Source organism: Canis lupus, chromosome 1, assembly GCF_011100685.1.
Source record: "Canis lupus familiaris isolate Mischka breed German Shepherd chromosome 1, alternate assembly UU_Cfam_GSD_1.0, whole genome shotgun sequence".
In the NCBI taxonomy this organism is placed as follows: Eukaryota; Metazoa; Chordata; class Mammalia; order Carnivora; family Canidae; genus Canis; species Canis lupus.
The window spans coordinates 17068070-17138872 of record NC_049222.1 but is presented as its reverse complement, the minus strand read 5'-3'; the positions used below and the strand labels follow the sequence as shown (position 1 = coordinate 17138872).

Here is a 70803-nt window from a genome sequence, read left to right as displayed (position 1 = left end):
GAGGGAAGAGACAAAGGAAGGAGGGCAGACCGTTGGAGGGCAAGGTCCTCGCGCCGTGGCTTCCCCGCAGGGAGACTGGGCACTGCACGGGGACTGGAGCGACCCAAGGGGAGGGAGGAGCCTCCTGCCCAACAGCAGCAGCTGCAGCAAACACCTCCTGGGAGGTGGAGACTGCACCTGTCGCTGGCTGCAGACCCTGTCCCCAGGGGTCTAACCACCGAAGCGGGGTTTGCACGAGTCCTGCTCACTCCTCAGAACGAGGGGAGCAGACTGTGCCAGGACACCGAGAGCCCTAGGAGCCGTAGGAGTGGGCTTGCCTTCCTGCTTTCACTCCTCGGAGGCCAGGAGGCCCGAGCTGGCCCCATGCACGGCACTGCCAACTCTAGCAAGGAGGTGAAGAGGGATTAAGGAGGAAGGGAAGGTAATGAAACATTGCCAGCTTGTGAGGTGCACTGCGCCTGAGCATCCACCCTACGGGAAGCACTGTTTTGAGAGTAATCAGCTCCTAAGGGAAAGGTCCAGATTTCCACGATGGCCCTGCTTTCAAATACTCTGCCTTCCTGTCAAACTCGTTGTCAGAACTTTGTCTCCCTGTCTGGACTGGAGACTGTGATGCATCCAGATGATGTGGGCTCTTTCTAGCCTGAAATCTGCTATTTACGGGTTAAATAAGCACCGACAAGTCACCTAGTCTCTCAGCCTCTGCTTCCCCTTCTGCACAGAGATGCCTACAGGGTAACTGTGTGTCCTCTGGTTCCCCCTGGAGCCTCCCCTGCCTAATGGGATCAATATGTCCATTTGGAGAACAGCCCCTCTCCCACTCCGCCTCCCAATCATGGGGTTCCACAGGGCGCTACAGCTATAGTTCCCCTTACTCCTGGCCTCCGGGGGTGGGGGTGGGGGTGGGGGTGGTGGCATATATCTCAAACCAGTTAGCATCCTCTATAATTCTGCTCCCGCCCCCGGGGATTAAGTGATTCCCATCCTTTCTACCCATGAAGCTGGGCAGGTAATGCCTCCCCTTTTCCCCCAGCTGCTGGCTGCTAGATTGGGGCCCCGTGGAGCATTACTGAGCCTGCTGGGCTGTCATCCATCCGTGACAAGCCATCACTGTGGCAGACCCAGCTCAGTGTGCGACAGGGAGGGGTTTGCAGCCTCCCAGGAAGCCTCCACCCGGTGGGGCCCACTGTGTTCCCTCCCTGCTGTGGGCAATGGGGGGACAATCTGCCAGGTGGCCTGTGACCCTCTCCAGGGCTCCCTGGAATCATGTTCAGTTTTAACAAACTCGCAGCCCTGATGTGCTGGCCCTCCTGGCAAAAACATATTTTGGCAAATGCAAAATTGCTAATGAAATTAACTAACATTCCACGCAGCATCTGTTCTGTGACCAATTTACCGGCTTCTGAGTGAATTGGCACTTTAGCCTATCCTCAGGCACAGCCTAGGATGCTTCTTAGTTCTGGCTGCAGACAGCCTCCATGGGGAGGAGTCAGGGAGGAGTGTTTACAGCCCATCACTTCCTTCTGTTATTGAGGCCAGCACTTCCTTCCCATTCTCCCCATTTCCAAGCGAGTCTACCCCCCATACAATTGTAAGAATGTTCTGTATTGGTTAAGACTCTGTTGGTAACCAGTGACAGAAACCTAGTTTCACCCTGGTTAAACCAAAGGGGGACTCTATTATAAAAATGCCAGTGGTATTACGGAGCCCAGGAGAGGGTGAGGGGATTTCTGGAACGTGGACCGCAAACGTGGCCAGTGCTTTCCATCTCTCATCCTGTTCTGCCCTGTACCTTCTACTGGGTCCTCCTCTCCTCTCTGTAAGCACATTGTCTCATCTTGTGTGGTTCCTGAGGAAACATGACTGCATGTAGACCTAGATACTGAGGGAAAGACTTCCTGTGCAAAAGCATATGGTGCCCACATGTGGACAGGACCACTAAACCCCAGCGGACATGCACTGAGGTCAGCCCCTGGTGGCCAGGGATCTGTGCCAGGACCTGTGGTCACATCAGCATCCTGTTGGAACATAGGGGCTGCTCCTGGCCCTCTGCCTGTCTCCATACCCTGTTCTAGAAACTGAGTGCTTGTGTGGACACTGGTCTGTGCCTATGCTGCCCTGAACTATCGCCCAGCAGCTGCTATGCCCCGAAGCTGTCCTGCCCCAGAGGGTAGACATAAAAACAGATTCTCAGTCTTCCTGAGATTTAGATGGCATGGCTGGCTCCTCATCATTCAGAGCATTATAAATGTCTAAAATCATCCTAATTATTTATATTTACTTGTTTATTGTCTCTGTCTCCCTACTACAGTGAAATGCCATGAAGCAAGATCTCTGTCATGTGCCCCTTCAAATCTGTATTTTTGTATCCTTAGGGTAAATCCCCAGTAGTGCAATCACTGGGATGTAGGGGAGCTCTATTTTTAACTTCTTGAGGACCCTCCACACTGTTTTCCAGAGTGACTGTACCAACTTGCATTCCCACCACCAGTGTAAGAGGGTTCCCCTTTCTCCGCATCCTTGCCAACCTCTGTGGCTTCCTGAGTTGTAGAATGGATAGCCATTCTATCGATGTCTTACTTCTCGATCTCTTCTTTTGTACCCCAGGGTTCTGTCTTTGCCCCAACATAACATAGACAGCCAAAGATGAGTTAGCCCCATTGGGGCATAAGGGGTCACTTTCGAATCGGAGACTAAGATGGTGAATTCTTGACTTCTAAGATCAAAGGTACCATTCAGATGTAAAAAACAAAAAGATGTGAATGGGGACATTATCTATTTTCAGTTTAGAATCCCTTTGAAAACTCTAAGCCCGGGCATGGAGGGGACCTGGTACAGATTACAAGAGCTCACTTAGCTCTTCCCCCTTCCAGCTGAGTCCTGAAGGTGGAGCAGGGTATAAAGATACACGCTTTTCCCCCTAAGATCGGTAATCTCAGAATGCATCATCTGGACCTCTGAGCACCTTGCCAGTGTCCCCTGAGCCACAAGGGTGCAAGAGAACAAAACTGGATGGAGGATTTCAAGGCCAAATGATGCTGCGTGATGTATCAAAACTCACTTGGGAGTCAGAAAGACTCAGGAAGTTGGCCAAGAAAAGACTCAAAGAGCAGGGCTGTTAGACCCCCAAACTCTGAGCCTTGAGGTGATGTGTGTGCATCTGAAGACCATGGCCATGATAAGACCTCCAGGCACTTCAATGAAGGGGCACCGAGGACAGAAGCCAGTGACGCAGCAGTGGGAGGGCTCACCTCCAAGGACCAGATACGACAAACTACCTTCTCAACGGTGCTAGAACAGGAGTGAGACAGATCAAGAGGGAGAAGCAGATGCAAACAACAGCCCCTGAACATCAGGATTTGCCTCCCCTAACTCAGTTGCCATCTGGGGTGTAAAGGGAAGGGTAGGAGAGAGTATTTAGCTACACTTAAATTGATCCAGTTTTAAAACTGAAAGTGACTATATTAAGTTGCTGCAAATCAGACAGATGGGGCTTTAGTATAACTTTTCTTTCAGATTTATTCATTTATTTGAGAGAGACGGGGGGAGGGATGGAGGGAGAGAATCTTTAAACAGTGAATGCAGAGTCTGTTGTGGGGCTCAATCCCTTGACCCATGAGATCACGACCTGAGCCCAAACCAAGAGGCAGATGTTCAACCGACTGAGCCACCCAGGTGCCCGTTTAATATCACTTTTCTTTTTTAAAGATTTTATTTATCCATTCCTGAGAGACACACAGAGAGAGAGGCAGAGAGACAGGCAGAGGGAGAACAGATGAAGGGAGCCCATGCGGGATTTGATCCTGGGACCCCGGGATCAAGCCCTGAGCCGAAGGCAGACACTCAACTGCTGAGCCACCCAGGCATTCCTAATATGACATTTCTAAGCTATAGGAAAAGATAGTTACGTTTTGCTCCCCTGAGGCCATGACTGAAATTTATACCTGCCACAGAACATTAGAAGTCACAATTTTCTTTCTTTCTTTTTTTATTTTATTTTATTCATTTCTTTGACACAGAGAGAGAGCGTACAGGTGGGAAGAGTGGCAGGCAGAGAGAGAGGGAGAAGCGGACCTCGCCCCCAGCCACGATGTGGGGACTCGATCCCAGGACCCCGATCATGACCTGAGCTGAAGGCAAGTACTTAATCAACTGAGCCACCCAGGTGCCCCTCACAATTTTGTTTCTACAGACGAGGAAACTGAGGCCCAGGGAGAGAGATGGGTGGTTCGAGGTGATACTGCTGTGCCTGGGCACAGCAAGAACAGCAGAAATCTCCTGAATCTTGTTTCGGGGTGTCCAGCACCACGGGGTACTACCTTCCTGGATCTATCAGAGTCTTGCAGAAAGTCCAGAGTCTCATGGATGGAACAAATGTAAGAAAATGTCTCCCTAACTTTTTTTTTTTTTTTTTTTTTTTTAACTAGAGTTAAACTGATAAGCCAAGTTTTAAAAGCCTGTACTCTCACTTGACAGCCAAGTAGCATGGGACACAAATCGAGATGCGCATCTTTGGTTAGTGAATGTCATCTCCCTCCCCCCTCCCTTTCCCATTCCTGACACTTATCAAATCCCTCCTGGGTGCTTGTAACAACTGTAAGGCACAGGGAAGTGATCCGAAGAGCTGGGTGCCATAGAAGTGGTGGCAGCTGGAGAAATGGCTTATTTTGACAAGAGCACTTAGGCAGCAGGTGGGAGAGGGATTGAAGAGGAGGGAGAGGCAGCCAGATTTCCACGCTCTGATGATGACATCCCTGAGGAACAGCGCAGCTCTTCTGAGGCGTATCCTTCCACAGATGCAGAAGATGGCAAAGACACAGAGTGACTCAGAATGTCGGTGTCTGGCACCGTTACCCAGGAGCTGCTGATTCACATCTGACACGAGGACACTCATTCGTGCCCAGCCAGACGAGCTCTGGTGCTCCCGCTGGGACTGACCGAATTCCAAGTCGTCCATCAGATGCCTTCCCATTTGTGCTCCATTTAAGAACGAGTCCTAGCTCTCTCCATCCGCTCAGTAGACCAGGGTCCCCGAGATAATGCTGTGTTCATGATGATGGTTTCTAGTACCATCAGTTTGTAGGCAGTAGCTTGAACTGAGAAACTGGAAGTTGAAATTCCCCTCTGGAACTGTGTCTGCTCGTGCAGTCCCAGGAGCTTCCATGGGCAGAAGAGAACAGAGGAGAGATGGTGTGGTGTAGGGAATGAGAGAGTAAGTTTGGATTTGGCAGACCTGGATTCAAGTTCTGGCTCTGTCTTTTCTTAGTTCTGTGACATCGGGCAAGCTGCTTATCATCTCTGAGACTTCTCTTCCAGTTTCTGTAAAATACAGTTTCTGCAACTGAGAGTAAGGATAAAGAAGTATTTATGTGATGCAAAGGAACTATGGAAAAAAATGTTAGCTGGTGCTGCCTCTGTAGCAATTCCTCACTCCACTCACAAGGCATACCCAGATGTGCTAAGAGGGGTCTAAACTAGAGTGCATGCTTTTCGTTATGCCCTGCCCCGTTCACCTGTTACACCATATGATAATCAAGCCTGCACAGTTACAGCTTCAACTGGATTTAAGAACTGTGTCTTATTCCCACCTCTGGAATCCTAGTGCTCAGTGGAGCAGACAAATCAATACGAGAGTGAACCGACTGCAGTATAAGAGATTTCTTAAAGTTTCATTTCTGATTCTAGCACGTGAAGAGGGTCTGTGGCATCAGCCTGTGTTCGAGGGACTTCAATCAGAAAATTAGCATGATTATTTCTCCGTGGGAAAGGATAAATAAAGCAATGCTATGTTTTGGTTTAAGATATGTAATTTATCAAAGACAACTCCAGATTCAAAACCTAGGCAGAGGAATGGTTTATTTCTAGCACTAAACTAGATCTCCCCAGATACTGGCAGCAGGATTTACAGTAATTATATTTTGCTTCTTTTCCTAGGTCTTTGGAGGAAATCAGCCACCAGGAGCTAAGAATCTGTATTTGGTATCTCAGCACTGCTGGAGGTGGTGAAAGAGGAGAGAGAACAGACACAAAAAGACTGAGGCTGAGCCCCAGTCAAAGGGTGGGGTTGGAAACTTTCGGGTTGCTTGGTGGTATTTTGAGACCTCAGTTGACTTTAATGACTTCCTCTGTAAGAATAAGATAAGCAGACAAGACTGGGGCCCCAGTAGCATCAAGAGTTGATTCTCAAGTTGATTCTCCAAGATCATACCTGTCACAACCACAGTGCATGGAGGGAACATGTGGATGTTGAGTGTGGACCTTGCCCTTAGCCAGGGGTTGGTTAGAAGGATGGCTGGGAGGGGATCCCCGGGTGGCTCAGGGATTTAGCGCCTAGGGCATGATCCTGGAGTCCTGGGATCAATCCATCCCTGCATGGAGCCTGCTTCTCCCTCTGCCTGTGTCTCTGTCTCTGTCTCTCTCTGAATCTCATAAACAAATTTAAAAAAATTAAAAAAAAGAAGGATGGCTGGATGGGTGTCACAGCTTCTGTGTCATCTCCTTCTTCAAAGGGTCTCTTTCCCTGTTTTTAAGAGCCTAGTGTTAAGACGATTCCTACACCAGGCTGGCAGGGAACAACCATGAACCACATAAATATATCCATTAAAACCAAACTAAATGTATCTTCAACTCAATTTCTTCTCAGGTGGATCTTCAAAATGCAACTTGTTCCTCCAACATGAAGTATGATGGAGGGGAGGCTGGAATGCAAAGAAACAAGACTCAACCAATAGCAATTCTAATATCTTGCTCTTGAAAATTTTACAAAACTGTATGGCCATGCACGTGAATGATCCCAATGTTTACCTTCCATCAGCTTTATAGTGAATTTGTTTCTGGGATATTTTATTTATTGATTTTTATTTATTATTTATTTTTTATTAAGAATTTTATTTATTTATTGAGAGAGAGCAGGGGGAGGGGCAGAGGAAGAGGAAGAGTGAGAATCTCAAGCAGCTCCACACTGACTGAGTGCAGAGCCCTACTCCCAGGCTGGATCTCAGAACCCTGAGATTATGAGATTACGAGATTATGACCTGAGCCAAAAATCAAGAGTCTAACGCTCAACTGTCTGAGCCACCCAGGTGCCCCTGGGATTGTTAAAATTGCAACCTCTCAAAAAAAAAAAAAAAAATTGCAACCTGCTCCCTTCCCCCAGAGCACCTCATTCCTCTTACCCCCTTTCCATAGCACCACTTTTTTCCATAGCACCACTACCCTCTAGGTGCTGTAACATTTACTCCTTTATTATATCTACTCCTGTTAGAATGTAAGGATCTTGTTTTGTTCACTGATGCTTCTCAAGTGCCTAGAAAAGGGCCAGGTGCTTAGTAGATGCTTCAAAGAGATTTGTGAATAAATGAATGGAATGAATGGTCTAGCTAATCTAGGATCAAGACTGCGGTAATCCAGGATTTGGCAATTGTGAAATCTGTGTTCTATTTCAGACTCTGACCCTTAACCTTGGCCAGGTGCTTTGGACTTTCTGGGCCTCTGTTTTCTCGGGTATAAAATGAGGCGGTGACTTATTCACTCAAGTAATGTTTACTGCGACACAACTCTGGTCAAGAGGATGCAAAGATGCTCTCTTGCATCCAAACCCTGTGACTCATTGCAGGGCCTGGAGCTGCGGGGTTCAAATCTCCCTCCTCTCCCAAGCCCCGCCCACCCGCTCGCTCGGCTCCTCCCCGATTCGGCGCCGCCGGCGGCCCGGGCAGAGGCCCCGCCCCCTCTCGCCGCAGTCGTCCAATGGCCGCGATACACGGCGGGGTGAAAGCCGCGGAGCTTTAGGTGCCCTCTTGGCGCCTGACCAGAGTCCTGAGGAATGCGGTTCCTCTTGAACAGTCACTTCCCCGAGTTGCCCCTGCGATATGCGCGGTGACGCTCTCCCCCAGGTTCGCTCCGAAGGGTCGGCCGAGACTCCCGAGTCCCGTCGCTGCCCGTCCTAGGAGCCCTGGGTCTTCACTGGACGAGCCTCTCGCCCCGCGGCATTCTGGGAGTGGTAGTTTTCTTCCGCCCGGTTCCTTCCAGGTCGACCGGCGTGGCCGAGCCCGCGGAGGACTACCATTCCCAGACGCCCGCGCGAGGTGCCGGCCACGTGACCAGCAAGGACACGGGGCTGGGAGCCGGGGGCCGGGCCGGGGCTCCGCAGCCGCCTGTGACACCCGGGAGCCGGCGGGCCGCCTGGGCCCCTGGAGAGCCCGCCATGGTGCGCGCGGGCGCCGTGGGGACGCACCTCCCGGCGTCCGGCTTGGACATCTTCGGGGACCTGAGGAAGATGAACAAGCGGCAGGTGAGGGAGGCCCGCGCGCCCCGGGGCGGGGGGTGGGGGGGCGCGACCCCGGCGTGCCCGCGGGGAGTCGGGGCTCCCGCAAGGACAGCGCCTGGACACCGGCGCCCGCAGGCTCCCCGCCGCGCTGTCCGAGGCCCGGGGCTCAAATGCACGCACGCCCACCTGTGGGCAGGTGTGTGCGCTGGCCGGAGCGCGGGAGGGGCGGGGACCGGGATCCAGGCCCCGACGTCAGGTGTGCTGGAGGGAGCGAGGCCGGGGGGAGCCCTCGGCCGTGAGTGGCCGCTGTCCGTGCACGCGAGGCTGCGGGGCGGCCCCGCAGGAGGCAGGCGAGCTCCCGGGGCTCCCGAGGCCTGCCCCCCCCCCCCCCCCCCTCGCGGACGCGCGGCCGGAGCGCCGGCGAGCAGAACGGACTCCGTGCCCTGGACGGTGTAGACGGATTCGGTGTTCCAGAGGGGACCCCTTGGGTTCTGGCTTCGGGCTGCACCTTGACCCTAGGAAGCGGCGAGCGCGCAGGTGTGCGCACCTGGGGTTGATTTCTTGCGCTTCTGTGACCTCAGAGGAAGACTCCGCCCCGCGCTGCCCTCGGTGGGCTCCTTGGCCAGCCTCGCGGACTTTCTTCGGTGCAAGGGAGGAGCGAGTAGGGACTGGAAAGGAAGGCCTCTCAGCCAGGAAACATGCGGTTGCTTAAGCTTCTAGAAAGAGAATTTAGGGGGCCTGGAGGGCACAGTAGATCCTAATGGGTCCTAATACTTTTCTTTTATTGATGCAAAGAGTAAATCACGCTAAGAAGAATGGAAGCATCCTATTAGTGATTTTGATTGTCTTTGAAAATGCTGTAGGGGCTCCAGATGGCTCAGTGGGTTGAGTGTCGGCTCAGGGTGGAGCCCCCAGATGGAGCCCTGCACGGGGATCCCCGCTGGACGTGGAGCCTGCCTGAGATTCTTGCTCTCCCTCTTCCTCTGCTTCTCCCTCCAAAGGGAGGGAGAACAACAACAAAGAAAAGCGCTTAAAAAGGAAATGGTATCCATTCTCGTGATTTTGACACATCCCGTCATGGTTGCCACGACACCGTGGGGTGGGATGATGCCCATGGCATAGCGCTACTTATTCCTGTAGGCATAGGGGTTTGGTTGGGTTCGGTTTTCCAAATGGGATTTCATCTTCGTGCTGTCGTGTGGGAGAGTCTGGTGACTTGGATTTCAAGCCCCCACGTCTAAGCTGTGGCTTAGGATCTGGTGGTTTCCAGGTACACGTAGTGGATGAGAAACTCTCAGGAGCTTCTGTGATTAAGAGGAGTTGTGGCAGTGATTATTACCAGCTCGAAGAACCGACAGCGAATTCCCTGAGCGCTGATACTGCTCCCAAGAAAATCCTCCAGAAAATAGAGCTTTTATTTAAAACCCTAGGCTTAATTGGCCGGGTTTTTAAAATGTCTCTAAAATGGGTACTGATTATTGGTGGTTGTAATTGCAGACTATCAGGGAAGGCCTTCTGGTGAATATATCAATTCCTAAACTAGTTTGGAAGATCTGTGTATTCCCACTCTCAGTGATAAGGCCTTCAGTAGCTGTTGCATTGTCTATGTTTTGCTAGTTTTCTAATTAAAATGCAGAAGCTCGAATCTGCTGCCTCCTGGTCCTTTTTTTTTTCTTTCTTCTAAGCGTTGTCCTCTTGTTTCTTTTTATTTTTTCCCTCCAAAATAGCAGCCTCTGACACCTTGTCAGGCATGCATGCTCCACCAATCTTGGAAGTGGAACCTCCTTTCTCTGCTGTCCCAGCTTGCTATGAAGTAAGGCACGAGAGCACACGCAAAACAAGGACTCTTTGTTTCTGCAGCGAGGAAGAGAGGAAGGAAGAAATGCAGCTACTGGCGTTTCTGCTGCTTTGTCAGCCAGAATATTTGGTCTGAAATGTTTGCTTGAAACTCTCAGACATTGGCTGTTTCAGCTTTGGTTGACAAAGCCCCGAGTGTGGGTTTCCTTCTGAACTTCACTGGGGCTATGAATGGCGGAGTGTAGAAAGTTGGTAGGTGAAGATGAACAAACAAAAGGCACCAGTGAAATGTGGCGGTGTTTTTTTTTTTCACATTCCAGTCAGTTTGTCAATAATAGTTCAACCAAAATTGTGTTTCTAGATTCTAGGTGTTTAATACTAGACTTGGATTAGTAGGTTCTGTAAAGGTAGGGCGTTGCAGTTGATCTGCGGTTTTGCAGTTAGCTCAACTGTTAGGTTTTTGTATAACAGGTCATTTCTTTAGCAAATAGATGTTTTGCTCAGAGGAACTTTTTTTTTTTTTTTTTTTTTTTTAGGAATTGATCTTACTTCCCCTTGATGAATTTTTCAAGCATAGAAAGTCATGCTGGAAAAAATATTGTCCGTACTAGGTCTTTGTTGCATAAATGGCAAGGTTTTATACTCTGCTTTTATCAGGGTGGAGTCCGATGGTTTGAAAACCTGTCTAAAAATGACACTTTCTGTTTAAAAATGTGGTTTGGGGCTTTCCCAGTCAGATCTGTAATTCATGATGAAACAACATTTGCTTATCAGGGCCTTCAAGTCGGGCAGAGCAGCTGGAGAAGTTTTCGGAAGTGAGCTACGGTGAACAACTTCTGCTTTATGCTGATGCGCCTTGCAAGGCGGATTTTAATTTGGAAGCAAAAGTTTAACGTGTTACAGTCCAGCACTTTTAACAGTGATCTGCCTGGCATTCCAGTTTCCTTCTTTGCTCTTCCGGGGATTTAGGGATTTAGTGATAGTTTCATAATTTGCTATTGACACAGCAAAGAGTTTTTTTTAAAAAATGGTGTATAACTTAATTTTGAATTATGTTTAACTTTTTCTTCTCAATTATTACATCAGAATATCTTCACGGTTGTGTTAATTCATTTTTACATCTGTATTTTCAGTTGTTTCCTCCAAAACTACCTGGAATTAGAATTACATAATTTCACAGACATGTAGTAGGAGCAATCTGAGCTCTGCTTTTCCTACCTTACTGCCACGTCAGACCATGTGTTCCAGTTTTGTCACCCTCTTCAAAGTAATTATCTTAATGGCCATATAATATTCTGTCAAATTCCTTTAAACATTTACTTTCCCCAGACTTTGGAATTATTCCATGCTCATGACAGAAATTTTAAAGAGTGGGGAATAGTTTATAGAAGATTCAGTCATTTGTATTTCCACCCTCCCGAGATGGCCTCTGTTCGCCTTTGAGGGCAATTCCTTGTGTTTGTTTTACAGACTGTTTTGCAGTTTGCAGAGATTCTGCTGCAGCCTACACTTTTGTTTTAAATAGTGCAGTGAATTGCCATTATTTTACTCAGTCATTTCTCTGTTGTTGCTCCCTTATTTCCTTTTCTCCATTACTAGAAATAGGACCGTGAGGCATATCTTTGGGCCCTAAATCCCTATCTGCCTTTATTGTAGACTGAATTGCTAAAGTAGGATTACTGGGCAGAAAGTAACCTCGTGATACTAGTGCCAGATTGCTCTCAGAATGACTGTGTCCACTTGCCTTCTCACCACAATGTACCCTGGACCAGCGCTGAGTATTAGCATAAAAAAAAAAAAATACCCCAAACTTGAAATTTGCTAGGCATAAAAAAGGAGAGGGGAGAGAGGGAGGCAGGATTTGTTTTGAACACTCTGTTTATTCACTGCTTGTATTTCTTCTTTGGAAAATTAATAGTTTTAAGCTTTTACCTCTTTTGTTGTCGTCGTTGTTGTTGGGATTTTAGTGTTTTTCTTACTATTAGTTTATTTGTGCTCACCATGTATTAAAGATGTTTATTTTCTCACGATTTATTCAACAAATTGAGAACTTACTTTTTGTCAGACTTGTGTTGGACATTGGAGGTACAGCTGTGAACAAGGCCAACATGGCCTTTGCCTTTGTGGAACTTACAGTCTAAGGTAAAAGATACATTTAAAATGATGTGTATAATTATGATAGTGATGGGTGGCATAAAGAAGTACAGGGTGTTGTGAGAATGTGTAACAAGAGGCCATGGGCTGGTCTACAGCAGAAAGTAGCAAACTCCAGCCCTCCATCTGTGTTTGTTTAGAGACAGAGGGGGCTGGTGGAGTGGGGTTAGGTGGAGGAGCAGAAGGGAGGGAGAGTCTTAAGCAAGTTCCATGCCCAGCTTTGAACCCAATGTGGGACTCATTCTCATCAGAGATCGTGACCTGAGCCGAAATCAAGAGTCAGGTGCTTAACTGACCAAGCCACTCTGGTGCCCCCCACCATCTATTTTCATAAAGTTTTAGTGAAACAGCCATATTCATTCTTTTCTATATCGTCTTTAGTTGCTTTCTCGCTACACTGGCAATGTTGAGTGATTTCAACAGAGACTATATATGGCTTGTAAAATACGTATTATCTAGCCCTTTACAGAAGAAGTTTGCTGACACCTAGTCTAGTGGGTCAGGGAGGGCTTCCCTGGGGAACTCATGTTAAAAGCAGGATTTAAGATGAGTGTCAGTATGCTAAGGAGTCTAGGGAGAGAGGCTCGGCAGAGGAAGGAGCCAAGCAGAGGAAGGAGCCAAGCGCAGCTCCTGGAGGGGATAGGAGCACGTGCTCTCTGAAGCATTGACAGATACGAGTGGACCTGGAGTGCAGTGAGCTTCACCTGCTGAAGCTAGGGAGTAGGGGGTGGACCAGACAGAGCCTTAGAGACCATATTCACCCTCGGAGTAGTGGGATGCAACTGAAGGGATGCAGTCGAAGGGCAGTGGAAGCAGGGCATAGAGATGATCAGGTGGCTAGAGGTGCATTTGCAAACGAGTGTAAGAGTGTAACTTGGAGAGTGCGTTGGAAGAGATGTATACGGACATCAGGAGACTGGTTAGCAGGCTCTTGCAGTTGCCCAGTGGGTTCTGTTGGTGAGAATAGTGCCAGTGGGGAGAGAATAGGACAGATTGCAGAAATGTTTAGAAGGTACAATGTATAGAATGAATGGGGGGAGTGGGTAGGACAAGAGCCCTGGCGTTAGGTGAGCGCATATGGCGAAGAACAGGTGTGCCTGGGCAGGTAGAGGGGAATCATTGAATTAGAGACGTGGGGGTTGGGCAGTTTCAATTCCAGGTATGTTTGAGAGTGGTTGGTTCGGGTGGAGGGAGAAGGACTTTGGAGAGGAGGATGTCTAGGAATTAAGACACCAGAGCGCTGGACAGGATGTCCACGTGGCTCTTCGGATCACCTAGGACAGAGGTTGTGAGGAGGAAGGTTGAGGCAGGTACTAGAGTGAAGAGCTCTCCTGGAAGACACTAAGTGCAGAGGCCAAGGAACTTACATTCCAAGTAGTAGTAGGCACAGTGACTTTCATCCCTAAAGCCCCTTGGAAAACGGTAGACGTCTGGCCCGACAATCCAGCGAAGCCCGACAGGGTGGGCAGGTGTTGCTGTCTTCCATGTAGTCACCAGGGGTTGGGTGTGTCAGCAGTGTCAGCAGGACAAGCTCTGCGAATCTTAACTCTGGTGTGAGGTGGGGTGAGGTCAGCTTAGAACTAGATACTATCTTGTGTAGCTTTCTGCCTATGTTCGTTCGTTCGTTTTGTTTTTGTTTTTGTTTTTAAGATTTTACTTATTTATTCATGAGCGACACAGAGAGAGAGGGAGAGAGAGGCAGAGGGAGAAGCAGGCTCCATGCAGGGAGCCTGACATGGGACTCAATCCCGGGTCTCCAGGATCAGGCCCTGAGCTGAAGGTGGCGGTAAACTGCTAAGCCACCCGGGCTGCCCTCTGCCTATGTTCTTAATCAGACATTGTTTACTTTTTAAAGACATTTATTGAAAATTTAAACATCCAGATGTTTACAGTTTTTGTTCATTCTGAAATGTAATTTCAGATGTACAACAACCTCATTGCTAAGAACTATAGGGCTTGGAAGCCTCATTTGGGGCCTCTTTGGCCAGGGGGCTAAGGAGCTAAACCATACTGCCCACCCCAGGCTCTCAGGTCAGATGTGTGCTCCCTACACTGGAGCGGGAGGTCCTCAGGGTAGAACTTGAATAACAGGGCTCTTCAGGGTTGAGGGTTCTGGGAAATCCCAGAGAGGTTAAGTACAGTCTCATCGGGTAGGTCCCATGGATTGCTCTGGGGTTTTTCTATCAGTGCTCACTGAAAGAGAGACAGTATATGGAAGGCGCATTCCATTGGCAAAAGTTGAAATACTACCTGAGTTTGTAGTCTGTGTGAATTAGTTTAATGTCCAAAAATCACAACTTTACTTTTTTCTTTTTTTAAACAAGCTTATCTCCGGCTTAGGGTTAGTGAATATTCTTCTACTGGTTTTCACTTTGGGTTTGGCCTTTTTCGTTCCAGCTCTATTACCAGGTTTTAAACTTTGCCATGATCGTGTCTTCTGCGCTTATGATCTGGAAAGGCTTGATCGTCCTCACCGGCAGTGAGAGCCCGATCGTGGTGGTGCTCAGGTAGGTCTGCAGGCTGTCACGCTGCTGCTCCAACACAGAGGAGCAGTGTTGGCCTCAGTGAAAGCCTGCGTAACAACCAAGACTCAGTATTTTCATTGGATAGAGCGTTAGAATTGTCTTTGTTGATACCATTTTCTTTTCTTTCTGGCCTTTGTTGAAAAAGCTTATCTTTTTCAACACACATTTTAGAGCTTTTATCACGTTGATGCTAATGTTCCAGGGCAATATATTTGCTTTTGTATTTTAATGCTTTAATCCACCTAGAATAACAGTCCTATGTGATTACTTGTGTACAAGTTGATTTTTAAACATAAGTAATTTAAAACTGTTACTTGAGGGCAGCCTGGGCGGCTCAGCAGTTTAGCTCCGCCTTCAGCCCAGGGCGTGATCCTGGAGTCCCGGATCGAGTCCCACGTCGGGCTCCCTGCATGGAGCCTGCTTCTCCCTCTGCCTGTGTCTGCCTCTCTCTCTCTCTCTATGTTCTCATGAATAAATAAATTAAAAAAATATTTTATTTATCCATTCATGAGAGAGAGAGAGAGACAGAGAGATTGAGGCAGAGACACAGGCAGAGGGAGAAGCAGGCTCCATGCAGGGAGCCTGACATGGGACTCGATCCCGGGACTCCAGGATCAGGCCCTGGGCTGAAGGCAATGCTAAACTGCTGAGCCACCCGAGCTGCCCCTGAGCCACACACAGGCTGCCCAATAAAATCTTTAAAAAACAAAACAAAACAAAAAACCTGTTACTTGGTTTTCTTTGTACCAGACACAGGGGAGTGTATCTCCCTCGTGCTTAGCAGAGTGTGCTGTAGTTTTTCAAGCTGCTTCTGCAACACTGCTGTTGGTGGCTATTCTCTTCTTGAGGCTATTATTCTTATAAAGCACAGACTGTTAATTCTTGAAAAGTTAATACTTTAATTGACTTCACATAGCCATCAAGTCATACAAGGCAGGAAATGTAATCAATTTGAAAATCAAGCACCATGCCTGGGAGCCCTTTGGTGCCACACGCTGATCTCTGTCCAGTATGTCCTAGACCAGCCTTACGGTGGGTGGGAATGGACCCCATGTGTTTTATAGGGTGGGGAGCGGTAGGCTATAGCAGTGACTGTGGCCAAGGCCAGCACGCAGGGTCGGTGGCTCACAAACCAGCACCCTTTCTCTCCACTGGGCCCTGCTATCACATCATGGGGCTTCAGCCTTGGCCTGACTTCACCAGGTTGCCCTTGTGTGGCTGGCCAAGGGGCCTATTCTAGAGGGACACTGCTTTCCTAAATTTAGGAGCCTTAGGATAGCATATGGGTTTCTTTTTTTTTTTTTTTTTTTTAAATTTTTTTTTAAAATTTTTATTTATTTATGATAGTCACAGAGAGAGAGAGAGAGGCAGAGACACAGGCAGAGGGAGAAGCAGGCTCCATGCACCGGGAGCCTGACGTGGGATTCGATCCCGGGTCTCCAGGATCGCGCCCTGGGCCAAAGGCAGGCGCTAAACCACTGCGCCACCCAGGGATCCCAGCATATGGGTTTCTGATTCACTGCTGTTCACACTATGCTTTAGGAATGCCCTGGGGTCCAGTGGCTAGGTTAGGAGGGAGAAGGGGATCAAGTGTGTGGATTCTAGACACCTCAGCCTTGTTTCAGTTATGACAGCTCCATTTTTATGTATTGTATATGGATATGCATTCTGATAGATTTCATTCGAAGGAAGGATTTTAAGGCTTTTTTTTTTTTTTTTCATTAGAAATTTAAAAATTTCTGGGGCACCTGAGTGGCTCAGTTGGTTAAGCATCTGCCTTCAGCTCAGGTCATGATCTCAGGGTCTTGGGATGGAGCCCTGCACTGGGCTCCCTGCTCAGAGGGGAGTTTGCTTCTTCCTCCCCCTCTGTCCCTCACACTGCTTGTGCTCTTTCTCTCAAATAAATAAATAAATAAAATCTTAAAAAAAAAAAAGATTAAGACCCATAATTTAGGTGGGCCCTCTCACTAACAGATAAAGAACCTGAGGCCCACGAAGGCCAAGCCACTTACATGTCTTACAGTTACTTTTGGCAGAGCCAAAACTAGACCCCAGACATTCTGATTTTCCTTAAATCACACCAACACACTTGTACACAGAAATCGTTGTAACATTCCAGTCTGTAGGACTTTTTTTTTTTTTTTTTTTTTTTAAAGATCCTTTATAGTTCTAAAGCAGTTTGGCTTGTCAGCATAAACTGTTGACATCATGAGAGATGCATGGCCTTGGGGAATACTGACCTTTGGGGAACCCCTGGCCCATGAGGAAAGCAAGTGTAAGTTGATAGTAGAGAAAAATTTAAAGAAGTGCTCTCCCCATGGGACACAATAGTGACCCTTTTTTAAAAAAAATTATTCATGAGAGACACAAAGAGACAGAGACATAGGCAGAGGGAGAAGCAGGCTCCCTTTGGGGAGTCCGATGCAGGACTCGATCCCAGGACCCCAGGATCACGACCTGAGCCAAAGGCAGAAGCTCAACCACTGAACCTCCCAGGCGCCCCACAATAGTGACTTGATGATAAACTACTCTTCTGCCTCTGAGACTTGCCCAGGAGGTTTTTCTGGCTGTAGTTCTTAATTGTTTGCTCTTCTTTTTCCCTTGTAGTCATTTATATTTCTAGCCTTCTCTATGTTTCTTATTCAGATTTCCTAATTTTGAATGCTAGATCTATTATAATACCCAGTGTCACTGGTTTCACTTTTAATAAACACATCAGCAGGTACTTAGCAACCGGCCAGTGATTCTCCTTGCTGGTCTGCATGTGCCGATGAGTTTAAGGTGTTCCCAGCCAAGAGGGACACGAAGGCCAAATTCTTGAGCTGCTCCTGTGAGAAACCCACATTTTCCTTTGAAGCACTGCATCTCACCAGTCTGGTTCTTCCTCCCAACATCTTGCCCTCAACAAACTCGCCCGTTTTTTGATCGTATGGCCCCTATGTTGCAGTCTTCTTCGGTCTTATTCATTTTGTCATGCATTAAGACAAAGCATGAGCATATGGAAAATGCATTCTGATTTGATAATTTCAACTTCTACTAGATTACAATTTACTTTGAATCCACTGAAGGTTTTTGGCTTGGGTTTAAACCAGTACCACGTAGGATTATTTATTGACCTCCAAATCAGAAGTAGTCAACAATGGTTAAAATTGGGCTTTCTGTAAAATATGGTTTAAAGGATGATGCTGCAGTAGTCCAAAGACTTGGGTTCAAATTTTGTCCCAATCTTCAGCTTGGTTTTCAGATAGATCACTCTCTTAAAGCATTCATTTGTTTGCTTCTCTTCTTTAAGCGGGAATGCCCACATCCTAGGTGCTGAGGACGAGCCATGAAACGCAAGAATTGCCCTAGAGTATCAACCAGCCTTCAGAGTCTGCACTTCTGAATGAAGACAGTAATGTATTTGTAGATGTAGGATCTTTTTTTGAGGCTAAAAATTGGCAGCTTTTCCTTTAAAGAGTTCACATTATACTTCGTTCTCTTTCTACCTAATAGAAGGTACAGAGGGGCCTGCTACTATCCTTTTCATACTTATTCTAAAAAGAAATCATTTCCTTTCTCACTTAATGTCATCATCATGAGCAGTCAGAAGGGAACCACTGTGGCTTGTCTGATAGCTCCCTGATCTACCTGACGATTGATGGCAGTTGAGATTTTCACTGATATGTTTATTATTCTTCATGAGTTGTAAAGTTCCCCTGTGAACCCAGGCTAATTGGATGTGATTTTGTGTTTCTTCCCAGTGGCAGTATGGAGCCCGCCTTTCACAGGGGCGACCTTTTGTTCCTGACAAACTTCCGGGAAGACCCTATTAGAGCTGGCGAAATCGTGGTCTTTAAAGTCGAAGGACGAGACATTCCAATAGTTCACAGAGTGATCAAAGTTCATGAAAAGTAAGGTGGCTTTACTTCTTTTTGTAAATTTTGGTAGCCAGTTTTATTCATTCATTCATTCATTCATTCATTCCATTAGCACTGATTGTTATCTAACTTTTTTTTTTCCATTTTTCTTCCTCAAGTTTTTATTTAAATTCTGTCTAGTTACCATACAGCATAATATTAGTTTCAGGTGTGGAATGTAGTGATTCAATTTGAGTAGCCAGTTTTCATGGTCGATTAGAAAGTAGCAGACACTCCAGATTATGCTCCTCGTCTTGCCATTTACTAACTAGGTGACTTTGGACCTGCTACTTTACCCGGTCTGCAAGACAGGGATGGTAACATTATCATTTCCCACTGTGACTCATGGGGCGATTATGAGAACTGAGCAGACAGGTGTTTTGTTGAGGCACTTGGTAACTTGAGTTGCTGTACACCATAAGGTGGAATGTATGAGAGCGTGATGGTTATTTGAAGGCATCTCAGAGAAAATCCAGTCCCATTGCAGCTGAGGGTCATGATGATATGAGGACTGTTTTCTGAAATGTAGGAAGCAGCTCCTGTTTCTCTGTGTCACTTTGTACCCAGTGGCACTGACAGCAGTAGCCTTATCCCTGAGGATAAGGCCCATCCCATGGTTTAGCCATGTCCTGCTTTTGTTCACCACCCTCCCAACCCCCACCACAAATGGTCTTCCTTTCCTTTAAATGCCAGTGGTGGCTTCTGAAGACACTTTTTGGGAACTAGAACCAATTACTTCTGTCTCAAATGTATTAAGTTCCCAGGAGAGAGTACAGTCACACGGTTAATGAAAATGGTACATGCTCTACACTTGGTTATTCATTTACCTCTCGCAGCTTTTAACATGCTTGACTTATGGAATTAAACTGAGATGTGTGTATATTTGTATTTTTAAAATAGGGCAGCCCCGGTGGCTCAGCGGTTTAGTGCCGCCTTCAGCCCAGGGCACAATCCTGGAGACCCAGGATCGAGTCCTATGTCGGGCTCCCTGCATGGAGCCTGCTTCTCCCTCTGCCTGTGTCTCTGCCTCTCTCTCTCACTGTATCCCTCATGAATAAATAAAATCTTTAAAAAATAAAAATAAAAGAACACTTCTCATTTCACTTTGTTTTGGCGTAAACATTGGAATGACCCTGTTTCAGTTTGTGTCCAGCTTGTGGTACTGCACCATGGGATGTGATGTCCACTTGTTGACTTACTGATAAAGAAATAGGCATGGTCATAATGTGACAGCTGACTTAAAAATTCTACAGATGAGAAATTATTCAAAGTTAAAGAAATAGTGATTTTCTGTAATTTGCATGAGTTGTGGGAGTGACTGGTTGGGGTTTTAGCTTCTTGATTTCCTTTATAACCGCAGCTGCAAATCAGCCTGCTCCTATTGGCGTACTTTCAAATCTTTGTGGGCTTTTAATATTTTATCTAATTACAGTAGTGCATTTTTTTCATTTGTCTTATTGAAAGAAGACCCTCTTTATAGCTCCATAATGCTATAATGTTGTGTTTCTAGTGTCAAGGCTATGCAAGCACCGGCTTAGAATGTTTAAAATTAATCCCATGTGTCTCTTTAACACACTGGTTTTATGCCATTTGTGATTCCTGTTTCTTTGCAAACCAGATTTTATACCACTTTGCTCAGGGCTGAAGGAAATAATGCATTAACATTCTACATTTGGCAAGGAAAAGTAAGTTTGAGGGGGGGAAAGGGCCCATCTGCATTTGAATTAGCTTGTGCTCAAATCTGTGTGATCTGGGACCAAGTTCATGTCTAGAGTGAAGGAGAATATAATCCGTGTTCACAAGTTGGTCTTAGAGGACTAAGAGAGTGAAAACAGTTGCTGGAAGCTAATCATTCCCTTGCTGGTGCCCTCGCGCTTTGCCATGCTTTTTGGTTGTCAGGGTAACTTGAGCATTTTAGATTTTGAGTCTGCAAAATCACCAGTGGGTTAGACTAGTGTGTTAGTTTGGATGGTTATCTACCAAGAAAGATCAAGTCCTTGTCGAATGCTCGTCTAAATGCACGTATCTGACTGTGACATGGTGGGTAAACTAATTGTTTTCTAATGATGCTGTGCAGAAAATCATTTTTGAAAGGACATTATTTTGCTTTCTAGAGATAATGGAGACATCAAATTTCTGACTAAAGGAGACAATAATGAAGTTGACGACAGAGGCTTGTACAAAGAAGGCCAGAACTGGCTTGAGAAGAAGGATGTGGTGGGAAGAGCCAGAGGGTGAGCATTAACTCTGAAGTTATATAAAAGAGTCAGAAACCAGAAAAATAGAAACAAAGAAACTAGGGGCACCTGGGTGGCTCAGTTGGTTAGGAGTCCGGCTCTTTGTTTCAGCTCTGGTCATGACCTCAGGGTCACGAGATTTAGCCCTGTGTGGGTCCCTCTGTGGGGTCCTGTGCTGAGTGTGGAGCCTGCTCGGGGTTCTCTCTCTGCCCTTTCCTCCCTCTCTGTCTCTCTCAATCTCTCTCTTCCTCCCTCAAAAAAGAAAGAAAGAAATAAACTCAATGTATAAGATAATAGAGTCATTGATTACAAATTTCATGTGTCAGGAGAGTTGTACATAGTCCCATTTGTACTGTGTACTACATTTACTGTGTAAATACCACTTTCCTGAGACCTAAAATCTAAAACTGAATGCAAGTATATTATCGATATCATTGGCTTAATTCTATATTTGAAAGAAATCATTACCTAGAGATTAGTCATTGTGGTTTTAAATAGCAATTGCAAGAAATCCTCCTAGAGATAACCACTGTTTAAAACTTAAGTGAATATTCAAGACATTCCCTGTGCCTGTACAGATGTGTGTGCATATATAACTTTACATAGTAGAGTTTTATTTTATTTTTTCACCCAGTAAGAAGTTGGAAATCAATTCCTGTGTCAAATGTACATCCATATATTTTTAAACAGTTATGTACTGTTGCACTGAGAACCTTAAAATTATAACCTAGCCAATCCTCTTTTGGTGTTATTTCCTGTTTTTTTTACCACCAGAAACAGTTATGTGATAATTTTTTTTTTTTTTTTTTAAGATTTTAGAGGTGGAGACACAGGTAGAGGGAGGAACAGGCTCCCTGCAGGGAGCCCGATGTGGGGCTCGATCCCAGGACCCAGGGATCATCACCTGAGTCAAAGGTGTATGCTCAACCATTGAGCCACCCAGCTGTCCCTGTGATAAATCTTTTAATATTCATCTTTGCATAATTGTTCCAGCAATGAGTTCTGCTTCTGATTGACACAGCAGAACGTATATCCTCTTATTAAAAAAACAAAAAGGGCAATTCTTCCCCTTTCTTGGTGACCCTTTCTTATGTTTAACCCTTGTTAGAAGTGTCTTTTTTTTTATCTTCTCTAAATCCCACGAGCTGTTTAAGGCTGGGGAACCTGGTTACCACTTTCTAAGACTTAACTTCATCAATCAGATTGTGGTTTTGAGCCCTCTCTTTGCTCCTTTTCTCCATCTGCTCACCTTCAAACTCTATGTTATCGCATCTCCACTTGGTTATCTGTGGGGAGATGAGAGAGACTTCCAGCTGGTCTATTTTTAGACGTCTTGGGGACAGACTTTGTATAAAGGAGAGGTTGGAGCTGCTGATTTACATAGGACTGGAGGGTATGGGGTGCCCTACCCGGTTTCCCGTTAGTGAGGTGACACTTGGGTCCACTGATTGCACCTTGACATGAATTTTGTCAGCAGAATCATTGGCTCGCTTAGCCCCCAATGTCTACGATCATAATCAGGTGCAGGTATAAATGTGGGATTCACATCTGTGTTCACTGCCCCAAAAGTGTGTTTGTTACATCTGAAAAGCCCTGTGAAATGTAAATGATGATGGTTCTTCCAGTTACAAACTAATTCTCCATGTACTTTGAAAGCTCTAACAGCCGTCTTTATAGAGGCTGTCTGGATGGGACTTCTCCACTAAAAGAATTAAAAACTAGCTTGATGACAGTTGTCAATTCCATTTGTACAAGTGGCTCAACTAATTATTTTAATTCTGTTATGGTGAATACAGCGAGGGAAGATGAGCAGCATCACTAGTTGAAATCATGTGCCTGCTTAAAAATCGTCCTGCTGTTAGTTGTGATGCTTTTGATTAATAAAGCCTTTTGAGACAGGGGTGAATGTCAGCTGTATAGCCCCAATCATTGCTACTCCCAAGGAAGATTTGTGTCACCAGGTTGATAGAGAGTATTTTTAAATGTTACTATCATCATACTATAAACAATTTTTATATTTCTGGCTTTTCATCCCAAAATTTAGGTTTTTACCATATGTTGGTATGGTTACCATAATAATGAACGACTATCCAAAATTCAAGGTAGGAATATATGTGTATGTCTGAATTAAAAATACATGTGTGTGTGTGTGTGTGTATATCTTGGAGCTTTGGCACATGCAATTGTAAAGATGCAGTCTGTTTAAAATGTTTTGCGGGTTTTTTTTTCTGGAGAGTATTTGTATTTAACCACAAATTAACATAACTAAATTATTGACAACTAAGTTAGTTATATAAAAGAGCTACTTCCATCTTTTGTGTTCATAATGTATTCTAAAATGGCACCTCTTTATTACTTTTTATCATGGAAACCTTTACACATCCAAAAAAAAAGTAGTACAATAAACCCAGTAATGAGGATCTCTGAACCTTAATAAAAATGGTATTTATATTTTTGAAAAACCACTTGAAAAACAGTAGAAAACCTACGCAAGAAGGAGCAATGAATTAGCTGTGTTTGTTGGGTGCTTGATCCTTAGTCAATATATCTGGGGGGCATCGAATAGCTAGTTTGGAGAACCAGGCAGGCAGGGGGGAAGAGGGCATCTTTTGATTCTGTCCTTAGTCTAGTACTGAGCAGACTTCATCTGAATACATTTATAGACCAAACTTATTTGTAGAGCTCACAGTAATTTCCCACTGTGTTTTCTTTACAGTATGCTCTTTTGGCTGTAATGGGTGCATATGTGTTACTAAAACGTGAATCCTAAAAAGAGAAGAAGTTCCTGAGACCAGATTGAAATGAATTCTGTTGAAAAAGAAGAAACCTAATATATTTGAAATGTTCCACTTTCTGTATAAAAGGAGACAATGTGGAGACATTTTTGTCTTGTCCAAATAAATGATTCATCAGTAAAGATTGTTTTCTTTTGTGGGCTCGATTCGAACCTGCGCAATCTGTGTGCCGCTCATGGTTGTCATTCCAAACCAAGCACAGGGGTCTGGGCCACTTCCAGAATCAGGCAGGTCACTTCTGGACCTGCCAGTGGGGACGATGCATGGTCCCCCACGATGTAGTTGTAATGTCTGAATTTCAAAAATAAAATTCTTTGCATAGCATAGTAGCATTTCTGGGAGGAAATGAACAAGCCCTTAAAAGGAAATGATTTCTTATTTATTACAGTATAATCTGATAAGTTAATAAAGCCTAAAACCCTTTTAAAAGGAAAGATGTAGGGACACCTGGGTAGCTCAGCATTTTGAGTGTCTGCCTTTGGGGCTCAGGGCATGATCCTGGGGTCCTAGGATCGAATGCTGCATCAGGCTCCCTACGGAGAGCCTCCTTCTCCCTCTGCCTGTGTCTCTGCCTCTCTCTCTGTGTCTCTTATGAAGAAATAAATAAAATCTTTAAAAATAAAAAAATAAAAGGGAAGATGTAATCTGCTTTGTGTTAGGGGTGGGATCTTGAGATGGTTGGATAAATTATTTGAAAAGTGCTTCATAAATTAGGAAAATAGTGTGCATCATCCTTTGAAAACTTACAAAAAGTATGGAAGAGTGAAAGGGGCTTTCTGTAGTTTTTCAGGGACCCCCACTGTGTGTGTGACACACGTAGGATGTATAGTCCTGCGCAGAAAGTAGTTCTCATGAAACTATTGGACGTGCTTCTATGCCAGCCACTGCCTTAGGTGCTGAGGCTGTGAAGCCCTAGCGTGGATGGAGTTTGCAGTGTCGGGGAGGTACACACTGTTTTCAGGAGTGACAGTTGCTCTGAAGTAAAATTAGGGTAAGCTGATAAGAGGGCAAAAGAGAATTACTGCTTTTCACGTAGAGGCCAGCAAAGACCTCTCAGAGGACGCTGAGCAGAGTTAAGAAATAAGGCAGGTAAATCGTGGGGGAGAGCATTCCTGGCAAGTGCGGGGAGGCAGGTGCCCAGAGAAGGGAATGATGTTCTCAAGCTTTAGTGAGCACGCAGAGCACCTGGCTAAGGACAGACTCTGACTCAGGAGGGCTGGGCTGGGGCCGGAGCCTCTGCGTTCCCAACTACCTCCCGGGAATGGCCATGCTGCTGGGTGGAGCCTGGACCACGCTGTGTAGCAGTGTTAGAGGAGTAGAAAGGAGGCCGATGATGTTTTCAAATGCACTCTTCAGTTTTATAGAAATGTTCTCTTTTCACCCAACAATGTGATGTTGACATCCTTTTGGTGAGAACGTATGAATCTCCATCATTCTTCGCAGTCTGTCCAAATCTGGTGGAAGAGCTTAGGATCCCTAAAAGCCACTTACCACCTCTCGGCCTTGAGCAAGCTCAGTTCTCTCACATCAGATGGAGGATGACACCTGCACGTACCTCCCTGGCCGTCCCCAGGAACAGGTAGCGAACTCTCTGAGTGCTCTTAGCGTGGGTACTTGACGTGTGTGCTGTATGTGCTCAGTCACCATTACCCATTGTTAGGGAAGTTTCCCTTTTCAGAGTGAATCTGTGCCTCGCCGCACACCTGCACAGCTCCTGGTCTGGGAGGGAGCAGCAGGCGTGATCCACGGGTGGGGGGCAACTTGCCCTGTAAACCTTTGTCTCTGCCAAAATAGGTTGTGGCTGCAACAATGGCCCTCCTCCGGTCGAAATCAGCAAGGGGAAAGGGAACAAAAAAAATCTAGAATACACTTTTTAAAAACATTATTCTCTTGTGCCCTTTAATAAACTCCTTTCTTAAGAAAAAGAAGCTTTTTATTCCCTTCACTAAAAATGGAATATAAAAATGTTGGGTCAAAGCTTTATTATTTTATCATCTTCCTGGGGTCCTGTGGTTGGTTAATAGAAACTTTAAAGAAGTCTTAATGGGGCTGAGCTTAATTCTTTCTGCGTGCCTGCCATCCTGAAATAAACCTCGCACGGCTCAGCCATCTGATGGTGGCTACTTAGCAAGCTCGAGCTCTTTGGGCCTGTTCGATGCTGTTGGTGCTTATGCGGTGGAAGCGATGTGAGTTGATGCTAGATGGAAGCTCCTTCTTCTGGGGGTCTCGGCTGCAGCCTCACTGTCGGGAACGCATCCACAAGCACCGGGCCCGCATCCAAGCAGACGCGTGGGCCCGGCAACATCCCAACAGCTTATGCTGGCGTCTTTAGGAAGCACCTCTTGCTGGGAGCTTTCGGGTGCTCCGTGACACACATTTCTGAGGAGTTGGGCAACTGTTTTTCCACTTAACCACAACTTAGAAGCCTCAACATTGGAAAGCGGCTGGTGGACGCTGGCCAAACGAGAAGACGACGCGTAAGGAGCAAGGACGTCAGGGTACCCCCCGGTGTAGAGACAGACAGCCCACATTTCAGCTCACCGAGGCCTCACGGTGTTCCAAGAGGACTTAGAAAGTTAAGTGGTGTTTGCTCTACTGTGTTTAAATCAATACAAGTTTCCATCAAAAACGGGGAAGTTTCCAGTATGGGAGTAAGCTTCAGTTTTTTTTAAGTTAGCAGTAGAATCACTGGCTTCCCAGCACATGGGCCCTAGTCGGGCTCTTTCTCCTTTGACAGTGAGTGTCTTACACACACACACACACACACACACACTCACACACATGCTCACACTGCAGCAACCAGCTCGTCGGCTTCAAACTGCTCTATGGATGTGTTGGGCCCGCCAGTGTCCCCAGCAAGGCATTGCTGTGACGTGGGGGAAGCCTGACCATTTTAGGTGAGCCAGGTACGAGGATCTCCAGATGAGGGGGAGCAAGCTGGGCACCCACACTCTAAAAACCCCCTAGGCGACAGGTCCGCCCTTGGGGCTGAGAACCACTGAGAAACATCTGCCCAAGTTAGTTGGGAGAAAATGCGATGAGGGTGCTTGATCGTTCACATTTCCCTCCATGAAGACATCTTCAGATGGCAGGATAGGAAAAGCCCAGAAGCACAGCGTATCCATGGGCTGCCTTCCCACCACCATTTTCCAGTGATGCTAACGCCCCCATCAGGGGTCCTCGGTTTCCACTCCAGCACCTCTTCTTAGGAAGCAGCCTCTGTCCCTGGGGCAGTGGACAGTCAGGCGAGTCTGACCCCGAAATTCTAGGCAGAGATCCAGCCACCACACTCTTTGGGTTCAGCAAGTTCCCTCGGTTTCCAGTAAGAGGTGTGGGTTGGGGTGAGGCAGGGCACAGTGACGGGAGGGATTTGCAGTTCACACGGAGGTTGAAGCCCTGCTGCCACTTATGAGATCTGTAGTCTGAAACTAACTCAGCCTCAGTTTCTTTATTTCCAGAACTAATGCCAAGGTGGGGCCAGAGTTTATTAGATGCTCATTTTGATCAAATAGAACTTTACCCTTTCTTTCTCAAGATCACTGGAGTTTAAATACTGAGAATTGACCGATTGATTGCCTCTCAATCATCTTGAACCTTCTTTGCTGTCATCTTTGGGCATGGATTCTCTATTTTCACTGAATTTCCCATTTGCATCCCTACGTTGTTGCAAACGTATCCTATGACAGGGACATCATCCCTCGGGGGCTCAGCTTTTAGCCACATGAAGCTTCAGGATGATATGAGGGGAGCAGAAAGCCCCTGTAAGCTTGATCTTGCCTCTGTGCCCATTCCATGCGGTTCTGCACCAGTGTGGGCCTGAGACACTTCCTCCCATGCTCTCTGGGGCGCAGCTTTGCTTGGGGTTCCTCTGGGCTTCCCTCCGTCATCACCCAGGGCCACCCACCATAAGCTCTTGTCAGGTTCCGTGCTTTTCCAACAGTGTTTAGCTTTCACCAAATGGCAGGAATTTCTTTGAATGCACTTTATTTTTTAGAGCAGTTCTAGGTTCACAGCAAAATTGAGTGGAAAGTACAGAGCGTTCCCATATATTCCCCGTTCACCCAAACACAGAACCTCCCTGCCATCCACATCTGCAGCACAGTAGTAGTTAGTGTATTTTTTTAGGATGGGTGAACCTGTTAAGACATCATTACCACCTGTGTCCATCCACATCAGGGTCTGCTCTTGGCCGTGTACATTCCACGAGCTTTGACAAGTGTGTGATGGCAGGTACGCAACTCTATGATGTCACACAGAATAGTTTACTGCCACGAATCCCCTGCGCTCTGCATCTTCATCTTTCCCTCCTCCAACCCCTGGCAACCACTAACCTTTTTATTGCTTCCATAATTTTGCCATTTCCAGGATGTCATGTGGTTGGACTCACACAGTACACGTGGCCTTTCTGGATTGGTTTCTTTCACTTAATTATTTGCTTTTAAGTGTCCTCCATATCGTTTTATGTCTGTTTTTATTTTTATCACAGAATAATATTATTTCATTGTATGGATGTGCCACACAGTGTATTTATCCCTTCACCCACCAAAGGATAGCTTGGTTGCCTCCATGTTGTGGCAATGAGTCAAGTTGTCATAAACATCCACATAGAGGTTTTGTGTGGATGTAAGTTTTCAGGTCTGGGTAAATACCAAGGAGCATGACTGCTGGATCTTACAATAAGAGTATGTGGAGGGCAGCCTGCGGGGCTCAGCAGTTTAGCGCCGCCTTCAGCCCAGGACGTGATCCTGGAGACCCGGGATCGAGTCCCACGTCAGGCTCCCTGCATGGAGCCTGCTTCTCCCTCTGCCTGTGTCTCTGCCTCTCTCTCTGTGTGTGTCTCTCATGGATAAATAAATAAAAATCCTTAAAAAAAGTATGTTGAATTTTGTAAGAAACTGCTGAACTGTCTGTCTTGCAAAGTAGCTGTAGAGTTTTGCATTCTCACCAGCAATGTATGAACGTTCCCATTGTTCACATCCTCACTAAGATTTCATATTGTCAGTGTTCCAGATTTGGGCCATTCTAATGAGTGTGTAGTCGTATCTCATTGTTGCTTTGCTTTGCATTCCCCTGATGACATATGACATGGGACACCTTTCCTATGCTTATTTCCCATCTGTCTATCTTCTCTAGTGAGGAGTCTGTAAAGGTTTTGGTCCATTTTTAAATCAGGTTGTTTGGGTTTTTCCTTGTTGAATTTTAAAAGTTCTCTGTATCTTTTGGGTAACAACAGTCTTTTATCACATGTGCCTTTTGCAAACATTTTCGCCCAGTCTGTGGCTTGTCTTCTCTTGACATTTTTTTTGCTGTGCAGAAGTTTTCTATTTTAATGCACTCCAGTTTGTCAAGTATGTGTTTCATAGATGATGCCTTCGGTGTTGTATCTAAAAAAGACATTGCCATACCCCAAATCAGCTAGATTTTTCTCCTGTTATCCTCTAGGTATCTAACAGTTTTATATTTTACATTTAGATCTATGAGCCATTTTGATTAATTTTTATAGAGGAAGTGAGGTCTGTGTCTAGATTCATCTGTTTCCATGTGGACGTCTAGTCATTCCAGCACCATTTGTTTTGAAAAGACTCCATTTGCTCCATCGTATTGTTTTTGCTCATTTGTCAAGGATCAATTGACTGTATTTAGATGGTCTATTTCTGGGCTCTCTACCCTGTTCCATTGATCCATTTGTCCATTCTTTCACTAATGCCACACAGTCCTAAATACTCTAGTTTTATAATAAGTCTTGAAGTCAGTGTCCATTCTCCAACTTTGTTCTCTTCAATACCGAGTGGGCATTCTGGGTCTTTTTTTTGCCTCTCCCTATAAAGTTTAGAATCAATTTGTCAATGTCCATACTGCAGGATTTCTCCTAGGTATTTTTATTTGGAAGAAAAACCTCACACAGTCTTCCAATGCTGTATTCCTTTGTAAGTTCCATTCCTCAGACCCTACTATGAAGAATTCCTCTCCTCTTTAAGATCTCAAGTTGATATTTATCTACCATCCCTGATTCATGCATTGGTATAGAAATATCCAAACCTCTTCTTCCCCTGAGAGTCACTGGGAGCTTCCTTTGTTATTTTTCTGCTTTGCTGTGACATGTCTAATATCCTCCACAGCATCTGGTTTATCTGCTGTGGCTATGTATATATTCCCCCTCCCTTTTGGTTATCAATTTCAAGAGCTCTTGATTAGATCAGTGGATTTAAAGGCAGATAGATTGACTCTGGCTTCTCACTAAGGAAAAAAACGCATCATAACAGAATCAGGCTGCCATTTGGAGCTCCTACCTGGTAGCACTGGGAGCATTCGACTGGAGCTCAAGAGTGGATGAGAGACCCAAAGGGAGCCTGGTGACTCACTCTCAAAGTTAATAAATCATCCTTCAAATGGGATAATCTCATCCCTGTGAGTGCAAAGCTAAGCTTCATGGTCCTACTTCATGCATTGTACATAGGCCAGATGCCTTTTCAAGTCAACATGGAAACCAAAAATGGAAAATAGCACTAAAAGACCATTTTTCATGTTTTTATGCTTGCAATGTTATATTTTCTACTTTCCTTTTTTTTTTTTTTTTTTTTGAGTCAGGGAGAGGCAGAGACAGAAAGAGAGGGGGGAGAGAATCCTAAATAGGCTCCACCCTCAGCACAGAGCCTGATGCAGGGCTCGATCTCACAACTTTGAGATCATGACCTGAACTAAAACTAAGAGTCGGATGCTTAGCTGACTGTGCCACCAAGGCGCCCCTCTACTTTGCAATTTTGTTTTTAAAGATTTTATGTATTTATTTGTCAGAGGGAAATAAAGAGAGACAGGGAGAACAAGCAGGGAGAGCAGCAGGCAGAGGCAGAGGGAGAAGCAGATTCCCTGCTGAGCAGGGAACCCGACATGGGGCTCCATCCCAAAACCCCAGGATCTTGACCTGAGTCAAAGGCAGAGGCTCAACCAACTGAGCCACCCAGGGCCCCTACTTTCCAACTACTGATAGAAAGTGAATGAACAACTGTGAAGCATTTTAAAGCCAAGCAAAGACCCGTAAAAGAGCTTCTTTCCATGTATGTAGAAAGTTGGTGTTTTCCAAGCATTTGCTTGTGGCTTGCCTTTGGCCCATCAAGAGTAAGGTTGGCTGCTACCTTAAAGGTCATCATAAGTAGTCCTGGCTATTCAGAAATGAAGTGGAATAAACTGCGGTTTTGGATTCTATTTTCAAAGAATCTCTTCAATCTATTGCTTCATAGATGACCAGTCTGACCATATCCTTCCCGTGGATGGTCTCTCTTAGACATGTCTACACTTCCTCCCAGATGAGAGCCCGGAGGTGGAAAATTTAGACAAGAGGGCCTTCCCTAGGCCTATGGAATCACATTCGCTTCGATTCAACAACGGGGATTGCTACGCGGTGCTCTTTACCAAGTTTCTACCCACAATTTCTCCTTCGGTGGGTGTAGCCTCCTTGGCTGCAGCCACCCCCTCCACACACACTCTACGAATGCACTTGAAGTAATTTTTGATGGATTGGCCAAGGATAAAGTTGTGATCCAAATTGGTGAAAGAAATAACAAATTTGTATCATTCCAGCAACTGCTAGGAACTCACAAAATGAGAATCCCAGTGGGGACTCTGACAGGTAAGATGTAAAATGGAGATTAAGGGATTTAAGCGGAAATTTGAAAAACAAACAGTTTCAGATAAAAAAAAAGATAAGAAACTGTGCAGGAGTGGAGCTCCAGACAGCCACCTGTAATTCTTCTCAGCTCCAGACTGGGCCTCCCCGGGGACACGGCAGGGAGAGCCACCCTGTCCTCCCTTCCCCAGGGCTCTGATGGGTTTTCCTGTTAGAAATGCCTCTCACTGTGCAACTTTCAGCACGGCCTCATGCTTCTCGGACCCAAGTCCACGGGGCCTCCATTGCGCTGGGGAGCACTTTTCTCCCTTGTCTCTTGCCATTTCCAGCTTTTGCCAAGTGGGGAGGGAATTAGGGAGAGGGGGAGGGGAGATCCCAGTGGTGGGAAGGGAGCAGCTGGGGTAGGCCTAGGGGTTTTCTAACTTAAATTTCTATATTTCACGTTCTAAATTTCTCATCATCAGGGGTTTCCAGTCCTGAGAATTTCCTGGGCACTTTGAACAATCCGAGTTTCTGGGCTCCCACCCACACATTCGAAAGAGGGTCTTTGCAGGTGGGACCAGGTGTTGCATTCGGCGATGCGCCCAGGTGACTGTGATGGGCGGCCAGGGCTGCTGCTCATGGACTTGAGAGCAGCTTTCTCACCTCTGTGTGGGACAAGGGTGTCCGCTAAGCAGGTCAGAAATTCCTCTTCCAGAGGATAGTTCCAGGGCAACAGAGCCCTGCACCCCAACCCTCTCAGGATTTCTGGAACCTGACCTACCCACCTGGCTTTACCATGGGCCAAATGCATTTCCTGGAGAGCTGCTGCTTCTCTCACCTCCTCCTTAGGTGCTATGACCAAGTCCCTCTCTCCCACAGCAGTACAGTATCTAAGAAGGGGGCAGGGGGTGTATACGAAGAAATTAGGGAAGGGACATCAGTTGGCACTTTGCTCCCTACCCACATAGGTGGCCCCAAGTCAGCGCTCTCAAACCTTGATTGTGCATAGAAATCTCCTGGAGGTCTTGTCAGAATGTGGATTCTGACTCTGGAGGCCCAGGGTGGGGTCTGAGATTCTGCATTCCTAACACATTTCCAGGTGCTACTGCTGGTGCCCGTCAGTGGGCCCACTTGGAAGAGCAAGACCATAGGATGCTACTTCCTTCCACTCCCTCCTTGGAAATGTTTGGGGTTTAAATTTGGATCCCTTGTGTTATGTGGCTTCCTAGGTGAGGGTAGAAGCAGGACTCGATCCCAGGACCCTGGGATTACGCTGAACTGCTGAGCCACCCAGGCGTCCCAAGGCCGCAGTCTTGATGCTACACTGAGACTAGAGCCCTGGTGAGAAGGTGTGTCCTCTCGTAGCCAGGTAGCTGAGCCGTGAGGCTTACCCACAGAAAACCCACCATGACCTCACAGCAGCAAGGGAGGATAGTCCCTCCCCTGTCTGTGCCCTCTGTGGCTGCCTGGGTAGGGCTACCACCTGTGCTCACATTGACCTGCTAGTACCGCAATCACTTATTATGACCTGTCCTTCCCCCAAGGGCCTGGTCCTACACTGTTTTCTTTGCGCTCCAGGGGAGATGGTAGGAAGCAAGGTACATAAAAGTCTTGAGCTGAGAGTGGGTACTCAATAAATACATTTGTTGAGTGAATGTGAAGAAAGTAAATTGCATGAATATTCCCCTCCATATCTCCACAGCACTGGCATCAGGACACAGAGGTGCCATTGAACAGGAAATATTAAGCAGGGGCCCCCTGTTGCTCAGCTATCTCCATAATAGCTACCACTAAGGGGGTTTCTCTGACGCCATTTTTTCCCCCAAACACTGGCTTTCTTAGCTGTGAGTTCTCAGTCTCTTCCGGAAGTCTGTCCCCAGAAGAAGAATTAGACAGGGCCTCAGTCACCTGCCAAGGAAGGCTGAGGGGATTTGCATCTCTAATCACAAGGAAATAAATACTGACAGCCCCAATTAAAGCAGAAATATTAAGAATGACACTGAGACTGCTGGACCGGGAGAAAAATGGAACATTAATAAAAAGTATTGGAGGCCAAAGTATAGCAATAAATTGCAGATTATGAAATCATATTTGAAGGCTGCTCGAAACTCAGTTAACTTTGTCCCTTGGAATTTGTAAAAGTGTATTAGGCTTCAATTGGCTGTTTGATAATTCTTTGATTATGATAGGTCAACACATAATATATATGGTAGGGGAGCTGGCACTACAGTCAAATATGCTGTAATATGTTCGTTTTCTCTGGTCTCCACTCAAAACTAGCAACCTACTTGGAGACTGTGTGGGTTGGTCAAAGAGGCACACTCGCATGTGGTATATGTTGCCTCCGAAATCCAAAGAGGCCAATCAAACACGGTGCTTCCTTTTTCCTAGTAGATGGTGCAAGGAGCAGTGATTTATCTTTCACCATAGGGGGAAAAGCCTGATGGGCCCCAGACCACTGAACCCCCAGGATCATCAATTAAGTGGTGGACACCTGAATTATGTGAGATTTATTCTCATCCCTCTCAAGTACACGTGGCTTTAGTAAGGGCATCTAGAGGAACTGCCTCCTTCTTGCTCATCAGATTCAATCAGCATGTCAGCTGACGTCGTGTGAACTGTCAAAGTGACCAAGCTCTGTCTGGACCATATTATGGCAGAGAGCAGGAGAATGGACAAAGGCCTGAGGCAAGAATGTCAGGGTGTGCTGTTGGCTTTGCCAGGTAGCAGCAAATTGCTTGTGATGGCCCTTGTACATTAGTATGGAGAAAAAGGCTTTATCTAGGTCAACAGATGTGTACCAAGTGCCAGGGGCTCTGTCGATTTGTCCAAGTAAAGATCCTACATCTGGGATAGTGGCTGTAATTGGAATCACCACCTGCTTAAACTTACAAGAGTCTACAGACATTCTCCAGGATCTACCCATTTTCTGCATAGGCCAGACAGGTGAGTTGAATGGTGATGAATATCACACCCCCTGTATCTTTTAATCTTTTGATGATGAGCTCCATCTCTATATTTCCCCTATGTTGGAAGGGAGGGGACATGTCACAGGCCTCCATTTAGTCCTTTCTACCATAATGACCCTTACTCTACAGGTCAGAATGAATTTGGAGATTCTGAAGGGGCCAAGTACATCTATTCCTAATATACATCTAAAAACTGGGACATAACTGGTTGGGTCTGTAGGCCAGTCAATCCCACCATGACTCGGGCACTTGACCACCATAAGCCCTCAACTTGACGTGTGAGAACGGTCACATTGAGGTCCCTAGGAATTAAAATCAATTCAGAGCCAGCGTCTAGTAAGTCCCCAAAGGTCTAGATATTTCCATCTCCCCAGTGCACTGTCTCTCTGACAAATGGTTTCAAGTCCTTTTGGAGAAAGTTTTGAGAAAGATTTAGAACATGTACATCAATTATTTGTATGTTTATAATATGTAATTTTATGTACATTTTACATATGCACATTTATACATGTGTACTTCCTCAAGAAGACCCAGGTTCCCTGCAATTAAGGACTTTAGATCTCATAGTTGATTTCTATCTGGAGATTCAATGAGTGGTCATGACTGTGGTTACTCAAGTTAGGTTTTAGGCTATCAGACTAGAGTTTTCTTGTTAGATAAGTCAGCAGTACTCTAGTAGGCTATCTTTTGTCTTCCTAGGGACACCAAAATCAATTCATCACCACTAAAGATCTTTGAAGCTCAAGGCATTCTTATTACTGGTACATCTGTGCTGCCCTTTACAGTAGGTGGGCCCACATTGACTTTGGTATTTAAATGCAGCGACTTGGGCCACTTGGGTGGCTCAGTGATTGAACATCTGCCTTTGGCTCAGGTTGTGATCCCAGAGTCACAGGATTGAGTCCCGCATCTCTCCTGCACAGGGAGCCTGCTGCTCCATCTGCCTATGTCTCTGCCTCTCTCTGTGTGTCTCTCATGAATAAATAAATAAAATCTTAAAAAAATAATAAAATAAATGCAGTCATTTGTTTGCTGTTCTTCTAGGGTTCCTGTTTCCCCCTTTAAATCATGGAGCCCGGGCAGCCCCGGTGGCGCAGCGGTTTAGCGCCGCCTGCAGCCCAGGGCGTGATCCTGGAGACCCTGGATTGAGTCCCAGGTCGGGCTCTCTGCATGGAGCCTGCTTCTCCCTCTGCCTGTGTCTCTGCCTCTCTCTCTCTCTGCATCTCTATGAATGAATAAATAAATTAAAAAAAATAATAAATCATGGAGCCCGTCTCAACGATGTTTACCAGTAATATCATATCTATTCCACAGGAGAGCAACCACACACTTTTTAAGGGTCCAGGTTCTCCCCTCATTTATTTCTCAATGTTTCAGTTGAGAGGGTCTCCTGGCCCTTCTTGTAGAAAGTAGTTGGGGGTGAGTGAGGGAATGCAAATTTCACATGATAAATCCAGTCCAATATTCCTATCTATCCACACTGCAACAGAACTTATCCCACCAAAAGCTGGGGTCTGTGCCCTCCCTTGAATCTGGGTGGGGACATGGAGATACCCTGGCCAATGGAGTATAATGGAAATAAGTTAGGAGACTTGAAGGCTAAGTAAAAAAGGGGTATAATCTCTCCCCTCCCCCTTCTCTCTCTCACCACTTGCTCTGGGGAAGCCAGTTTCCCTGCCATAAGGACACTCAAGTGGCCCTGTGAAGAGATCCTATAAGGAGGAACTGAGGCTTTCTGCCAATAGCTCACGACATTGTAATTCTGTGAGGGAGCCGCCTGGGAAGTGAATCCTCTAACCTCATTCAAGCCTTCAAATGATTGCAGCCCCAGCCAACATCTTATTAAAACCTTAAGAGAGTACAAACCAGAATGGTCCAATCAAGCTACCTTGAAGTTCCAACCCATGGCATTTATTTTGAGAAAATAAGTGACTGTTGTCTTTTCAAGCCACTATGTTTTAAGGCGATTTCATACACAGAAACGGGTAACTAATACACATGCATTGCTTACGGATACACACATATATAATAAAAACAGCAAAAAACATGCATGGCTGTGGTTGCTATTTCAGGGTAGTTGTTACTTCCAGGGATAGAAAAAAGAGACAGGATTGGAGACGAGTCCAAAGTAAACTTCAGAGACATCGGTGATATTTTATTAAATAAATAAAAAAAAGATCTGAAGCAAATATGGCACAAGCTAAGATGTGTTGAATCTGTCTGATATATACATTAAGTATGTTTTACATTATTCTGTACTTTTCTATATACTTAAAAAAGTAAGTTAAAATACTGAGGATGAGGGAGTAAAATATACTTTGGCCTCGATCACGATCTGCCAAGGTTGATTATACTCCAAATTCTCAATGACAGAGTCCGATTTTGCCCATTGGTTCTTTACTTTATCTGTCTGGTCTTTAGATTTTATCAGAGACATGAAGTTTGCTATTCTTGCCATAATGTGGCAGAGAATGTGCCTAATAAAAAAATAAAACAAGATGAAACCAGAGAGGGAGACAAACCCTAAGAGACTCTTAATCATAGGAAACAAACTGAGGGCCACTGGAGGGCAGGAGGGGTGAGGAGAGGGGTAACTGGGTGATGGGCATTAGGGGGGGCACGTGATGTCATGAGCACTGGGTGATACATAACACTGATGAGTCACCGAGCTCTATCTCTGAAATCAATAATACAGTAATCAACTGAATTTAGATAACATTTCGTAAAAGGAAAAAAAAAAAAAAAAAGAATGTCCCCAAATTACTCTGACTATCCTGTAAGCGTAGAGCCGCAGTTTATTTTCTAAAGCTACGTGTACACGGGGGTAGCTCTTCATAACCCTCTAAGGGGTTGCTTTTATAGGTTTTATCTCTGTGAGTGAAAACATATATGAGGGGATTAGAGGAACATAGTGTTACGGATCATAGAATTTTAAGGTGGAAAGGGAAGTCTCGGTCCCCTCTCTCCCATGGCAGAGAGGTCTTTGACAGCGTCCCTGAGAGGCAGTGGATCAAGCCCAGCTTCTGTACCTCATGGTGACAGATACTTGCTCTTTCTGGAGCAGTGTGTTCTGTGGAACAGCATGGAACTCGCTCAACTCCTATTGAACAGAAGCCCCTGTGACTCTCACCCACTGCTTTTAGCTTCTAGAGCAACACATGAAAAGTTTACTCACTTCCACATGACAACCCTTCAAGGGTTTGAAAACAACAATCTGGTCCCTTTTCAGTCTTCTCTCTTCCTGGTAATACCTCCTCGATCCCTCCAGAAAGCGAAGAATCTAGCAATTCTCGGATATGTTTGTATGCCAAGTGGTTTATATCCAGGGTTTTATATAATCTTCAAATTCCTACGTCACGGATGGGGAAACTGAGCTCAGGGAATTGAAATACCTTAGCCTAAGATCACAGGGCTACTGTTTGTGAGACGCGGGGTCCTCGTGGGACACCAAGGTCCTCCCTGCTTCTCCTGCTCTAACAGGCAGCTCCTGAGATGGGAATCAGCTCATGGCCCTTTGGAATGTTTTAGCTTATTCTATCCTCTCTCCAACCCTTTGAACACGCATGAGAGGTAGCAGAACTCATGTACTGCAGATCAGGGAACAGGCTCAGCAAGCCGGGAGGTGCAAAGAAACCAACGAACCCTAGGGTAGGAGAATTGAGGCGCAAGCCCAAATCTTCACATCCAATGCCAGGCCTTGTGGTTGTACCCAGATGCCACTCCATGCTCCAGGACCCCATCAGCATTAAGAATAGGTCCCACCCCAGTGGATTTAAGTATCATGATTGTTAATACGTAGCCAAACATGGCCTTAGCTTCTTCTTAGCAGCCACGTGACACTATTACATAGTGTCTCAGGTGGGTTCCATTAGTAGGTATTGCTGCAGCGAAGGGGTCAGTTTTCCAGATGCTACTGTGATGTCATCGTCTCTCCATGCAATTGAGTTTCCGTGGCTCCTTGTAAACCTCCCTCTTCCCTCCATCCCACTGAACCCAATCCCAAGCTCCAACCTGGGAGGGTGTTTTGAGCCACCACTGTGTCATCCAAAGTAGTAGCGACTCCTGTTAGCAAGCAGCAGGTGACAAGCACCCTCGACGAGCCCCTGCGTGCTCCCGTCATGGAGCTGTTGATGCCACTGGGGAAAACAGGCCTCCAGACTAAGCCTGTGGCTGTGGGTACCAGGCACCGTGCCCCAAGGAAATATGGTTGTGGAGGAAGGAATTCCATGTATGACCAGGTGCCTCTGTGGCTCCAGGACTGGATCAGCTTCAGGCCTGTGGCGAAAGGCACAGCTCATGAGCACCAGCCCCCTGGGGACATGTTCCCCCATGCATTGGGTGTGTGTATGTGTGTGTGCAAAACTGATGGGTTTGAGAGGAATGAGACACACATAGAGACCCTCCCGGCATCCTCCTAGCGGAGCTCATTCCCCTCGTTTGTAAGAGATGCGCTCAACATCACAGCGGAGGTAATTCAGTGCCATGGCTTTCCCTCGCCTTTGCCTCACTGGTGGGATTCAAGTTTGGAAAAATCCCATCTCAGCTGTGTGCCTCTGAGCTTTCCCCTAACCGCAGTAGAGCCCCTCGCCCCCACGGCTTGCCTGTCTCTAACGGCTTAGCACACTCTCCTTTTCCGTGCCTTGTCCCCCAGACAGATGGTGTTTATAGAAGGAAAGACATGGAAGCTATCGAGCTGCAAGGCTGGTGATCAATACCCAGAAACCGGCCCTCCCAGGACAGTCGGAGGAGGGGCTCTCAGTGGTGAGGCTGGAGCAGACCCCCCACCCCGCCTGGCCTGGCCTGTGTCCTATCCTGCAGGTCGGCCGGGCGGCCTAAAGGGATGTGTTTCCTGCAGCTTTTTCTTCTTCGGGCTTCAGGGCTGTGTTTGTGCAGCTTTTATAGTCGTGCAGCCGGGAGCAAACAGAGACCCGCTTTTCCCTGCGCTGCGGTCCCTCGGCCTCTAGGAGGTATTTATTGAGCTCCTGCTGATTGCTGTACTCTGCGTGCGCGGTGGGGACCCAAGGGAAGCGCCGGGCTCCTAGGGCTGATGCGCAGGCCGTGCTGCTAGGGCAGCCTGGCCTCTGAGAAACGTCCTGGGAGAAGGGGAGAGGAGCGGGGCAGCCAGGGTGAATGTGTTTGTGTCCTGGGAGCTGCGGGAACAACCGGTGAATGTGGAATCACACGCACATGCATGTGCAAGTGTACGTTTGGCAGCCAGGAATCTGGGGTGCAGGAGAGGGAGGGGCCTGATTTCTGAACCCACTGCTGCCGGGGGAGTTGGAATGCAGGCCTGTGGCAGTGAGCAGGGACTGGGGGTGGCATGGGGCCCGGCTGCTGAGAGAGAGACCATGGGAAAGACCACAGGTTCCCCCGTAAACTCGGGACAAGAAGTCGCTAGTCACAGACAGGCTTCCTGGTGGGTCAGGGGCCTGTCTGTAAGAGGGCCTGGCAATGCACGGGATTTGGGGCAGCCCCAAAGCTCGGCCAATAACAATTTCAGAAACCAACCTCTGTGTGGGTCCCTCTTCTTCCCCGTGGAAAGGTAATGTGTCTTTTGGTCAGTGCCCAAAATGTCTGTAGCAAAGATAAATGTGTTTATACTGGGGTGTGAGATAAGGCCTGTAATGCAGCAGGTGCTGCGGGTACGGGCATCCCCAGGGGGAGGTTAGAAACAGGCTGTGGGTTTCACTGAGGCCTGGGATCCCTCTCAGCAATGCCACGTGCTTCTGAAGTGATTCCCATCCCTCTCTGGGCCTCATCTTCTTCCTCTGCAGACTGGGGGCTGCAGTTTACACCTTCCTTGTGGGATCGTGCAGTCGTAGTTGTCAACCACCAACAACACCAACACCTAGCGACTGTTAGGAGCCCACCCATGCAATCGAGTGGAAAGTGACAGGGTCTCTATTTATCTAAGGGGACAAGCAAAGCGAAGTCAGAGGATACTGAAGGACTTAAAACTTTAGAAGTGGGGTGGGGCACGTGGGTGGCTCAGCAGTTGAGCACCTGCCTTTGGCTCAGGGCCTGATCCCAGGGTCCTGGTCACTCCCTGCAGGGAGCCTGCTTCTCCCTCTGCCTGTGTCTCTGCCTCTCTCTCTGTGTCTCTCATGAATAAATAAATAAAATCTTTGAAAAAAAAAAAAGGAATAAGGGGGAAATTAGCAAAGGCCACCCCAAGGCTGGCAATTGAAGGCAGAGGGATGCGCAGGTCCCCCACCCTGCCCAGAGGCACTTGGGGTTCCCTGGGCCACACTCTGGGAGGGATTGTCATCCTGTTGTCCTGAAGCAGGTGGCTTGGCTTCCTATCACTTCCGTGGATGTTTCACTTGCGTAAAGGAAACTCATTCCCAGGCCGACTGCTAATTAAATATGTTCCCGGTTGAGACGTGGTCTTTGCCCTCAAGCTGTTGACAGTCTGAGTGGGGAGATCAAGTACCAGCGCAAGGAAGAGGAGCCGGGCAGGTTGAACTGGGGAGGGGCGGTGCACCTGCTGTGCATTGAGAGGCTGGGGGGGGGGCTGGGGGGGTGCTGGGGCAGCCAGCGACCACTGGGAGGAGGGGCATTTAGGGCTGAGCCTGGAGGAGTCGGGGCAGTGTGACCAGAGCCAATGGAAGGAGCAGCCCTGCCGAGCAGAGGAGCAAAGAAAGCTAAGGGGGAGCCCGAATAGCAGTGCGGAGACCTGCGCCCCTGGACGAAGTGCTTGTGTCCGGGGTGCTGGGGACATGGGGGTCCCAGCTGAACCTAGGGAGGGTTCTGACAAGGTTCTGAAGCAGAGTCAGGCTCCTGGGGTGGGGGAGACACTGATTTCCTGAGGGGCGGGGAAGGCATTGAGGGAATAGGAGGGCAGGGAGAGGCAGGCGCGGTTCCCCAGGGCCGGGATGAGCAGGACCTGCTTGGGGGCAGGCAGGCGGTGGCAGGGGGCTTGTCAGGGACACTGGCGCTGGAGTCAGGGACACTGACATTGGGGAAGAGTCAAGTGGAGTGAGAGGTTTCCTGATTGCTCTTTAAAGTGATAACAGATCCTTCTGCTAATAAAAAATATAAATTCATCAACTCCCCATAAAGATCACAAACTTCCAGGAAATCAGACAGCAAGTCTCTGCATGGAGGGGGAAAAAAAAGACTTTGAGCTGGTGCATCGTCTGGCGGTTTTCTAGCTATTTCTCTCCCTTGCACTAAGCATGTGTAGACGACTATGTCTGTTAATATATATTCAGTTCATATCAGCCCTGGTTTTTGAAAGTCCCTGTGGCTCTGATGATTTAAGTTGAGTAATGACAAATGTGTGGCAGTTTTTATTTTTTGTTATTTCCATGCAAACTACTTGAATGGCAGAGCAATGAAACTGCCAGCATGCAACCCATTAATGTCTTCCTGTCCCCAAGCTCATTCCTGGATCATTTTTCCTGAGGCTGGGGAAAAAAAAACAACAACAACAATAAAGCACCTTCCTTCTAACTGAGGGGGAAGGCGATGTGCTTTGGTATTCATACTTTTAAGTCAATTAAAATTGGTTTATCTGGTTTCTTTAGACTATAGGAAATTTAAAAGGTCATGAAATTTTTTTGGCTCCAATTAAAGAATTTCCTCATGACCAACTCTACTGCTAATTCAACCCGTTTCTTTAGGAGACTTAAGCCTCAAATGAAAAATAAAAAGTCAACCCCAAGGAGACTTAGAGTCTGAGCTGTGATTAAATTTACGCCTCGATTCCAAAATCAGAGAAGATAACTGGGAGCCCCTCCAGCCAAGCTGAAGCCAGGTTTATGACCCCTACTCCATTCATCAGAATTAACCGTTAATTTTAATTCAAAATCAGTGCAAGAGGGCACTCCACAGAGCCTCCCCTGGCACACTGGAGCCAGCATGCTAATTTTCTGACCATCAACAGCCAGCTGTTTTACCCAAGAAGTTCTTAAATGGCGGGAGGCCAAATATTTCAGCCCCAAGTGACACAAGTGAAGGTCCCAGGGACACAGTTTCTATTCTTTAAAATTTTTTTAAATAAATTTATTTTTTATTGGTGTTCAATTTGTCAACATATAGAATAACACCCAGTGTTCATCCCGTCAAGTGCCCACCTCAGTGCCTGTCACCCAGTCACCCCACCCCCGCCCACCTCCCCTCTAACATGGTTTCTATCAGCCTCAACCATGGCTCCAGGGTGACCCCAGCCTTCTTAATGTGCCTATATAAGAAAGCTCAACACTGTCAAGAGAATTTACTGTTTTTTTCCATCTAAAACCCAACTTCAGGTCCCAGATGTCTCTTTTCTTAGAGCAGTTACTTTAGAAAAATTACAATTATAAATCTTTTCTCTGCCCTTTGAAATATAAATCCTCTGCCACTTGGGAAAGTTTCCTCGAGGATCTGGGAGCCACCTCTATGGAATGCAGACTCCCTGGGTGATGGCTCCTTTGACTCCCAGTCTGGTGGGAAAGTAGACGCCCAACTTTGGTGGGCACCTTGTTCCAATTCGCGAACTATCTCTTGTCATAAAGATATGAGAAGGGCGTCTCTCTGCTGGATCAGCACCAATAACAAACACAGATGGTCTAATCACAGTAACCCCACCCCCCACCCCCAAGCGTCTCCTTCAGTACTCTTCCTTTAGCACAACTCATCATTTAAAAATTCTCCCACCTTCTATCTCAGCGGAGAAGAGTTCGGTTCTATACTGGTGGCTCTCCACTACCTTGGTCCTTTTCACAGCTGCCTACCTCCATTTCTCTGATACCACTGGTGAGGGGGGAGCTTGGTCCAATAGAAAGCCATGACTATGGAAGAGGGAGGTCTTGGGATTTACCCTAAAGGTATTTACTAAATCTCTGCCTCCCAGTAGACACTAGAGGAAGAAGAAGGTAGTGGTGGCTCACTGTGCAAAGGACAGCTTAAATGTGCAAAAGGTTGCTTCCTCCATATGAATAATAGCCCCTTGTCTGAGAACTTTACAGAGTACTGGGATATGTGTTGAGCTCTCAACATACAACATCTCATGAATCCTTAGAGCAACTCTACAAGATAGGTACCATTATTTTCTTGGAATCGAATCCTCAGGAAGATTATGGAGTTTGCTCAAGGCCACACAGCTCATAAGTACCAAACCCCGGGGCCAAACTCAGTATCCCTGCCTCCATTCATGTTTGCAGGGCTAAGGTAAAGAGCATGGTAGTAGGCAAGTGAAGAACAGATTAAATTCACTGTTCTGGGAAGTGTTCTCTCCATGGGCAGTAGCTATGCCTTACTGTATGTAATCCAAGAATGGCCTTGCTAAAATGAGAGCCACAGCACCCATCTCTGTGGTAAATATTCAGCTTTATTGACTCAGAACTGGGGTTCAGGCCCCCAAAATGGGGGTGGTCATCAAACAGGGCCTAGAACCCTGCCTTCTTTTCTTGATAGCCCCTACAGGTCTCTGAAGTGTCCTCGCTTGAGTCTCATTCCCCAGCTCCCTGTGGGGAGGGGTTTTGTCTCTTTTGTTGACTTATCTCTCTGCACTGTCTAGGAACGTGCTTGGCTCATGGTCGGCACTCGGCACTCGGTATAAATACATGTTCAAAAAAGGAAGAAAGGAAGGAGAGAGGGAAGGAGGGAGGGATAAAGGAAGATAACTGAAATGGGATTTAGAAACATACTATGTGTAACTTAATACCCACCCCCACCTAAACGTAATGATGAGACGCTGTGGTCCAGACAGGTAAGGGGCTAGCCAGTGGGGAGCAGGTCTCTTTACTCCTCAGCCGGGTTGGTGGTGGTGCTGGTAGGAGAGAGGGCTCCCTTTGAGAATAATCTAGATATTACAGGGCTTCTCAGCTTCTGCACTATTGACATTTTGGGCCAGAAAATGCTTTGTTGGAGACTGCCCTATGCATTTAAGGTGCTGAGCCACATCCCAGGCCCCCATCCACCTGATGCCAGTAGCACTGCCCCCCAACACCCCATACCTCTGAGTTGTGACAGCCACAAGTCTCTAGGCATTGCCAAATATCCTGGGGCAGGGGTGATGGAAGGTGGGGACGTGGGTGGGGGGCAAAATTGACCAAAGTCGGGAAGCACTGGATTAAAAGGTAATGTAATGACTGGCTACTAACCAAGTGGGAAGGGGTAATTAAACTCTAGTGCTTCCGTTTAGGAAGTGGGGGACACTTCAGGCTTTGGTGGGGAATCAGAGCCATTGGGTACAGTGTGAGGAGAACAGGAATCTTGGGATTCCATATCCTCCAGGATATGGAATCCCAAGATTCCCAGAAGCAAAGGAATATTCATCAACATGATGACTCAGGAAATGAATGTTCTCGAGCTCTGCCTGACATTCCAGGTAAAAATTTAATAAGAAAATTGATCTGTCCGCACATGGCGAAAGAGAATCTAATGAGCAACAAGCCAGGCAGATTCAAAAGCCTCAAATTATTTTCTCTAATAGCGGCACAGCCATTTTTGAACACAATTATGGGCTTGAAACCCCGCAGGGGAATTCAGTGGAAATCATTTAAATATTTATTTGATGTGAAACCTCTGACCCAGGCAATTCATAGGGCAATTAAAGAAGGAGGGCCTGGAAGATTTGATGGAATGTAGTTTTGGGTTTTCTGACAAATGGTCGATGCAAGTAATAATTAGTGGCATCTTAAATTAGATCTAAATGTGAGTAAGAATCAAGGATCCCATAGGCCTCGGTACAGGAAACTGTATTATCCAATATACAGTGCTCATTAACAACCCGGAGGAGAAAGTAAATCCGACTTTAGATTTAGATTAAATTTGCAGATAATGCAAAACGAGTGACAAATGGCAAACACAGAAGATAAATTAAAGTCAAAATTACCAAAGGAACTAGACATTTGAGAAGCCGGGTCAGAGCTAAATAAGATGGCATTGAATGAGAAAAGGGAAAGCATTTCACCGTTGGGTTTGATTACATTTGACTGAGTAATCAGCAGGCCCACGAGAGAGGAGGGAGTGGTGTTGGAGAGGCTGGCGGGAGACTTGGCTTTCCTCCAACATACCTTGGAAGGTTGGCTTAATAACTTAGCATATTGTGTTTGAAGGAGATTTTGCTGCAGGGAAAGGGGAAGGTGGCAGATACAGACCTGCTGTCCCTGCAGTCCTAGCTCAGAGGTACAGAGTTTTGCGAAAGACAAACTGACCTCTGGGGAAGTCCACACCTTCATCAGGCTACAAGGTGATTCAGTGCTTCCAAGCCATCATTCTGTCTCCATCATCACCATCATCATCATCACCGTCAACAACACCCATTGAGCTCCTACAGATAGCCCAGACTCTGTTAGAACAACTTTATTTAGCTTAAAAAAAAAAATCTTTGACAAAGGCTGGTGAACATCCATTGCTACTTGAACACGTGCCCTCACACATATATACTGAAGAAAAGAGCATTCAACAAAATCTACAACAGGAAGATAAACACTGGTATAATGGAAAAGATTTCTTTTTTCCTGATATCATGGAATAGTATAGAAAGCACTTTAAAATGCTGACATCACAGAGGACACTTGCTGTGATGAGCACTGAGAAATGTATAGAATTGTTGAATCATTATATTGCACACCTGAAACTATTGTCTACCTACAGCATGGCCTGCTAATTCTGAAGAAAATAAAATGCTCAAGCCATTTCCTCAGTTTTTCCTTTTTAAGTCCTCACAACAATCCTTACCAATGAGGAAACCGGGATGCAGAGAGTGTTTTGGCCAAGGTCACACAGTAAATGGTGGAGAAGAAGGGATTAACCACCCTTATTCCTTGGGGAACACACAGCAGCAGGAGGAAATCAGTGTGAAAACCTAGAAGATTCCCAGAAACTTTGAGAAAAGAATTTGATTCTGTTTGTAGGCAAATCCTGTTTGCTGGTGCTAGCAAAGAAACAGGACATTTCCCTTCAGTATGCTCCTACTTCCTTTTTCAGGATCTGCCTGTGTTGCTGAGGGATTTATTGATCTGTAAAAAAACCAATTTATTCACAGTACCTTAAGCAGATAGGGGTTTATTTGTTTATTTGTCACATGTAACAAGAAGGCAGAGGTGGACAGATGCTAGTGATAATTTCCTATTTTGGCAATGTCAGGCCTGACGTTTCTATATTTCTGAGCCTTCCTGTCATGGTTGCAAGATGGCTGCTAGAGCTGGGTGGAATGTCTGTGTTCAAGGCAAGAGAAGGTGGAAGGCCAGTGCCATCCATAGCTGTTCCCTTTATCATGAAGGCAAAAGCTTTCCCATGGGTCTTGGGTCCCATTGGCCAGTTGGGTGGCCAAAATAGGTCATATGAATGCTCCTGTCCCAGGAAAGACAAGAAAAGTAGGAAACCAGACAGCTATGATTGAGTTGGAGCAGCCATGCTCCACCATGAGAGGCTGGGCTCTGGGGGTAGCAAGAAAGAGATACATGGACTCAATGTATCTACGACAGGCTCCGTGTCTCCTTCTCTCTTCCCCTCAGCCAAGCAACTGGGTTCCTCCGGTGCCTTGATCTGAGTAGCTGACATGCTCTGGCTTAAGTGTGAGTCAATAGGGAGCTAAGATGGGCTCGTTCACAATAGTTTGCAATAGTTCATTTTCAGTAGAGTGTCTTCAAAGGAAGTTAAATCATAAATCTGTAGAAATGGGTTCTGGAAAGCTGTCCTTTTGCAGGGGCAAACATTCAAGGAGGAGTTTAAATGTTCACTGGCTGAAGCTCTGGCAGGCATTTATTTCTGGGCGGTAAATAAAATCAGAATCAGAGGCATTCCGAACATGGAGTTATAACTTGATGGATTACTCAGACGGGGAGGATTGGCTTTTGGATCAGGAGGTAATGCTGGGCAGCTTTTAGAGTGTTAAACATATAGTCAACCATATGACCAAGCAATTCCACTCCCAGACACTCACCCCAGAGAAATGAAGACATATGTTACACAAAGATATAAATGTTCTTAGCAGCTTCATTTATTATAGCCAGAAACAAAGCTCAAAGCAAAATGAAACAAAACAACCCCCTCCCCCCCCCGCAATTGGCAACAGCCCAAATAAGGAAACAAATTGAAACACAGCCACAAGATGGAAGACTATTTATCAGAAGAAAGAAACAAACATCTGACACATGCAAGGTTGTATCTGAATCTCAAAAGCATTACTATAAATGAAAGACAACAGTCACAAAAGACTACAGACTGCAGAATGCCATTGACATGGAGCTCTAGAAAAGACAAACCAATCTCTAGAAACAGAAAGTGGATCAGTGATTTACTGAAGCTGGGGGTACGTTTGGGGGTGACGTGAAAGTTCTTGATTGGGGCGGTTGTACTCATTTCATACTCATCAAAATTCAACAAAGTGTGTCCTCAAAATAGGTGCCTTGTAAGAAGTCAATGATACGTCAATACAATTGGTGTATATTTTGAAAAATCCTATCCATGTCTCCATTTTCATGTTTTCTTTTTGTTTCCTTTGTTTCTAGCCAAGTTCCTTTGGAAAACCCCAACTTTGGTGGAACGCCAGGGAAAGCGGTATTTGCCCAATGCCTACAGGAAATGCAGAGTGCCTTTGAGATCACAGTTGCCCAAATTTGACAACAGAGAGAGACAGCAGGATGGTTAATTTTACGTGTCAACTTGGCTGGCCCTCAGTATCTAGACACTTGGTAAAACATCATTCTAGATGTTTCCGTGAAAGTACTGTTTAGATAAAATTAACATTTAAATCAGTAGACGTTGGGGAAAACAGATTGGCCTCCAGAATATGGATGGGTCTTACCCAACCAGTTGAAGGCCTTAGAGAAAAAAATCTGACCTTCACTAAGCAAGAAGGAATTTTGCCCACAGTCTGCATTTGGATTCTGCAACTCTGCCTTGAGTCTCCACCCTGCTGGCCCAGCCCATCAGATTTTGGACCTGGAAGCCTCCACTATTGCTTGAGTTAATTCTTTAAAATCTCTCGATACATAGATCAATCAACTGATCCATCTGTGTGTATTCATACATACACATATCCCATTGGTTTGTCTCTCTGGAGAACCATGACTAACACATACAGGTATAAACTAGATGTGAATTAGGCAAAACTCTAGATCCTTAGTATACAAGTTGTTGCACCAGGACAGCAACCAAGAGTTGTGTTTAACAGGGAGAGCCAGTCCCATACCACCAGGGTTCTAATGCCAGCTGCTTGATCATGGACATGTATTTACATTTTCTAATATTCTCTCTCCCCAAGAAAGGGAAAAATGAAATCATCTACCTGTCAATAAGGATTAAATGAGGTATCAATACAAAGCAATTCTCACTTTATCATAAATACTATGTCTACAAGAAGGTCACATGGAGTTAAGCCTCATGACTTCTGGAGCACTACTCTTTTCACTGCCTCTGGATACCTAGGTTGTGTCCCCTCCCGTCTTAGATGACAGCCAAATGACCCCACTTTGAACCTTACACGGACCCACATTAGTCTATACTTGAATTAGAATTCCGATTCAGGCGGAAAGGATCGTCACAGTATTACATTAGGTGCTACGATCGATCATTTTAAGCAGCTTCCACCTAATTCATCTGAGCTGACGTTATTCTCCTCCTCACTGGTCAGCAGACTTCAAGAAATGCCATGCATGCCACAGGACACTACTGTACTACAGAACCCACCCCTTCCCCAGCATTCCAGAGAGGCTGTGCTGAGAGGCTCCATGTTTGCAGTTGACCCACCAGCCACCCTTTCCCATCATATTGTGATATATTGGTCTGAATACCTGGGTGCCACAGTGCTAGGCGCCATCCAGAAGGAGCATAAGAGAGATGGATCGAGGTACCTTGATTTGATAAGCCAAATCGGATTAAACTAATAGCATTTCAGAGACCTTCCTGAATAATATTTTCCTTAGAAACTCACTACTAAACTCGGTTGCAACTTTGCCTGGCTGAAGTTGAGGGACTATGGCTGGAGAAGCCCGCTGGTGGAGGGGGATGAGGATTTGGAGATAACCATGCTTCACATTGGTGCAGTCAGCTTCTCACAAAGTCTAGAAAGGGCTTTCAAATGCATGGTCTTTTTTATTGTTGTCCTTACAAATATCCCAGGAGACAGCCAGGATGAGGAGCACAGCCTCTGTGGATAGGTCCTTAGGAGAAAGAGCCAGCGTTGCTCAGAACTAGGACTTGCCCCACTCTGTGCTCACTTCTCCGCAGTCTGTGGGGTGGGCACAACATCTGAAGCCTCCTAGCCTTCCAGTCAGGGTTGGCCCGAAACAGGCAGCAGCTCATACAGTGGCTTTCATTCCCTACAAGGCCAACTGACCCAAGCATATATCTGTGGAAAGTTCTAGAAAACAGTGCCTCTTGCCCACCACCTCCTTTGACCAATGCTCAGCTCCCTCTGGAGATGAGCCAAGCAAGTGATTCTTTTGTGGTCACCCTCAGCAGCACCTCTGTCCCTCACTTTATTAAGCTTAGAGGGGACGTAGGCACACTGGAGGATGTCCAGACCAGTCAGGACTGGGAGGCGAGGGGCAATCATATTTGGGGGGGTGTTGGTGGCACAGGGAAAATCTAACGTAGGGAAGAATCAGGGCAGGCATGAGAGGGTTTGTAAGCAGTGGAGGGAGTGTCAGAAGGACTGGACAGGGCAGACCAGGACCATGACGGAGGAAGCTAGAGACATTCACTATAAGAAAGAGTTTTCCAATGTCAGTGTTCTCCAAAGAGGAGAACGAGTGAGTTCTCCAGTCCTGGGGTGTTCAAGTGGGAGCATCAGGAGGTCAGGTGAGAAAGTAGTTCAGGAGGACGAGCAGTTAGGTTCCCAGCTGAGGGTGATCATCCCCTCCCAAGGGGATATTTGCGATGTCTGCAGACACTGAGAGGTGCGACTAGCATCTCATGGGGAGAAACCAGGGGTCCTGCTAAATAGCTTACAAATGCCCAGGGCAGCCCCCACAACAAAGAGTTATCTGGCCCCATATCTGAATAGTGCAGAGGTTGAAAAGCCCTGGAACACAGAAACTGTAAATCTGGAATTGAGGGTCATGGTCCAGTCTGCCCGGTCATGGAGAAGACCATGGAAGGTAATCAATGAGATGCCAGGAATATTCAGATTTCAAGGAGGACGGCACTGTAGAATGTTCAAGTAGGCAGATCTCGGAAATATATTTTCAGTTTCAGACATTGTGGGCTATGTTGTGGGACTCTGGCCATCTTTGCTGTAGCCAAAACTATGAGCCTCTCTGGAAAGCAAACTGATATGTTCCCACCACTTCTGCCCACTTCCATGTGTAAGTTGGAAGGCGATGTACAAAAATCTACAGGCAGGGTGGGGTGGGGAGTGGGCAACAGCTGAAAAGAAGCAGAGGGGTTTGCAGTGAGATTTCACCCAAAAGCCTCTCAAAATTATCCCCAATATCCATTCTAAAATTATTTTTAGTATACCTTTTATGTCTTCTGGGCAATGAAATTTGTCACACCCCAGAAAGTTCTGGAACTACAAAGAAGTCCGTTTTTACCAGACTTACTGCAATTAAAGCTCAGAAATCAGATGGACCGGAGGTCAACCCTTGGCTCTGCCAATTACCAGGGGGCCATCAGACAAGTCATGTAATTCCTCCGGGCCTCCGTGTCCACCTTGATAAAATGGGATAAATAACATCCGCGTCCTTGGACAACTGTGAAGATCACACGAGCTAATGTACATACAACCAGGCATAATACCTGGTCCATAATAGGTATATGATTACCTCCTCGGGGGGCTAAATAACCTGGAGTTAGGCATTGAACAAGGAAAGTGTGCTATCTTGAAGCTCACAATGTATAATAAAAATTAGCTTGCCCTAATTATATTTCTCCATCATTAATTAAAATAAATAAGGAGCTGCCAATCCATACATACACACGACCTCAGTTAATCATCTCAACACCAACTCAATTTATAGATGAAGAGACTAGGATGCACATGCCAAGTGACTTGCCTGAGGTCACCCAGTTGTTCCTGTGTGGCTGAGACTGAATTAGAACCCACATCCATGCCGCACACAACTGCCCTGTTCCGGGCCATGTCCCATCATTTCCCTTCTCAGCCTTCTTCCTTTGCTCTGTCCTGGGCCTGGAAACCTTGGGGTATCTCTCCACAGCAAGACCTGCCCTCAAAGCCTTCACAGACAAGAATGTGTAAGTGACCAGTGACAGCCAACCCAGGCCCTCAATCTTAAGCAGGGACTCCCAGGCTGGACAATGAGGGGGCAATGATGGAGGTAGGACCCATTTCTGTATTTCCAGAAGTCACCTTAAAAATATGCATTGACATTTGATGAAGTTGAAAGATTAACTAAAAGCCCATGTTCCACTGATTTGAGCTGGAATTACATTGATCTTCTGCGGTACTCCTTATTTCAACATGATTAGACATACAGATGGACAATTCCTTATGTCTTTGATGAAGGAAAGTGGGAAATCTAAGCAATATGGTCAGCTTCACAATAAGAAGCCCATCAAAACCTGAATTCTTGGGATGCCTGGGTAGCTTAGTGGTTGCCTTTAGCTCAGGGTGTGATCCCAGAGTCCTGGAATCGAGCCCTGCATCGGGCTCTCCGCAGAGAGCCTGCTTCTCCCTCTTTTAAAAAAGAAAAACACCTGAATACTATAGGAGAAATTAATTGAAAAATGCCTTTAGTGATGAACTATCTGGGAATCACTGAGCTAAAAGGTAAAGTACAAATCATGGAATATTAGACACAAGACGACATAGACCTGAGGATCTGGGGAGAAAAGCCCTGGTGCATGAGACATTGGGTGCCCATCGGCTCATGCCTTCTTTTCAGGGAACGCTGCTTGCCCACGGGCCCCATGGAGCAGACACTGCCATAGACATCCTCATGTGTTCCTAGCCCCTGACAAGGGTTGACTGGATATTCTGGACTCATTCATCCATAAGCTGTGGGTCTGAATCAAATAATGAGCTGAGTTGATCATGTTTCTCTCTTGGAAATTGGGAATTAGGAAACAGAGATGGAGGCTGTTTCCAGCAGAGGTGGAGGCCATGTGAAAAGTGGTCTCCTACAGCGGATGCTGGGCTGGGGAGGTAACTCTCACATAGTGGGTGGGGAGGTAACTTCTCACGGAGTTTCATGGGACTGGAAACCCACGAATGGCCAGGGAAGCCAGTCCAGAGTGTGGAGAATGGAGCAGGTGTGGAGAACAGAAACAGTTCATGAGCAGTGGCTCGAGGGGAGATTGGGGCCAATCCTAGCTCCCGTAAGACCTGGATGTATATTTATCTTCTGTGGAGTAGAGAGAGCTTGCTGGGGGGACCGCCATGGAATTTCCTGGAAAATGCCACTTGGGAGTGGAGAGAAGAGCACACAGGGGGTGTGGCCCTAGAAGTCTCCAGCAGGAATGCCAAGTTAAAAGTGAATGAACACCATTCTGTTGGCCAGAGTATTTTGCTAGATGTCACTCTTTGTCTCTCTTTTCCCTCTGTTCTGTAGACTGTGATAGACTGAGGGACTGGCCTCATTACTGCTCCCTGGATATTCATGCTCATACCACTGTCTCTTCGGGGACAGGGCTTTCCCACCCCTAGATGTTGGGCATAGCCAAGTGACTTGCTTTGGCCAATGGCACAACAGGTAGACGACAGTGGGTGAGTTCTAGGTCTAGGCATTAAGAGAGCTTGCATGTTGTATCTCTGCCACCACCAGGAGGAGACCATGCTCTGGCCAGCCCACTGGTTTCACCAGAGGGAGAGAAACATGGAGCAGACTTAGAACCTTGGCCAAGAACCCAGACCAGTGGAGCTGACGTGGGATCATCAGAGCCCCCCTAGTCCGCCATCCCACATGTGAAAAATTAATGCCACTGAAATGGTGTGCCCATTTGACACATAAAACTTTTGTGGAAGTAGCAAAACAGGAAGATCCATTTAGAAAGATTAGATTAAATGTTCTCAATTCAGGCCACAGTGATAAGAAAATATAGCACCCCATTGGGCCTAAAGGGTGCTGGCCATAGTGGATAGCAAGAGATTCCTGATGGGATGTAGATCTTTGGGACAGAGGGAAATGAGCTACAGGTCCAGTCTTTCCTGTCCCTGAAGAGATCCCCCTCTTTGCCAGCCTTGTAGAATTTCATTTTACTTCATTAAGTAATATTTGTAAGACCGTCCTCCTGCCCGAGGTACATTAGGCTGGTTTTGGCAGCTGTCCACAGAGGGGCAATCTGAGTCAGGCTCCTGACTATCAAGGCTAGTGTCTCTTACACTTACCTGTGACCTTGTGGCTGCCTGTTTCACCAATGAAATATGAGAGGAAAAGAGAAGTGTTACATTTGGGCTGCTGCATTCAGAGAGGGGGCTCCTCACTTTCCTCTTCCTGCCAGCTACAATTCAGGCCATGAAGGACAGACACTAGAACTGTACTAATAAAGTTGGTCCATGCCCCAGCTGCTCATCCTTGAACCTTCTGTTGCTCACCTACACCGTGATAAAGAGCTTGTGCTGGGTGGCTCAGCAGTTTAGCGCCGCCTTCAGCCCAGGGCGTGATCCTGGATCCTGTATCGGGCTCCCTGCGTGGAGCCTGCTTCTCCCTCTGCCTCTCTCTCTCTCTCTCTCTCTCTCTCTCATGAATAAATAAATTTTTAAAAATCTTTAAAAAAAAGATTTGGCAAATCTTTATTTAAAAAAAAAAAGAGCTTGTGCTAGAGTGCAAAACCACAACATTACCAGCACACTGTTGAACTCAGCTGACTTTTTTTTTCCCCCATAGGAAGATGTTCTCGATGAAGGAAGCGGTGCATTGATTTACATTTTGGTACAAGCTCCTTGTCTCCTTGTCGATCAGCCCTTTGAGGAGAGGCACACTGGGGATGGCAGAGGCACAGGATGAAATAAACCTGAATTTCTGAATATCCATATAGAACACAGCTGCTTTGCAGCTGAGGACATCTGCCCTAGGCTGTAATGAGAAAAAGAAAGAGACCTGTCTTTTGTTTTAAAGGTTTTGTTTGTTTGTTTGTTTATTTATTTATTTATTTGAGAGAAAGCGAGAGCAAGCGAGGTCACAGAGGAAGAGAGAGAAGCAGACTCCCCGTTGAGCAGAAAGCCCAATGTGGGGCTCTATCTCAGGACCCGGAGATCATGGCCTGAGCTGAAGGCAGATGATGCTCTGAGTAAGCCACCCAGGTGGTCCCCCAAGACGTGTCATTTGGATGTGGCATTGCATTGTGCGATTTCTTTCTCACAGCACTTTAGCTTTCCCCTAACTAAGTCAGCGGGGTTAATCATCTCTACCTGCAGGGCTGTGGTGAAGATTTTAAAAGGCATAGAAGAGGTTACCAAGCCAGGATCTGTTCGGGCTCACTCAATGCTGACTGAATCAAGCATGCTATGGTTTCTTTCTCTAACTTGTAACAATCCATGGTCTTTTCCGGTTAGGGGACTGGACTCAGGTTCCCAGATCTGCGGGACAGTGCATCCATTCCCACCTATGGAGTCTCTTCCCGAGCCTAGGACTGGGCCAGGCACTGTGGACACAGCCCTGAGCAAGCCTGACACAGTCGCTGCCCTGATGGGGTGCCAAAGCAAGTCACATGTCCAAGCCCAAGACCAGGTGCAGACAGCCTGTGTGCTGGGATGCTTAGAGGAAGACCAGGAGTGGATGGAGCGACCCAGGTATTTCCTGGCCTGCAAGAGACCCAAGAAACAGTGGTTCGCCTGAATTAGCAGAAGAGTTGCACTTGCCATACAATTGTTCCTACACTTTAATATATTTACATATTGTGGTTTTTCCACAGTCTCATGGGGGCAAAGCATCATTTGAAGATCCTAAAATAATCTTGATTAAACAAAGGGAAGGGACATTTTTCTAAGACTTGATCTGCAAAGATAAAGGTTGAATGTTCCTCCAAAGACCCAAGGTTGTAGAAGGCATTTAGACCTGACCATTTCTCAGGTTAGTTGTTCATGTCTCAACTACACGGTAAACACTACTATGATCCAGGTTCTCTATAGGAACACGGGGGGACAAGACCAATAGAAGTTCATGGCCAAATGGGAGGCAGTAAATCTATGGATGATCACCATCAGTGCTCAGTGGAATGTCTGCTTACTGATGGGATGGATGCAGAGGCTGGGGACCCAGGATGGGTGGAGTCCAGGCCAGGTATGGACTTTTTCTACTGAATGTCACTTGGGTCATTCCCTCGGGATAGTAGTACTATATTTCTGTGGCTAATAATGTGATCTTGAATTTATTTATTTATTTATTTTTATTTTTTATTTCTTTTTACCTTATAGCCAGACATAGGCATGGAAATACTCTTCCAAGCCCAAATCAGTCATGCAAGGTGCCCATGTAATCTTCTCAGAATGGCACATATACAGTGAGTGACCAGATAGGTGGAGAAAAATGTAGGATTTCTACTTCTAAAGTATCAACACCAGAGTTGAGAAGGAACACCAGAGGCCCACCAGCGAGACAGGTCACCAGCACTGGTGAGGAGTAGCCCTGCGGGAGCCTTCCTCAAGGTGGGCAACAGCATCCTCCCAGCTTCTGTTTATTGTGGCATTGCTGTGGCCTTCATCTGCTTTGTATCCATGACATCAGACACCGGGGGGAGTTGGGCCCTTGACCCTCCTTGACAGCTGAGAACAGAAGGAACAGAGGGAAGTTGAGCAACTCTAGAGAGGCCTGTGCGTAGCAGCTTAGGGGCAGTTTGAGCTTTCTGGTAGACGCAGCTGAAAGCAGCTACTTCCTGGAAGCAATAGGCTTCTGGAAGGGGCCAGGTGTATAATAAAATTATTGTCAGCTCTGTTCACATAACATATCCTTCCCGCTGCCACCTGCATCTCATCATACAAGTGGGCAAGGGCATCTCTGAAGTGTCAGAGGTGGGGTGAGGGTATTGCTGGTGGTGGTGAGAAGGGGGCTCTGAAGGGCGGTGAGAGGGAGGCAAGGTCCGGAGGGGTGTGGACTGGGACCTCGAGAGGGGCGGTAGTCCACGGAGGGGGAGAGGGGTGAGCATCCCAAAGCCCAGCCTGAAAGCATCTTTCCTCCGTGCTCCTCCCCCCCGCCCCAACTCCTCCCTGCCCACCCCCTGGGGTCGCCCGCGGGGTCGCAGGATCCGAAGGCAGCTCACCCGGTGAACCCCGGGTGGGGCCGGGGTGGAGCTCGGGGCCGTGGGGCCGGAGCCGGGGCGTCGAGATGGGCCGCATGAATCCACCGTGGGCCGGGCGGACAGGGCTAGGGGAAGGTCGGGAGGGGCAGTGCGCACGGCCTTACCCCGCACCCCCCACTCTGGGCCGGAAGATGGATGATTTTCGGGGACTGCTGTCCCAGCGCCCCGGCTCGCTGCGGGGAGACGTCAGAGCGCTCGGGGCCGCGGGAGAAGACCCCCCCAGCCCCACCCCCGCCCGGGCTGCCTATAAAGTCGGGGCCTCGCGGCGCTGCGGCGGCACCGGCGGCGCTCCCCGGGTCCCGCTCCTCGCGCCCGCGCTCCGAGGGGAGAGCGCGCTCCGCCGGCCTCCGCGCTCCAGCGCTTCCCGCCCGGACCATGCGCGGCCGCGAGCTCCCGCTCGTCCTGCTGGCGCTGGTCCTCTGCCAGGCGCCCCGGGGCCCCGCCGCCCCGGTGCCGGGGGGCCAGGGCACGGTGCTGGACAAGATGTACCCGCGCGGCAACCACTGGGCGGTGGGTGAGTGTCCCGCGCGCTCCAGTCCTCGGCGGGACCCCGGCTGGGGGAGGGCTCCGCCGCGACCCTTCATCTGCGTCCTCCCAAAGATCCACGCCGCCGCCGCCGCCCCCCGCCCCTCGCGGGTCCCGGGAAGCCGTCGGTCCCTGAGCAGCCTCGGGCTGCCGGGAGCTCCTTCCCCGCTCGGGCACCCGGGAGGGCGCAGCTCCCCGAACCCGCCAACCCGCCCTCCGCACCCACCCCACACCTGCTTCGGCCAGCCGGGCGGTAGCCTCGCCTCGCACGGCTCTGTCCTTGAACGCCGCGGGCAGGGGGGTCCCCGAGCGCGTCCGGGAGCCCCGGGATTCCGCCCGCGGGGAGCCGGATGCGGGCTGCGCCCCGGGCGCCGCGCGAAGCCACAGGTGTGGGAGCCGGTCCTGGGGCCCGCCGCCGCCCCTCGGCCGCGGCTCTCCTGGACTCCCCCAGTCCTTCCGCCTGCGAACATTCCCTCTCCCCTGCCCCTTTGCCCAGCCCTCCCTCCATCCCTCTCTCGGGCTCGGGGAGCGCCCCCCCCCCCCGCCCACGCCGGAGCCTCTCGGGCCCCCCAGACCCCGCTGTCCTCCGTCTGTCGAGATCTGCGGCCTCCCCGCTCCTTCCCCCTTCCCTCTGCCCTCACGTCCGACCCAGGGGAGGACGCGACCCCCCAGCTTTCCCGCTACTGCTGGCCGGCGGGGGTGGGGGTAGGGGCCCGCCACCTGGGCCCACCCAGCGTCACCCAGGGGCTCGCCCCCCCGCCAGCAGAGCCTCCGGTGCCCAGTGCAAAGCGTCCAGCTTGCTCGGAAGCCTCCCCACCTAGCCGGCCGCGACAGCTCCAACTCTTCCCGGGGAAGCAGGTCGATCCCAAAGCGACTTAAGGGGTGGCGGTGGTGCGGGTGGGGTGCGGTCCTCTCTTCCTTAACCATCTACTCAGAGGGGGCGACGGTGTATTGGGAAGATACTTGCTAATCCAAGTACCAGCCGAGTCACAGATGGTGTGAGGACCAGGACGCATTTATGGGAAGAGGTGAGGCGCAGCTGTCCCGTGCTCTGCTCCTCTGTGCTGCATATGCTTTGGCAGAGGAATCCAGAACTCCGGGTTGCAGCGGGTTAGTCTTCAGCACGGCTAACAGAACCGGCTAACAGAACCTTTTGCCGAGTCTTGGAGGCCGCAGGGGTGCGGGTATTTGTGATCTCCGAGGGGACACTGAGAACCCAGCCCCGGGGCTTGGAGAAGAGAGGTTGGGATGGGTGGAGATGAAAAGCCCCCCCACCCTTGAAGAGAGAAGGATATTTAGAAAGTAGAAGCTGAACCTAGAATTGATGCTTTAAAAGGACTTCTGGGAATTTAGACCAAGTGACCAGTGTCTAGTCCAGCCACCAGCCGGTGGCCTAGGAAGGTGGAACGAAACTCCCAGGTTTCCAATCTCTTTTCCCTCATCCATCTTTTTGGATTAAAAAGACATATTATAAGGCAGCCCTTGCAGGCCAAAAGCAGGACAAGAGAGTCATATGGGGAGGAGAATCGTGTTGTTTTTGAGGCAGGCCAACCCTGATTGCTGTAGTTCTCCAACACATCTGTCCCATCCCCGCGTGTTTAGGGGCTCTGGTGGTGAAACACCCTTGGGCGTTCCTCATCCAGGAGCATACCAACCAGTGGCAACCCCCAATTTTCTCACTTTCCTATTTGTTCTGGAACGCACTCTTTCCCCTTTTTCTCTCTTGGCTGGCTGTGCAGAGATGGTGGAGAACAAGAGACAGAGGAAGGTGAAGTAGAAAATCAGTTTGGTCTAAAATAACATGGCGATTGAGGAAAAGTTTGCTTTGCAGAGACGTCTATCTCTGGGAATCTGAGCACCACTCATAAGCATGAATGATGTTGTTAGATTTTAAATTTAGCTTTCCACTCTCCTAAGTAAATGCCTGTCCTCCTCAATCACGGAAGACATGCAGTTTAGTTTCAATTATATCAACCGAAAGCTACATATTGCTGTCCAAGCTGTCAGCACAAATTTGCAGGTTTGTTAAGGGAATTGCTTCTTGCAGCTGAGAGAAGCATGGTGTGGCAATGGAAAGCAAGTTAACAGATGGAAAACTTAAATTCTTGTCTGGCTTGATGTTTATGGTAATGTTTTGTTTGTGCAAAATATAGATATGAAAATATAGGTCAACACTACTACTGGTAACTGTCCCCACTGCTCCCAGGAAATGCTTCCAGTCGTGACACTGATGTCACCTATGTTGTAGCAGGTTGAATTCTGAAACACCCAGGTTCAGCCGCAGAATGGCTTTCCATGGGAATGCTACCCCAGAGACTGTGAAACGTAGTTTCTGGATCACTCCAGAAAAACTCGCCCTCAGAAGAGTTCAACACTTGATGTCTCTATGTTTTAATGGATATTTTCCTCAGTTGAGGTGATCTTCAAATTTTGAGCTTAAGAAAATTCATTTATGTTTCCAGCCTGCTGTGTTTGTGGTATTTTGAAGTGATTAAAAAGGACAAAAGCCTTTTTTTTTTTTTTTTTAACTTCTGGGCAAGCTTTTATTTATTTATTTTTTCAAGAGCCTGTCTTTTGTCTAGGCGGAGATCTCTATTACTATGATACGGACACATAACAAACGAGGATGGGAAAAGAGGAAGTGGGCAGATCATCCGTGTTGCCATGGAGACGTTTATTTGGTTGGTAGTTGCCAGCTCCAAAGTGAAATAGGACCCAGACAGTGTGTTCCCTGGGATGCCATAGATGGTGCACTTTCCTTAATGACCAGTCAGTCTGTGGATCCAGGGATGAGAGCCTGACCAGCACCCACCCACCAAATATGCAGATACGTACACTGTCACAAGGAACTACGTTAAATCAATCACAGGATGGAGGATTACTTTGTCTTCCCGTTTTACAAAGGTCCACCAAATTATTCCAGTGTGACAAAAATGAAGATCTTATTTGTAAAAACGTCTCCATGGCCCCTCTGCTTCATTGGGGATAACACCTTTCTCATCTGTAGTGTCCTAATTAGATGAGAGCAGTGAGGGAAGGGAAGAGTGACCAAGGTCATTACTGTAGCATCAGGTTCTAATCCTGCTTTCCCATTATCATGATTCAATTTACTCCGTAGAAATAAAGCCAAATCCTTCAGTGCTTCCTGAGAAGTTGTGCAACATAATCACTGTTATGGCTAAAAGCAAGGTGATTTCATGGATATCCGGGCACCAAGTTGACCAAGCAGACAAGTGAGGAGCCAGTCCTTCAGGATTCCAGTCTTGCAGCTGGGGCTGTGTCCTCTGTAGGGTCTTGAAATTGTGTGAAGTGTCATGTCATAAGTGACTTGACAAGTGCTCACATGGCAATGTAGGAAAACCTCATTGTCAGGCAGGCTCCCCAGGACTCACAGAATTAATTTTTCTAAGTCAGAAGGTGGCTGGGTGGCTCAGTCTGTTGAATGTCTGCCTTCAGCTCAGGTCATGATCCGGACGTCTTGGGATCGAGTCCCACACCAGGCTCCCTGCTCAGTGCGGAGTCTGCTTCTCCTCTGCCCTTCCCCTCTGCTCATAATCTCTTTCTCAAATCAATAGAATCTTCAAAAGAAAAAAAATTTTTTTCTGAGTCACATAATGAGTCGTGATACACTGATATATCACCTCTATTCCTTTTTATAACATTAGAAAGCCTTTTGTTGACCTTACCCTTACTGCAGACCCCAGAGTGATTTCTACCTGCCTTATATTTTTTGGAAGTTCAAAGACACTTCACAGCAGTATAATATAGTAGAGTCTGGACTGTGCGCTGATTTTAATTCTAGAATCTTTGCTTACACGTGGGTGACCTTTGACAAGTCTCCTCTGCATCGAACTTATTGTGGAGTAGACCAAATGGAACGTCCTGTAAACAGACGCCAACAGTAAAGTCCTGGTGAGGGCTCCTCTGGTGGTGGCCAGAGGTCTTGTCATTTTCAGTAGCCATGGTCTGTCCAACATTATTCCCATTATTCCCGCAATGTTTGCTTAAATATATCTAATGCCAGACAACATTGGAATCACCAAGAGCTTTCTTTCCTTATGAGCTTTAAATCAAAAGTATCATAGTTTTACGAGTATCAGGAGCTTAAAAGTACTATAAAATGCAAGTGCTGAGAGATGGGGAGGAAAAAAACCACGGAGGAAAGTAAATAAAATAATGTGAGCATTATTAGCAAGGGGCTAAGGCATTAAGAATGAAGACCTTGAATTCCACACCCACTTCTGACACTGTGGCTTTTCCCACTTACATACATGAATGTCCACGTTTTTAGTGGCCTGGCCTCTTGCGCAGCAACTTTTATTCCTTTATATAGCAGTGTCCATCCCTGGACCCATTGGTGGAGTTTGACTGACCCTTTTAGACATCTAGGAGAAAATTCTGCACTTCTGTGACTGAAAAGTGTTACTCAGAACTTGTTTTCACCTCGTTTTTCATTACATACTCGGCAAATGAATTTCTAGGTGACAATTCCTAGATTCAGTCTCAGCTAAAATTCTAAGAAAGTTTAAATGAAAAATTCCTTTGGCACATTTATTTGTATTAGAGAACAGAGGAAACCAACATCTTTTTTTAATCACACCAAGAAAAGCAGCAAGACTCTTCTTTGCAGCAGCAATTCAGAAGTGATTGAGGAAGACGTTTAACCTCTGTCATTCAGCTGGGAATAGAATTTAGTGCACGCAGAATTGGTGGCAATATTTTAGGTATGGAAGGTTCCTTAGTTTTCATCCAGTCTGACCCGTTCATTTTAGAGTTGAGAAAATTGAGGACTGGAGATGCTCAAAACTTGGCAGAGGTCTCCTCGCTGGTTAGCAGAGGTGCTGGGACCAACCCCAGGGCCCCTGGGTTGCGGTTATAAATTTTGTCCAACTTACTGCACATGTTGGACAGGGAGCAAAATAGATCAGTTATTGATGAAGTAACTTCTGAGAATTAAATGCTATTTATTCTGCGCTTGGGAGGAAGCTGTAGACACCTAACTGGTGTCCTTTGAAATTTCTTGTTTATGAGTTCCCCTGGGTTCAATGGTCATATTTTGGTTTTGTGTTTCTTTTCACAGGGCACCTAATGGGGAAAAAGAGCACCAGAGAGTCCCCATATGTTTATGAGGAAGGGAGCCTGAAGCAGCAGCTGCAGGGGTACATCCGGTGGGAAGAAGCTGCAAGGAATTTACTAAGCCTCATGGAAGCAAAGGGGACCAGGAGCCATCAGACACCTCAGAGGGAGCCCCTGGGCATTCGCCAGTCTGCTTGGGATTACCAGGATGACAGCAACTTTAAAGTCATAGGTCCAACTCGTGAAGGTATAACACACTGGGTGGGAGAGTGGGAACGGGGTGGGATGGGGTGAAGGGTGGAGGTGTTTGGGGGAGAGCTGGAAGGTTAGGTTGGAGCTGAGAAGAATAAAATTGTGCAAGCCTTCAGAGCCACTTAACTAGGCTGACACCAATACACGCTGAGAAATGAGTAGGCGCTTCCCCGTCTAATTTCAACATAATAGATGATTTTTATTCTCAGCAAATCAAGAGGATATTGGTTCCAAACTCCAATTTAGGAGTTTTATTAGTTATCATGCTTATTAGTGATTGTGCATTGAAGGGATTTTTTTTTTTAACCCACCAACCAGGCCCTCCCAGAATTTTTTGAAAGTGAGGCCAGAGATTATTTGAGTCTCTCCCTATGTTTGTTTGTTTTGATTTTTATTTAAATTTTAGTTAGTTAGCATACAGTGCAATATTGGTTTCGGGAGTAGAAGTCAGTGATTCATCACTTACATACAACCCTTGGTGCTCATGGCCAGTGCCCTCCTTAATCCCCTTCACCCATCTAGCCCATCCCCCACTCACCTCCCTCCATCAGTCCTCAGTTTGTTCTCCACCATTAAGAGTCTCTTATGGTTTGTTTCCTCTCTCCTTTTTCCACCTTCCCATACGTTCATCTGTCTTGTTTCTTAAATTCCACATATGAGTGAAATCATATATTTGTTTTTCTGTGACTAATTTCACTTAGCGTAGTACACTCAGGCACCATCCACGTTGTTGCAAATGGCAAGATTTCATTTTTGATGGCTGAGTAATATTCCATATCTTCTTTATCCATTCATCAGTTGATGAATATTTGAGCTCTCTCCATAGTTTAGCTATTGTTGGTATTGCTTATATAAACATCATGGCGCAGGTGTCCCTTCAAATCTGCAATTTTATATCTTTTGGGTAAATACCTAGTAATGCAATTACTGGGTCGTAGGGTAGTTCTATTTTTAACTTTTGAGGAAAGTCCACACTGTTTTCCAGAGTGGCTGCACCGGTTTGCATTCCCACCAACAATGTAGGAGGGTTCCCCTTCCTCATCCTCACAGGCACCTGTTGTTTCTTGTGTTACTAATTTTAGCCGTTCTGATGTGTGTGAGGTGGTATCTCATTGTGGTTTTGATTTGTATTTCTCTGGTGATGACTGATATTGAGCATCTTTTCATGTGTCTGTCAGCCATCTGCATGTCTTCTTTGGAAAAGTGTCTATTTATGTCTTCTGCCCATTTCTTAACCGGATTATTTGGTTTTTGAGCGTTGAGTTTCATGAGTTCTTTATAGATTTTGGATACTAACCCTTTATCTGATAAGACATTTCATTTTTTAAAAAGATTTATTTATTTTTTTATTCATGAGAGACACAGAGAGAGAGAAAGAGGCAGAAACACAGGCAGAGGGAGAAGCAGGCTTCATGCAGGGAGCCCAACGCGGGACTCGATCCTGGGGCCTCCAGGATCATGCCCTGGGCCGAAGGCAGGCGCTAAACCACTGAGCCACCCAGGAATCCCCTGATAAGACATTTCAAATATCTTCTCCCATTCCACAGGCTGCCTTCTTTTAATTGTGTTGACTGTTTTTGCTGTGCAGAAGCTTTTTATGTTGATGAAGTCCCGATAGTTCATTTTTGCTTTTGTTTCCCTTGCCTCTGGGATGTGCCCTATGTTTGTTTTTGATGAGCACTAGTGGAGGGGGCTATTCACATACACTTTTAGAAGAGAACATTCTGGTTTGCTACCTTCTATGCAGAGGAGCACTTCTTTATATTTGTTCTAAGATTACTTAGTTTGGGTCTCACATAATATTTTAAAACTTGATGAACACATCTAATCAACTGATTTTTTTTTTTTTTTGGTATAGTGTCTCGTAGAAAAGAGGGAGAAGGAATTATACCAAATGGGCATTGCTTAGGTACAAAGAGTAAATGGGATGGAAGAGAGAATAAAGATGATGGAAGAGAGAATAAAATGTATAGGAAGAAAGCAAAGCAACAGAAAATGAAGTGATTCTCATTAACCTTTAAGAAGTTTCCACAAAATTGATATAAAAAGCAAAAACAATAATCACAATTCTAGTAATACTAAGGATGGCTGCTTTTATTGAGTGATTACCATAATCCAAGTACCAGGCAATGCAGTTCACCTTCACTTTTCTCTGTTCATGCTCACAGCAGTATTAGGAGAAAGATTCAAGGGACGCCTGGGTGGCTCAGCGGTTGAGTCCCGGGGTCAAGTCCCATGTCAGGCTCCCCGCATGGAGCCTGCTTCTCCCTCTGCCTATGTCTCTGCCTCTCTCTGGGTGTGTCTCATGAATAAATAAAAAAAATCTTTTTTAAAAATTTTAAAAAAGGAGGAAGATTCAAGAAAATTCTATCATTCTCCCCGTTTCACACATGAGTAAACTGAGACAAGTCACATAGCTTTTCACTGGTGAGAGCAGGATAGGAGCCCACGTCTCTCCATGGACAGTCTGGGGCCACACAAAGCATCTCCTGGGGAACGAGAGAGTCCTTGTGGATCCTAAATATGAAGGATGTGGGATCTAGTAGTAGCCTTGCTCCTCATGGTTTCTTTTTTTTTTTTTTTAAGATTTTATTTATTTATTTATGAGAGACACAGAGAGAGAGAGGGGGAGAGAGAGAGAAGCAGGCTCTATGCAGGGAGCCCGACATGGGACTCGATCCCGGGTCTCCAGGATCAGGCCCTGAGCTGAAGGCAGGCTAAACCACTGAGCCACCTGGGCTGCCCTCCTCACGGTTTCTGACCAGAATAATACTGCGTTTCACTCACCGAGCTTGGGGAGCTGGCGCCTTCACTCCTTCACGGTGATTAACTCTTTGACTGATGGGCCCTTTGCAGAGATGCAGGGCTGGCTTTGCCAAGCCTCGCTGGCTTCTCTGTGTTTCACTGCACTTTGGTCTACTGTGGATTCTCTATGCCAAACACAAATGCAAAGTTCACTTGTTGCATTAAGCACCTAGGGAGAAAAATCTCTAGGAGCCTTTATTCAGAAAGAAAATCTGGATTAAGCCAACCGATACGGAAATAAGTAGCAACTTTGTACAAAGCCCCGAGTGATTCTCTTACCCACATCTGTATTATTGGGGTCACAACCAGCTCACTTCTTTGTTGGTGGATTACAGGTCTCTGAGGGCTCCGGGAATTTAGGATTGACTTCCCAGCCCCTGACTGAAGCCTTTTCTTGATCAGGTGACTTTATGGACTTACTGCGTGGATGTCCAACAGCAGTGCCTTCTCCTTTGTCTGAGGAGTAACAATGATCACTGCCACAAAACTCCCTAAAGCAACTTTATAAACACGGAAATGGACTTACACTCATCACTCATTCCTTTTTTTTTTAAAAAAAAGCTTTTATTTATTTATTCATGACAGACACACAGAGAAAGGCACAGACATGGGGGGAGGGAGAAGTAGGCTCCCTGAGGGGAGCTCGCTGTGGAACTCAATCCCAGGACCCCAGGATCATGATCTGAGCCAAAGGCAGATGCTCTTGGACCACTGAGCCACTCAGGCATCCCTAACTCATTCCTATTTGAGTGAAACTGCAATATCCACTTTGAGTTACTTTATTCCTCTAACCCTGGATCTGCATAAATTTGAGATTGAAAAAAATTCAGCTCCCGGGGCACCTGAGTAGCTCAGTCGGTTAAGCATCCGACTCTTAATTTCAGTTCAGGTCATGATGTCAGGGTCCTGGGCTCAAGAGCCACATCAGGCTCTGCACTCAGCGGGGAGTCTACTTGAGATTCTCTCTCCCTCTGCTTCTCTGTCTCTTGCTCAAATAAATAAATAGGTCTTTTTAAAAGATTCAGCTCCTTCCTTAAAAATCAAAAATTTTCTGTCATATTCAGAAGAATATTCTGTAAGCTGAGAAGCCAAGTATGAAAGAATAGCTCCAAAATAATCACTGAGTGGTCATAGTGTGAGGTGGCCTGAGTGGGCAGTCACAAAGAGTGAGTGTTTCAAGGGGACAGTGTTTCTGTTTTCATGTGATGCAGGGGGGAAAAAGCTATCTTTTAATAATCAGACCTCAATTTTCTACTCTATCTTTTTATGTTTTGTTTTTATTCCTTCTATAAGCTTTGATGACCCATCCCATTTTATTCCTTTTTTTTTTTAAGATTTTACTTTATTTATTTGAGAGAGAGAGGTCACATGAGCAGCATGAGGGTCAGAATGAGAGGGGAAAGAGACTTCACTGAGCATGAACCCCTTGTCAGGCTCAATCCCTCGACCCTGTGATCATGAGCTGAGTGGAAACCAAGAGTTGGGTGCCCAACTGACTGAGCCACCCCGATCTCCCACGTTATGTTCCATCTCAAGTCGAATAATTAACTATTGCACACATTGGTACCGTTCTTTTGGATATATTTCCCAGCAATATGAAAAAATTCAACCATTGTATAGTTGTTGCACAGACGGAAAGGGTTTATCACTCTTCTTGTTTGGAAACTCCATCTTAGTGAAACAATGTTGACATGCAAATTGAAAGCATCTTCTAGTTTTCTTATTCACAAAGAGGGAATACCAAGAGAATGGTTCTATTAGAAATCCATATATTGCTCAATGTTAGGACGAGGTTTAATAACTTAGCTGAGCATTGCCAGAAGTAGCAGCAGGAATTTTCAAAGGCTGAAGGACTTTTCTTAAAATTAAAAACTGTGCACATATGCTCTCCTCTCCCATTTTAGTCATAAAACATGAAGTCCTGTCGCCAGATCTCCCAGAGCTGTAGTCAGAAACTCTGAGCATCTTCATGTTTTGGTGACAAAGATATTTACTTAATTCAGGAAAGGTTTGTGTAAATGTGCACTGAAACTAGACTACTATAATCATGGCAGAAGAGCTCCAGAACTTTATTAGCAATTATGGCCAATCATTTTCAAGGTTAACCTAATCTTTTAACTGTACCCTTATCACAAAAAATTGATGGAACTTTTACCCTATGGTTTCTAGCACATGAAACAGTGTTTAGGTCAGCCCCAGTACTGAAAACATAATACTAGATGTGGCTATGGATTGTCTTGAGTTTCAAGGAAGTTTGAAGTTGACCTTTGGGTTCCTTTTGTAATTTAGAGCATTGTTCTTTGCAGCCTTGTGTGTGTGTGTGTGTGTGTGTTTTCTTTTATTCAGTGGACAAGAAGAAAGGGGCCTAGGGAGTGCATTGCGGAGGGTGTTACAGGAAGGAAGTAAAAATACAAGTTTGCCCTCACTTTTAAGGGATGGCTCCCACTGTCCCGTCAAATCAGCATTGAGAATAGAAAGGTTTTATTTCTTCATGTGTGAAACACTCCAGAGGAAGTTCCAAATGTAGGAAAAACAGCAATATGTAATTGAGAATAACTAAAAAGTCTCTGATCACCCTGACATTTCCTCTGAAGGATCAGAGTGAAGTCACCCCCACCTCCAGTATAGCTCCCCCCACCATAACGGACCCCTCCCTCTTGCCTCTGGCTCCTTGATCTTCCTCGGTTACCTTTACTTTTTCCTTGTAGCTTTACTTCCATTCCCTTGAGCCAAACAGCTCAGATTCAATATTTTGAGCCAGTGTAGGGGCTTCACGGATCCTTGCCCACATCCTCCACTGGCCCCTTTTATGAGCACTGGCCTATATTGCAAGATGGATGGAAGCATCTTCAGGCAGGCTGGTGACCCTTAACAGTGCAGTCCAGGTTACATGGAGAAAAGCAAAACTAATTAGTCTGTGTGGGAATTGAGCCTCAGTCCCTGGCCTTATTAGCACCTTGCCAAAGCAGTTGAGTCACAGAGCAGGTAATAATAACTCGCCTAAGTAACTCCTTTATTAGAAACAAATGGCGGGTCTGGCCATTGGGGAACCTGAATTGCCAGAGAACCTTGGAAAGTGTAATAAGCTCCAGTCTGGTTGAAAAGCATTTTCTCATTTCCCCATAGATAGGGTGCTATATGGGGAACAAAGACATATTTTAACATTACAACTACTCATTCTTTCTTCAGTCTGAATTTGAGCAGAAGCCATAACAAGCAAGCCACAATAAATTTACAACTGGCGGAAATCCAAATTAGCTCCTGTTCCCAAGTTGCATGCTACTACCACTTACAGTCCGAGCTTCGTAATGTGTCATCCTGTGATTCATAAACTAGCTTTGATTTGTGCAATGAGGCGTTGCCAAACTAAACAAAGTAAGAATTAAGATTCCATATTCGCTAAGGGCCCCCCTACCAAGCTGGCACTTGAGTAACAAATTCCCGGTGATCATACATTTAATTTCCAACTGTGGTCAAAATATACCTGAATGAGGGGCACCTGGGTGGCTCAGTGGTTGAGTGTCTGCCTTCAGCTCAGGGCATGATCCCAGGGTCCTGGATCAAGTCCCACATCGGGCTCCCTGCTCAGCGGGGGTCTGCTTCTCCCTCTGCCTGTGTCTCTGCCTCTCTCTTTTTCTCTCTGTCTCTCATGAATAAATGGATGAAATATTTAAAATATATGTATATACCTGAATAGTCCTATCAGGATACAAGTTCAGCTAATGAAACAAAGAGAGCCAAACATAGAGCAGCTCCAGAAAAAAGAGGAAGTCAGTTTGTTTCTGTCTCTCTGTCTCTCTCTGTCTCTCTCTTTCTGTCTCTCGTTAGAGAACTGTGGTTCTCCAGCATGAACAGACTCAGAATCACCTGGAGGACTTCTGAAAGGCCAGATCGCTGGGCTCCCCCCACCCAGAGTTTCTAACTCAGTAGGTCGGGGGTAGACCTAAGAATTTGCTTTTCTAATAAGCTCCCAAGTGATGCTGATGGTTTGTGGGGGAATGTATTTGCCTTTAGCATGAGACTTAGGTATCGCTAACTGTTTGCTTTCCTCTTTTTAATATTTTTTAAGTTGGCGGACTCTCTGCTTCAGGTTCTCAACCTGAGGGAAGAAACCCCCCGCGGAATTAACATGGACAGCAACAGCCTCTCTCAAAGAAGCAAAGCAAAACCCTTAAGAGACTATGTTCTACAGTCATCGATTATACTGGATCATCAACAAGATTCCCTTTGTGCAAAACACTTAACTATTCTTGTATCTTTCAACCAAATCCATAATTTTCAAGCAGCATCTTCTGCTTTGAACTTGTTTGCCGTGAATAATTGTCCATAAAGAGTCTTCCAATCAATGCTCTTTACATCTAAGCTATTTGTCCATTAGACTCCAGCCCCCAACCTGTTACCATTCACAATAAAAAACCTAAGCACCTTATCCAAAGGGCAGATAGTTCTCTTATTTCAATTCCAAATGAAAGGATGCAGCAGAGATAACAAACAAAACAGCTTGATAATGAACTTGTGTGCTCACTGATGAAGATAGACTGGATTTTTAACTCTCCCTTCATTGTTTTGGGGAATTAATGTTTAAGATATTTTATTTATATATTTGAGAGTGAGAGTGAGAGAGAGCATGAGTGAGGGGAAAGGGAGAGAGAGAGAAGCAAGGCTCAGTCCCAGGACCCTGAGATCATGACCTGAACTGAAGTCAAATGCTTGACCCACTGAGCCACCCAGACGCCCCTTAACTCTCCTTGTGAAGGCCACTTACTGAATCCGGGTAGTGACATACAGCCTTTCTGGAGGCTTCAACTAGAAGCTCATATTCTCTTATCCTTACCATCACATGAGCTAGGCTGAAGGTAGAGGCTTACGCATCACTTAATAATTCTCATTTCTTTAGCCCTTACCATGACCAGGTATTTTGCCAATGTTATCGATATTCTCCTCATAACAGCTTTATAAGCCAAGAATGAACATTCTCGCTTAATAGATGAGGAAACAGCATTAGAGAGGTCAAGTGACTTGGCCAAGGTCACATGGCAGATGGAACTTCAATTCAAACATCCAAATCACCAGAGGTTCTGCAGCATTTAACATTGTCCACGTTACCTTGTTTTTAACCTCCCTGTCAGTATATTTAAGCCCAGCGAGTAGCACTTTTTCTTCAAAATTTCATTGCCAATCTTGGAGGAAAGTGGTCCCCACAGACAGATTTAGTCAGCTCCACAACAAAAGGAGATGAATTCGAGAGGTTCCCTGCCATTTCCAGAGAATGTGGCCTGGCGGTTGGTAGCACTTACCAGTTCCAAATTTATCATGACATTCACACAGGAACAGATTTAAAGCTTCTTGCCATACGTTTAGATTTCCTTCGTTTGGGGAAATCAGATTTGAAACAGTAAAGAGATTTATCTTGCTCTTGTTTTGATTGTCAAAGAACCACAGAAGATGGGATGTTTTCTTTCTAATTTCTTTTAAAACCGTGTTGACTCACAACCCTCACACAGCCAGACCTGGGGAGATACATGAAGTGTGTCGCCAGTGTCCTGCCACCGTCCTCTTCCTGGGACTCTCCTGGTGTCTTTCCCAAAAATTTGATCCTGGGCTGTGCCGGGGAAAGTCTACCACGAAGCTAATGAGCAATTCCCTTCATTTCATGAAGATGAAAAGGGTCTTCCAGACCCAGGGGAAACTTTCTTGAATGCTGACACTTCAGGCAGGGACAGAAAGGCAATACTCTTAGAACACCCCATCTAGATGGTCACT

At 46.4% G+C, this 70803-nt stretch overlaps 2 protein-coding genes and 1 long non-coding RNA gene across 3 annotated transcripts in view; all 3 read left to right on the top strand.

The window, feature by feature from the left end:
* Positions 1 to 6637, top strand: part of LOC119870637 — a 12187-nt gene extending 5550 nt beyond the window's left edge. The window contains exons 2-4 of the long non-coding RNA XR_005353030.1: positions 4020 to 4092; positions 4193 to 4376; positions 5935 to 6637. This is a non-coding gene — a long non-coding RNA (uncharacterized LOC119870637). The remainder of the gene's footprint in view (positions 1 to 4019; positions 4093 to 4192; positions 4377 to 5934) is intronic.
* A 1458-nt stretch (positions 6638 to 8095) lies between these two features.
* SEC11C (SEC11 homolog C, signal peptidase complex subunit) lies at positions 8096 to 23800 on the top strand. The gene is made up of 6 exons (NM_001003312.2): positions 8096 to 8290; positions 14615 to 14724; positions 18486 to 18635; positions 20756 to 20875; positions 22923 to 22980; positions 23595 to 23800. The coding sequence occupies exons 1-6, from the start codon at positions 8204 to 8206 to the stop codon at positions 23646 to 23648; spliced, it is 579 nt and encodes a 192-aa protein (NP_001003312.1). The 5' UTR covers positions 8096 to 8203; the 3' UTR covers positions 23649 to 23800.
* Positions 23801 to 56757: 32957 nt separating this feature from the next.
* On the top strand, positions 56758 to 69469 carry GRP (gastrin releasing peptide). Its single transcript, XM_038525572.1, has 3 exons — positions 56758 to 56896; positions 61988 to 62230; positions 69110 to 69469. Exons 1-3 carry the CDS (start codon positions 56758 to 56760, stop codon positions 69166 to 69168), a joined length of 441 nt encoding a protein of 146 aa, XP_038381500.1. The 3' UTR covers positions 69169 to 69469.
* The last annotated feature ends 1334 nt before the right edge of the window (positions 69470 to 70803 follow it).

Coding starts and splice junctions, on each gene's coding strand:
- SEC11C (NM_001003312.2), top strand. CDS start 8,204: ATGGTGCGCGCGGGCGCCGTGGGGACGCACCTCCCGGCGTCCGGCTTG. Junction 8,291..14,614: donor GGAAGATGAACAAGCGGCAG/GTGAGGGAGGCC, acceptor TTTTCGTTCCAG/CTCTATTACCAGGTTTTAAA. Junction 14,725..18,485: donor CCGATCGTGGTGGTGCTCAG/GTAGGTCTGCAG, acceptor GTTTCTTCCCAG/TGGCAGTATGGAGCCCGCCT.
- GRP (XM_038525572.1), top strand. CDS start 56,758: ATGCGCGGCCGCGAGCTCCCGCTCGTCCTGCTGGCGCTGGTCCTCTGC. Junction 56,897..61,987: donor CGGCAACCACTGGGCGGTGG/GTGAGTGTCCCG, acceptor TTCTTTTCACAG/GGCACCTAATGGGGAAAAAG. Junction 62,231..69,109: donor CATAGGTCCAACTCGTGAAG/GTATAACACACT, acceptor ATATTTTTTAAG/TTGGCGGACTCTCTGCTTCA.